The following is a 72,089-nucleotide window of genomic DNA, read 5'->3' on the forward strand; positions in this document are numbered from 1 at the left end:
TCAAACCCTAAACCTTAACCTAAATATAACCCTAGCCAAAACTCTAAACCTCACTAACTTTAGCCCTAATTCTAACTGTAAACATAGCCCAAAGCCTAGCTCTAACTCTATCCATTACACAAATCATAACCCTAAAACTAATGCTAACTCTAGCCCTAAACCTAACCCAAACCCTACCCTAGCCCTGACTGTAACCCTAACCCTCACCTTAGCCCTAAACCTAGCTCAATCCCTAACCATTACACTTAACCTAACACTAACACTAACCCAAGGCCTAACCATAGCCCTAACCCCAGCCCTAATCCTAACCTTAACCCTAGCCCAAACCCTAGCTCGAACCCTACCCATTACCCAAATCCTAAACTTAACCCTAATGATAACACTAGACCTAAAGGTAAATGTACCCTAACCCTAAACCAAAACCTGATCCTAGAGCTAATAGTGAACCTAATCCCTAACCCTAAATCTATGTTAGCTCAAATCCTAAACCTAATTCTAAACCTAAACCTCAGGCTAACCTAAACCTGAACCTATCTTTAACCTGACATCTAAACCTGTTACCCTAACCCTAATGATAACCCTTGCCATAAATGTAACAGTAACCCTGACCATAACCTAGACCAAACTCTAAATAAATCTTAGCCATAGCAAAAATCCTAGCTCAAACCCTAAACCTAATCCTAAATGTAACCCTTGCCTTAAGCCGGACCCTAAACCTAATTCTAGTCCTCATTTTAACCATAAACCTAGCCCTAACCATAGGTATAACCTTATAAATTACCCTAGTGATAACCATAACCCTAATGCTAACCCTAAGACTAATCCTCAAACTATCACTATCTTAAACCTAACCTGAAACCTAAACCTAACAGTATCTATTACCTTAACCCTAATTCTAACCTTAATGCTAATTTGGGGCTTAAACCTAAACTTTAACCTAACCCAAACCCGAAGCCTGACTCTGACCCTAATAATACCCCAGCTCTTATTCTGACCCTTTCCCTAAACTTAACACTTTAATTTGACCTAGCCATAAATGTAACCCTAAAAATATCACTTAATATAAATCTTGACCTGACATTAGTTCTACTACTAAATCTTGAACAATACCTAACACACAACCTAGCCCAATCCTTGAATCTAGTGTTATACTAAACCTAACCCTAACCCTAACCCCAACCCTAAAGCTAATCATAAAACTAGCTCTAACCCTAATGATAACAGTAAAACAAAATCGAGAAACAGGCCTAACACTAAACTTAACTTTTAAAACAAATGCAAGCACTACATCTAGATCTAACTCTAGCCCTAATTCGAGTCCTAATCATAACCTTAAAAATAACTCTGAACCTGAATTACATTCTAACACTCATCCTAGTTCTAAACACCATCCTAAACTTAAACTGAAACCTAACAGTAACCCTATCCCTAATTCGGGTTCTAACCCTAACCCTAAAACTAACCCTGACTTGACTGATATCCTAACACTAAACCTAGCTATAAATATCACCCAAATATTAAACCTAACCCTAACACTTGACCTATCCCTACCTCTAACCCTAATTGTAACCCTAGTTCTTATATTAGCCATTGCCCTAACCCTAGCCTTAAACCTCACATAAAAACTAGTCCTAATCTGAGCCCTAAACCTAGCTTTAACCCTAACCATAAACCTAACCCTAGCCCTAACTCTATACCTTACCCTGAGCAAAACCTTAAACCTAATGGTAACCCTAGACCTATCCTTAATCCTTAGGCTAACCAAATCATAACCATATTAATAGCACTAACCCTAGATCTCATTCTAGCTCTAATGTTATCCCAAACCCTAACCCCAACGCTGACCCTTATTCTGAACATAATATATACCCTAGGGCTAAACCTGACCCTAACCCTAAACCAAACCCTAACACTAGCCTACCTGTAACCTTATGCCTAAACCTAACTCTACCACTATCTATAGACCTAAACCCAATCCCAAATCTACCCTGAACTCTAGCTCTAGACCTAAACAAAATCGTAGCCCTAGCCCTAATAAAAACCTTTACCTCACCCAAACACTAACTCAAACCCTAGACTTAAACCTAGTCCTAATTCTGGCTGTAACCCTAACTTTACCTCTAACCCAAACACTGACCCAGCCTTAACACTAAACCTACCTCCAAACCTAAAACTAACCAACACCTAAACCTAATTCTAGACCCAGCCATAACCCTAACCCTAAAAATAGCCCTAATCATAACCCTAGATCTTACATTACCCATAGGCCTTACCCTAGGCCTAAACCTAACACTAAACATAGTGCTAATTTTAGGCCTAAGCCTAGCCTTAGGCATAACCCTAAACCTAACACTAGCCCTACACGTAACCCTAGCCCTCACGTTAGTCCTAAAATAGTCAAAGCCTAACTTTTACCTTAACATAAACCTAGACCAATCCCTACCTCTCACTCTAAACCTAGCCCAAATCCTAAACTTAACCTAGCCCAAAACCTAGATTTAACCTACAAATTACCCTAACCCTAAACCTAAACTTATTGATAATCCTGTCCAGAACCCTTATGTTAATCCCAACCCTAACTGGAAAACTAACCAGAGACATAACCCTAAAATTAACATTCATCATAGCAATAACTCTAGATCGAACCATAAACCTAACCATAAACCTAAACATAACCATAGCTCTAATCCTAAAACTATCACTAATTCTAAATCTAAACCAAATCTAAACCCTTACTAACCCTATCCATTACCTTAACCCTAACCCTAATGTTAATGATAACCCTAGCCCTAACTCTAATCCTAATATTAAACCTACCATTATCTTATCCCTAGACCTAACCCTAAACCCTGCCATAACCCTAGCTCAAAAACTAACTTTTATGCTATACATAACACTAACCCTAACCCTAACTCTAAATTTAACACTAACTATAACACTAACTCAAGGCATATTCCTAACCATAACTCTAGTTCTAATCTAACCTCTACCATATAAATTACCCTAACCATAACCCTTACCCTAATGCTAACCCTAATTCTAAACTAACCCTATCACTAATGCTAACCGTATCAATTACCATAAACCAAACATGAACCTTAAAACAAACCCTAACTATACCCTAACCCTAACCTTAATGCTAATTTGAGCCATAAACCTAAATCCTTACCTAAGCCAAATACTTTTCCTAATAATTCCCTGAGCTCTAAACCTGACACTTACCCGAATCCTAACCCTTCACTAGTCGTAGCCATAAGCCTAACCCTAAAACTATCTTTAACCATAACCTGAGACATGATATTAGCCCTAGCACTAATCGTAGCCCTGAATATAAAATAAACACTAGCCCTCCTCCTAGCCTTAAACCTTGCCTTAATGATATCCCTAACCTCAACCCGAACCCTAACTGTAAATCTAACCCTCACCATACATCTAAACCTAGCTATAATGCCATTCTTTATCCTAAACTTAAACCTAACCCTATTCTTACCACTAGGCCTAAGCTGAACACTAACACTAGCCCTAATCCTAGCCCTAATTACCCCTATGCAAATCCCTAACTCTAATTTTAGCCCTATAACTAACTCTAAATCTCACACTAGCCCTATTCCTAGATCTAACCCTATGCCTTACCATAACTTTAACCCTGGCCCTAACCCTAGCCCCATCATTAATTCTAGCTTAATCATAGATCTAAACCCAACTATAAATATAACCCTAACCAAATGTCTAAGCCTAAAACTAACACTAGCCCTAACCGTAATACTAATTGTAAAACTAGCCCTAACCGTAACCCGAGACTAAAAAAAAAAAAAAAAAAAAAAAAAAAAAAAAAAAAAAAAAAAAAAAAAAAATCGAGCAATAGACCTAACCCTAAACCTTAAATTAAACCAAACCTGAAACTACTATAAGAACTAATCCTATCCCTAATTGATTCCTAACCATAACCTTAAAACTAACACTGACCCTGATTCATATCCTAATACCCACCCTAGCTCTAAAAATGATGTTAACCTTAAACCAAACCCTAACAGTAAACCTAGCCCTAATTCGAGTCTTAATTCAAACCCTAAAGCTAACCCTGACCCTGACTCTTATCCTAAACATAACTCTAGCTCTAAATATCACCTTAACCGTAAGTCTAACACTAACACTAGAACTACCCCTAACCCTGACTCTAAAGCTAACCCTAATTGTAACCCTGGTTCTTACTTTACCTGTTGCCCTAACCCTAGCCCTAACACTAACACAAAAACTAGCCCTAATTGGAGCCCTAAACCTAGCTTTAACCCTAAACCTAACCCTACCCCTACTGCTAACACTAGGTTTAACCCTATCCCTAAACCTAAGAAAAACTCTAACAATAATGGTAACACTAGACCTATCCCTATTCCTCAGGGTAATGAAAACTCTCGCCATATTAATAGTCCTAACCCTAGCCCTCATTCTAGCTCTAACCTTATCCCAAACCTTAACCATAACCCTGACCCTTATTCTGACCATAACACTAACCTAGGTCTAAACATGACTCTAAAGCTAGACAAAACCATAACACTAGCCCTACCAGTAAACTTATACCTAAACCAGACCCTATCCCTAGCTCTAGGCCTAAACCTAATCCTAAATCTAGCTTTAATTCTAGCTCTAGACATACACAAAAACCTAGCCTTAGCCGTAACAATAACCCTTAAATTAACGTAAAGACTAACACTCCCCTAGACATAAACCTAGTCCCAATTCTGGCTTTAACCTGAACTCTCACTCTAAACTGAACACTGACCCTGCCTTTAACACTAAATCTATCTTTAAACCTTACCCTAACCAAACAACCTAAACCTAACACTACACATAGCCATAACCCTAACCCTACAACTAGCCCTAATCATAATCCTAGCTCTTACATTAACCATAGCTCTAACTCTATGCTTTAAACTAACACAAAACCTAGAGTGAATTCAAGGCATAATCCTATCCCTAAGCGAAACCGCAACCCTATCCCTAGCCCTAACCCTAAACTTAACCCTAGCCCTAAACCTAGCTCAAAACATACACCTTACCTAATCCTATACCTAACAGTATTGATAACCCTAGGCTTAACCCAAAACAAAACCCTAACCCTAACCAGAAAACTAACAATGGACCTAACCCTAAAAGTAACACTCTCCATGGCCCTAACCCTAGCTCAGAAACTAACCCATACCATAAACCTAAACATAACCGTAGCCTTAACTTAATCTGAAAACTAAATCTAACCATTAACCTAAATGTAAACCTACATCTAACCATATCCATTGCCAGAATCCTTATCCTAAACCTAATGTTAACCCTAGCCCTAAATTTAACTCTAAACCTAAACCTATCATAATCCTGTCCCTAGACCTAAGGCTGAACCTAATCCTTGATCTAGCCCTAGAATTAACACTAGCTCAAACCCTAGCCATTACACTAACCATAAACCTATCCCAAACCCTAATCCCAATCTTAGCCCTAATCCTAAATATAAACATAGGCCAAACTCTACCTCTAACTCTACTCATTACCCTAATCATAACACTAAACCTAATGCTAAACCTAGCCCTAACCATAACCCTAACCCTTACTCTATCCCTAGTCCTGATTCTAACCTGAAGCCTCAACCTAGCCCTAACACTTACTCAATCCCTGACCCTTACCCTTAACCTAACCATAAGAAAATGATAAGCCTAACCCTAAACCTAACCCTAGCCCTAGCCCTAATCCTAAACTTAAAACTAGACTTAGCCTTAGCTCTAAACCCATCAATTACCCTGACCATAACCATGAACATCACGATAACATTAACCCTAACCCTAAACCTACACTAACACTAACTGTAAACCTAACCCTACACCTAACAATAAACCTAAACCTTGCCATAGTCCTAAACCTAGCTCAAACCCTAACAATTATGCTAAACTTAACACTAACCCTAGTCCTAAATCTAAACCTAACCCTAAGACCCCTAACTCAAGGTCTAAACCTGTCCATACCCTTAACCCTAATGGTAAACCTAATCCTAATCCGAGACCTAATCCTAAGCCTAACCCTATCCTTAGCTCTAAACCTAGCTCAAATCCTAACCCATATTCTAAAACTAACCCTAGCCTTAACCCTAACCCTAAATATAGCCTTAATCCTAAACATAACCCTAGCCCTAATCCTAGCTCTAACCCTATCCTTTACCCTAATGATAACCATAAACCTAATGCTAACCCTAGGCCGAACACTAACCCTATCCATTACCTGAAACCTAATCTGAGCCCTAAACCTAAACTGAAGCCTAAACCTAACCTTATCCATTATCCTAACTCTAACTCAAACCTAATGCTAATTTGAGCCATAACACTAAACCTCACCCTAACACAAACCCAAAACCTGACTCTATTATAATACCCTAGCTGCCAACTTGAACCTCACCATAAACCTCACTCTGACACTAAACCTAGCCATAAATCTTACAAAAAAACTATTCCTAACCATAACCCTAGACCTGATATTAGCCCTAGCCCCAATTCTTGCCATAAACCTAACACAAATGCTAGCCCACATCCTAGACCTATAACTAGTCTTGATCCTAACCCAAACCCTAACTCTAGCCATATCCCTAAATTTATCCCTCACCCTAGTTCTGAACCTTGCTATAACCCCATCCCTTCCCCCAAATATAACCCTAACTCTAACTCTAGACTTAACTCTTACACAAATCCTAGACCTGATCCTAGCATTAATTTAGCCCTAACCCTACCACTAGCACTAAGACTAATTCTAACTCTCACCCTAGCCCTATTCCTAGATCTTATCCTATTTCTTACCATAACCATAACACTTGCCCTAACTTTTGCCCCAACACTAGCCCTAGCCCTAACCCTAGAACTAACCATAACTCTAAGTCCAACTTTAAACCTAAGCCTAAATCTCACACTAATACTAGCCCTAAAACTAACACTAAACCTAAAACCAGCCCTAATCTAGTTCAAGCCCTAAAAAAAAAAAGAGCCATAGTCCTAAACCTAATGCTTAACCTAAACCAAAACCTAACCCTACACCTATTCCTAACATCAGCCCTAATTCTAGTCCTAACCTAACCCAAAAACTAACCTTGAGCCTGACTCTTATCTTACTCTAACCCTAGATCAAACATCACCAAAATGTATACCTAACCCTAAAACTAGAACTAGGCCTAAGAGTAACCCTACAAGCAGTCCTAATCATAACTCTAGATCTTACATTAGCCTTAGCCCTAATCCTAGCCCTAACCTAACACAAAACCTAGCCCTAAACTGAGCCTTCCACCTTGTTTTAACCCTAACCCTAACCTTAATCATTAGTCTAAAACTAACCCTAAACCTAAAAATGGCCCCAACCCTAAACCTAAACCTAGACTTAATCCTAACCATAATCCTTACCCTAACTCTAGCTCTAATCCTATCCATTACCCTAAACATAACCCTAATCCTAGTGCTAAACCTAGCCCTAAACTTAACTCTAATCCTAAACCTAGACCTGACACTAACCCTAACATCACGATTACCCTAACCATAGCTCAAACCCTAACACTTACCCTAAACCTAACCATAACGCTAACCCTAGACCTAACCCTAACCCTATAACTAGCCCTTATCCTAACAATAACCCTAGCCCAAACCTATCCATTACCCTAAACATAAGCCTAACCCAAACATAGCTCTAAATATAATTCTTTCCCTACCCATTACCCTAACCCTAACTATAAATGTCATGATAACACTACCATAAACCTAAAACTATTCTAAACATAACTGTAAACTTAACCCTTGTCCTAACTCTAAACCTACACTAACAATAAAAGTAAACCTAACCCTAGAACCAACCATAAAACTAACCCTTGTAGTAGTCCTAATCCTAGTTCAAATCCTAACAGTTACGCTAAACCTAACACTAACCCTAGTCCTAAACATAAAACTAATGCTATCCATTTAGGCTTAAACCTAAACCTATAGCTAACACTAACCTTATTCTTACCTAAAACCAACCTTAACACTAAACCTAACCCTATCAATTACTCAAACCCTAACACTAACCCTATTGCTAATTTGAGGCCAAAAACTAATCCCAAACTTAACTCAAACTCTGAACAAGACACTGACTCTAATAACACACCTAGCTCTAAACCTGATCCTTACCCAAAACATAACCCTTAAACTAGACCTAGCCATAAAACCAACATTAAAAGTATCCCTAACCGTATCCTTAGACCTGATATTAGAACTCTACCTAATTCTTGCCTTAAACCTAACACAAAGCAGAGCCCTCATCCTAGCCTTAAACCTAGCTTTAACCCTAACCCGAACCCTAACCCTAGCCCAAACCCTAATTTCAACCCTCGCCCTATTTCTAAACCTAGGTATAACCACATCCTTTCCCCATCACTATCCCTAACCCTAACACTATCTCTATAACTAAACCTAGCCCTAATTTATTGCTAACTGTAACCGTAACTCCAAACTTAGCCCTAAGACTAACTCTAATTGTAGCCCAAGACCTATTTCTAGTACTAACCTTATCTATTGCCTAACCCTAACACTAGCCCTAACCTTAGCCCTAAACCTAGCCATAGTCCTAAATCTAGAACTAACCCTAACTCTAAATCTACCCTAATTATAAACCTAAACCTCACCCTAACACTTGCCCTAAACCTAATTCAAATTAGAAAACTAGCCCTAACCCTAGCCATAGCCGACAAACATAACTAAGCTATAGCCCTAAGCCTAACCCTTAACCTATAACAAATCCTAATGCTACACCTAGTCCTAACCCTATCCCTACAACTAATACTGACCCTGACTCTGACCCTAAAACTAACCCTACCTCTAAACATCACCCTAACCCTAAACCTAAATCAAACACTAGACCTAGCTCTAATCCTAAACATAAAACTCCCTCTAACTGTAAAGCTAGATCTTATATTAGAAAGAGCCCTAACCCTAACACAAAACCTAGTGCTAATCTGATCCTCAATTCTATCTTTAACACTAACCCTAACCCTAATTGTAACACTAATCCAAACCCTAGCTCTAAACATATTCCTTACCCTAAGCCAAACTCTCACCCTAATGCTACCCTAGTTCTAAACCTAACACTTAGCTTACCCCAAGCCCTAACTCAATTACTAGTCCCAAACCTATCCCTAATTCTGTCTCTACCCTTAAACCAAAACCTAAGACAAACCCTGATGCTTACACTAACACAAACCCTAGTTCTAAACCTTATCCTAACTGAAAACTTAAACCTAACACTAGACATATGTATAACAATAATAGAAAAAAAAAAAAAACTAGCCATAACCATAACCCTAGGTCTTACATTATCCATAGACATAGCACTAGCCATAAACCTCATACAAAACCTAGCCCTTATACAAGCCCTAAACCTACACCTAAGCATAACCTTAACCCTAACCCTAGCACAAAACCTAAGCCTAATGCTTGCCCTAGATCAAACCTTACCTCAAAATCTAACCCTTACTCTAAACATAACCCTAGCTCTAACCCTAACTCTAACCCTATCCCTCATCCTATCTGAAACCATAACCCAAATTCTAGCTCTAACTTTATCCATTACCTTAGACATAACCATAAACCAAATGCTAAACCTAGCCCTAACCCTAACTGTAGCCCTGACTCTAACCATAAACCTCGTCCTAGCCCTAACCCTAGCTCAAACCCTAACACTTACACTAAAACTAACCCTAACACTAGCCCAAGTTGTAACCCAAAACCTAGCCCTAATCCTAACTTTAACCTAAGCCCTAACACTAGCACTAAACATACTTATTACTCTAAATATAAGCCTAAACCAAATATTTACTCTAGGCCTAACCCGAATCCTATGCCTAACACTCACCCTATATATTACTCTAAACCTAACCTAAAGTGTAAACCTAATTTTATCCATTACTCTAACCCTAACCCTAACCCTAATGCTAATTTGAGCCCTAACCTTAAACCTTAACCCAAACCAATCCTTAACCCATACTCTGATCGTAATAATAATCTAGCTCTATACCTGACCCCTATGCTAAACCTAATCCTTACACCAGACCTAGCCATAAATATATCGCTAACTCTATCCCTAACCATAACCCTAGACCTGATATTAGCCCTAGCCCTTATTCTAGACCTAACCCTAACACAAACCCTAGATCTAATCCTAGCCCTAAACCTAGACTTAATCCTAAACGAAACCCTCACCTAGCCCTATCCCTAAATATAAACCTTGTCCTAACACTGAACCTAGCTATATAACCCCAAACTTTCCCCTAAAACTAACCCTAACCTTAGCCCTAACCATAAGCCTAACCCTAACACTAATCATAGCGCTAAAAAAAGCCCTATTTGAACCCTAACCTTAACCCTACCCCTAAACCTAGCCATTGTTCTAACCCTAAATCTTAAACTAAACCAAACCCTAACCAATAACTAGCCATAACCAAGCTCTAATTCGAGTCTAGGCCTAAAACTAACCCTCACTCTGACTCATATCCAAACACAAAGCCTAGCTCTAAATATCACACTAACCCTAAAACTAATGCTAACACTAGACCTAGCCATAACCATAACCCTAAAACTAATCCTAATCATAACCCTAATTCTTACATTGGCCTTAGTCAAAACCTAGCACTAACTCTAACATAAAAATAGCACTAATCCATGCCCTAAGACTAGATTTAACCCTAACCCTAAACCTAAAACTAGCCCTAAACCTAACACTAGCTAAACCCTAATCCTAGCCCTAACCCTAGCTCTAATCCTATCCATTACCCCAAAACAAACCCTATTCACAATGCTAACTATAGTCCTAATCCTAATTCTTAGCCAAACCCAAACAATAACCCTATTACTAGTCCTAACACTAGCCAAATTCTAGATCTAACCCTAACCTAAAACCTCACCCTAACCTTCACCCTTATTCTGACCCTAACACTAATTATAGGTCTAAATTTGACCCTAAAATGAAACCGAAACCTGAAACTAGCCCTACCAGTAAACTTATACCTAATCCTAACACTAACACTAGCTACATACCTAAACCTAATCCTAAATCTAGCTAGTACTCTAGCCCTTGACCTAAACAAAAACATAGTCCTAGCCCTAACAATAACCCTTATTCTAAACCAAACACTAAACCTACCACTAGACCTAACCCTAGTCCTATTCTGGCTTTCACCCTAACCCTAAATTTAAACTGAACACCGGCCCTGACACTAACTTTAAACCTAGCTATAAATCTGACCCTAACCCAAACCTAAATGTAACATTAGACCTAGGGTTAAGCCTAACCATAAAACTAGCTCTAATCACAACCCTAGAGCTTACATTACACATAGCACTAACCCTAGGACTAAATCTAACACAAAACATAATAACTTTAACCCTAATCGAGGCCTAAACCTACCCTAAGCATAACCCTCACCCTAACCTTAACCCCAGTCCTAACCCTAACCCTAACCCTCACCTTAGTCCTAACCCTACCTCAAAGACTAACCCTTCGCCCAAACATGACCCTAGCACTATTCCTAACCATAACCCTAACCATAGCCCTAATCTTAACTTTAACCCTAAACCTAAAACTATCTAACCCTAGGCATTAGCCTAAGTCTAACCCTAACCCTAATAATAACCCTATCCTTAACCCTAACCGAAAGCCCAACCAATCCATAAACTGATCCCTAGACCTATCCCTAAACCTACAACTTGCCATAGCCTTAACCCTAACTCAAAACCTGAATTTTAAATTAAAACCAACAGTAAACCTAGCCCTAAAACGAAACTTCAATCTAAACCTAACCTTAACCATAAAGCTAACGTTATATCTAACCCAATCTATTACCCTAAACCTAATGCTAACCCTAATGAAAACCCTAGCCCTAACCCTAAACCTAACACTGACCATATCACTAAGCCTAACCCTTGTCCTAGACCTAATCCTAGCACAAAACGTAACCTTTACCCTAAATCAAACCCTAACCCTACCCTAAGCTAGGGTTACTAGTCCTAACTCAAAACCTAACCTAACTCTATCCCTAATCGTAACCTAACCATAGCCCTAACCATAGCTCTAACCCGATGTATCATCCTTTTGATAACCCTAATCCTAATGCTAACCCTAGGCATAATCCTAACCCTTTTGCTAACCCTAAAGTTCTCCATTGCCCTAAACCTTCTCTGAAACCTAAAACTAACACAATCAATTGCCCTAACCCTAAAGCTAACCCTAATGTCCATTTTAGCACTATCCCTAAACCGTAACCTAAAACAAACCCTAACTCTGATCCTGAACCTAAAAATACACCTAGCTCTAAACCTGACCCTTACCATAAAAATAAAACTTACACTAGACCTAGACACAAACCTAACCCTAAATCTACCCCAAACTGTAACACTAGGCTGACATAAACCATAGCCCTAAATCTAGACCTAACCCTACAAGTAACCCTATGCATCATCCTAGCCATAAACTTAGTCTTAATAATAACCCTAACCCTAATCCTAGTCCTAATCCAAATTCTAACCCTCACCCTACCACTATTCCTAGCTATAACAACACACCATACCCTAAAATTAACTATAACCCTAGCCCTAACACTAGGCATAAGCTGATCACAACCCCTAGCCCTAATCCTAGCCCTAACTTAGCCCTATCCCTAAAACTAACCAAAACCCTAGGCCTAAGATTAACTCTAACTCTCACCCTAGTCCTAGCCCTAGTTCTAACCCTATCTGTTACAGTAACCATAACCCTAGCCCTGACTCTTGCCCTATAGTTAGACCTAGCCCTAATCCTAGATCTAATGCTAAATCCAAATCTAACCCTAACCCAAACCTAAGCCTAACACTAATACTAGCCCTAAACCTAATGCTAATCTTATAACTAGCCCAAACCCTAAACCTAGGACTTAAAACAAAACTGAGCAACAGCCCTAACACTAAAAATTAACTTAAACCAAAACATAACAGTACACCTAGACGTAATCCTAGCCTAATTCGAGTCCTAAACCTAACCTTAAAACTTACCCTGACCCTGACTCATATTCTAAAACTGACCCTATCTCTAAAGGCAACCCTAAACTTAAACCAAAACCTAAAAGTAATCCTAGCCCTAATTCAAGTCATAACCCTAAACTTAAAGCAAACCCTGACCTGACTGATATCCTAACAGTCACCCTAGCTCTAAACACAGCCCTCACCTTAAACCAAACAGTAACCCTAGCCCTTATTTGAGTGCTAATCCTAACCCTAAAATTAATCTTGATGCTTTCTCATATCCTAACAATAACCTTAGCTCTAAATATTAACCAAAACTTAAACCTAAACCTAACACTAGACCTACCCCTAACTCTAACCCTAAAACTAACCCTAATTGTAACCCTGGCTCTTATATTAGCCAATGCAAAAATCTAACCCTAATCCTAATACAAAAACTAGCCCTAATCCGAGCTCAAAATATATTTATATTTAACCCTAACCCTAACCCTAACTCTAGCATTAACCCTAGCTCTAAGGCTATCCCTTAACCTAGGAAAAAAACCTAACCCTAATGGTAACAATAGACCGATCTCTAATTCTTAGGTTAACCAAAACTCTAACCCTATAAATAGTCTTAACCCTAGCCATCATTCTAGCTCTAACCCTATCTAAAACTCTAACGCTAACCCTCACCCTTATTCTGACCCTAACCCTAGGTCTAAAGCTGACCCTAACCATAGAGCAAACCCTAACACTAGCCCTAGACCTAAAGCAAATCCTAAATATAGCCTTAACTCTTCTCCTAGACCTAAACATAAACCTAGCTCTAGCCTTAACAATAACACTAACCTAACCCTAGACTTAACATAGTCCTAATTCGGACTGTAACCCTAACACTAACTCTAACCCAAACACCGACTCTGCCTTTAGAGTAAACCTGTCTCTAAATCTGACCCTACCAAAAATCTAAACCTAACACTAGACCTAGCCATAACCCTAAACCTACAACTAGCCCTCAACATAACCCTAGCTCTAACATTACCCATAGCCCTAACCCTAGCCCTAAACCTAGCACAAAAACTACAGCTAATCCTAAGCCTAAATCAAGCCTTAAGCATAACCCTAATTCTAACCCTAGCCCTAACCCTAACCTTACTCTCGCCTTAGTCCTAATCCTAGCTCAAAGCCTAAACATTATTCTAAATATAAACCTACACCTATCCCTCAATCTAACCCTAACACTACCCTAAACCTAACCTTAACCATAGCCTTAAACCTAGCTCTAAACTGACCAATTACTCTAAACCTAAACCTAAACTTATTGATAATTCTAGGCTTAATGCTAAACCTAAATCTAACAGGAAAACTAACCCTAGACCTAACCTTAAATCTCACACTTGCCATACATAGACCTAACCCTAGCTCAAACCCTAACCCTTACTATAAACCTAAACATAACCATAGCCCTAACTCTAAGCCTAAACCTCAATCTAACTTTAAACATAGCTCTAAATATATATCTAATTGTATACATTACCCTAACCCTAACCATATCCCTAATGATGTCATTAACCCTAATCCTAAACCTAATCCTATGAGTACTATAATCTTATCCCTAGAAGTAACCCTAAACCTAACCCTCACCCTAACCCTAACCCTAGCTCAAAACCTAATCCTTTTGCTCAACATAAACCTAAGCCTAACCCTAGTTTTAACCCTAACCGTAACGCTAATTCAAGACCTATTCCAAACCAGAAACCTAGCCCTAAACTTAGCTCTAATTCCATCCATTATACTAACCATAACCCTTACCCTAATGCGAACCCTAGGCCTAAACTTAAGCCTATCACTAACCCTAACCCTATCAATTACCCTAAACCTAATGTAAACAGTAAACAAAACCCTATCAGTACCTAACCCACACACTAGTGCTAACTCAAGCCCTAACCATAAACCCTAATCTCAAGCAAACTCTAACAATGACCATGACCCTAATAAGTCTCCTAGCTCTAAGGCTGAATTTACATTAAACCTAACCCTTACACTAGACCTAGCCATAATCCTGATCCTAAAACTATCCCCAACCCTAAACTTAGACCTGACATTAGCCATAGCTCTAATCCTAGTCCTAAATCTAACACAAACCCCATCCATTATCCTAGCCCTAAACCAAGCATTAATCCTAAACCTAAACCTAACTTTAGGCCTAACCCCAAAATTATCCCTAGCCGTAATCTTAGCCCTAATTTAGTCCTATTGCAAACCCTAGCCCTAACCCTAGCCTTAAGACTAAATCTAACTCCCACCCTAGCCCAATCCCTAGTTCGAACCCTATTCCTTACAAGAACCCTAATCCTAGCCCTAATCCTAGCCCTATCATTAGCTCTAGCCCTAACCTAGATCTAATTTTAACTCTAAATCAAAACCTAATCCTAAGCCTAACCCTAACTCTAAATCTAACACTAGACCTAAAATAAAACCAAGCCACAGCCCTATACCTCACCCTTAACCTAAGTGAACCGTTAACCCTAACCCTAAACTTAGAGCTAATTCTAGTTTTAAGCTGAAAACTAGAATTAACAGTGACCCTGACACTGACCACAATACTAACCCTAGTCTAAACATCACCCTAACCCTAACCCTAAACCTAAACTAGATGTACCACTAACCCTAACCCTAAATTTAACCCTAATTGTAACCTGGTACTTATATTAGCCAAACCCCTAACCCTTGCACTGTTAACCCCAAACCTAGCGCAAAACCAAGCCCTAACATGAGTTTTAACCCTAAACCTAATCCTAAACCTAGCCCTAATCAAAATCATAACCCTAGCCCTAACCCTATCTCTAATCCTATCCATTGCCTTAACCATAACCGTAGGCCTAAACTTAACCCTATCCCTAATCCTAAACATATGCATTATTCTAAACCAAACCTAAACCCTAAATCTCACCCTACAATTACACTAACACGAACCATAAAGATAATACAAGCCCTAACTTTAAACCTTAAACTATCTCAAATTTCTAACCCAGAACATGACTCTAATAATACACCTAGCTCTAAACCTGACCCTAACTCTAAACCTAACACTTATATCACATGTAGCCATAAACCTAACTGTAAAACTATTTTTAAACATAACCCTTAATCTGATATTAGCCCCAGCCATATCAGATCCTAGCCATAACACTAAAATAAACCAGGGCCCTCATCCTAGCCCCAAACCTAGCCTTAATCATAACCCTAACCCTAATCATAGCCCTAACCCTAATTCTAACTCTCACCCTATCTCAAAACCTAGCTATAATGCCATTCCTTACCCTAAACTTAACCCTAACCCTAACGCTAGGCCTAAGGTGAACACTAACCCTAGCCCTAATTCTAGCCCTAATTTTACCCTATCCCTAACCGTAACCCTAACTCTGGTCCTAAGACTAACTCTAACTCTCACACTAGCCCTATACCTACTTCTAACCCTATCCATTACCGTAATCCTAACTCTAGCCCTAACCTTAGCCCTAACCTAGCAATAACCACTGCCTAATCTTTACTCCTATTCCTAAACCTAGATCTAACCCTAACTCTAAAGCTAACTCAAAGCCTAAGCCTAACATTAACACTAGCCCTAGGCCTAATGCTAATCATAAATATAGTACTAACCCTAACCCATACAGTAAAACAAACCCGAGCAATACTGCTAACCCTACACCTTAACATAAACCAAACCTTAACACTACACCTAGACTTAACCCTAGCCCTAATTAGAGTCCTAATCTTAACCTTGATACTAACCCTAACTCTGACTCACATCCTGACACTCACCCTAGCTCTAAACACCACCCTAACTCTAAAACAAACCCTTACAGTAACCCTAGCCTTAATTCGAGTCCTAACCCTAACCCTAAAAGTAAACCTGACCCTTACTATTAATTTAACACTAACACAGCTCTAAATTTCACCCTAACCTTAAACCTGATCCTAACACTAGAGGTTTAACCCCTAACCATCACACAAAATCTAACCCTAAAACCATAGTTCTTCCATTAGTCATTGCTCTAAACTTAGCCATAATTCTAACACAGAAACTAGGCCTAATCCGAGCCATGAACCTAGCTTTAACCCCAACCCTAGTCCTAATCCTAGCTCTAACCCTATCCCTTACCCTATGCCAAATCCTAAATCCAATCCTAATCCTTATCCTAATCCTTAACCTAACCCATAGAGTTAGGGTTTGGGTAAGGTTATGAATTAGGCTTAGGATTAGGTTAGACCTAATCTTTAATCTAACCCTAGTCCTTTATTCTAGCTCTACCACAAACCAAACTCTAACGCTAAGTCTAACCCTTATTCTGACCCTAACAGTAATCATAGGTCTAAACCTGAACCTAACCCTAAACTGAACACTAATACTAGCCTTGATGGTAAACTTATACCTAAACCAAACTCTAACACTAGCCCTAGACATAAACCTAATCCTAATCTATCCATAACCCTGTGCCTAGACCTAAAGAAAAACCTAGCCCTAGCCCTAATAATAACCCTTAGGCTAAAGCTGAAAACTAACCTTTCCCCTAATCTTAACCCTAGTCCTAGTACTGCTTTCACATTAAACATAACCCTAAACTGAACACTGACCCTGAAACCAACACAAACCCTAGCTCTAAACATCACTCTAACTCTAAACCTAAACCTAAAACTATTCTTAGGTCTAACATTAACCCTAAACTAGCCCTATCATAGCTAAGTTCTTACATTTGCCATAGCCCTAACCTATTGCAAAACCTAGCCCTAACCCAAGCCCTACCCTAGCTTTAACCCTAAATAAACCTAATGCTAACCCTAGGACTTACCCTAACCCTGTCCATTACCCTAAATCTAACCTGAGCTCTAAACCAAACCTGAACCCTAAACCTAACCTTATCCATTGCCCTAGCCCTAACTCAAACCTAATGCTAATTTGAGCCATAACCCTAAACCTCAACCTAACACAAACCCAAAACCTGACTCTGACTATCCCCTAGCTCTCAACTTGAACCTCACCATAAACCTAACTCTGAAACTAGACCTAGCCATAAATCTTACCCGAAAACTAGCCCTAACCATAACCCTAGACTTGATTTAGCCCTAGCCCTAATTCTTGCCATAACCCTAACACAAAAGCTAGCCCTCATCCTAGCACTAAACCTAGTTTTGATCCTAACCCGAACCAGAACACTAGCCCTATCCCTAATTTTATCACTCACCCTAGTTTTGAACCTTGCTATAACCCCAACCCTTCCCCCATATCTAAACCTAACTCTAACTCTAGACTTAACCCTTAAACTAATCCTATACCTGATCCTAGACCTAATTTAACCCTAATCCTACCACTACCACTAAGAATAACTCTAACTCTTGCCCTAGCCCTATTCCTAGATCTAACCCTATCCCTTACCATAACCCTAACACTTGCCGTAACCTTAGCCCTAACATTAGCCCTAGCCCTAACACTAGAACTAACCATAACTCTAAGTCCAACCATAACCTTAAGCCTAAACCTCACACTTATACTAGCTCTAACTTTAACACTAATCTTACAAATAGCCCTAATCTAGTACAAGCCCTAAAACAAAACTGAGCCATAGCCCTAACCCTAACACTTAATATAAACCAAAACCTAACCCTACACCTAGCCCTAAACTTAGCCCTAATTCCAGTCCTAACCTAACCCTAAAACTAACCTTGAGCCTGATTCTGATGTCAAACTAACCCTATCTCTAACATCGCCCTAAAAGTATATGTAAACCTAAAACTAGTACTAGCCCTAACTGTAACCCTAAATGTAGCCCTAATCATAACTCTAGTTCTTACATTAGCCATATCCTTAACCTAACACAAAATCTATCCCTAAACTGAGCCCTACACCTCGTTTTAACGCTAACCTTAGCCCTAACCATTACCCTAATCTAACCTTAACCCGAAATCTGGCCCTAAACCTAAACCTAACAATAGAATTAATCCTAACCATAATCCTAGCCCTAACTCTAGCTCTAACCCTATCCATTACCCTAAACATAACAGTAACCCTAATGATAACCCTAGACTTAAACTTAACCCTAATCCTAAACCTAGACCTGACACCAACCCTAACCATCAACTTAGCCCTAACCATAGCTCAAACCCTAACACTTAACCTAAAACTAACCCTAACACTAACCCTAGACCCAAAACTAACACTAACCCTAATACTAACCATAATCCTAGACCTAAACCTATCCATTACCATAAACATAACCCTAACCCAAACATAGCTCTAAACATATCTCTAACCACACCCATTACCATAACCCTAATTATAAACATCATGATAAAACTAGCCCTAACCCTAAACCTACTGTAACCCTAACTGTAAATTTAACCCTAGAACTAACCATAAACCTAACATTTGCTATAGTCCTAATCCTAGCACAAACTCTGCTGAGGGCCATTGCCAAATAGGTATGACGCATGGCATGACCCAGGTCATTTGCAGTGACATTGCATGTAAGGTAACCTTGCTCAAGGACCAGGGCGGATCCGGCTTTACTGCAGATCAGGGTTTAGGGCATTCCTGGTTTAGAACAATCCAGGTTTAGGGCTGTTCCAGGTTTAAGGTGTACCCTGCTGGGAATAGGGTGTATCTGGCTGCTTCAGGTGCACCTGCTCCTTGAGATCTCCTGGGATTCAGAGAGTATTTGGGATTTCGCCCAGAACATGAATTTGGCCCAGAACGTGAATTCCCCCAGAACATGTTTGTAGAGTGCCGGTGTGAGTTCGGGAATAAAGAATTGCTGTTTGAATCTACAAGGCTGTGAGTGGATCGTGATTTTATGCCCAGCCAGACTGCAGCAAAACTCTAACAGTTAACGCTAAACCAAACACTAACACTAGTCCTAAACCTAAATCTAACCCAATTCATTTAGGCCTAACCCCAAACCTTTCGTTAATATTAACCTTATCCTTACCTAAACCTAAAATGAACACTAAACCTAACACTATCAATTACTCTAATCCTAACTCTAAACCTAACCCTAATGCTAATTCGAGCCCTAAAAATGAACCAAAACCTAAATCAAAATCTGAGCAAGACCCTGACTCTAATAACACACGTAGCTCTAAACTGAACCTTACCCTAAACATAACCTTTAAATAAGACCTAGACATAAAACTAACCCTAACAGTATCCCTAAATGTAACCCTAGACCTTACATTAGAACTCAACCTTACTCTTGCCTTAAACCTAACACAAACCCGTTCCCTCATCCTAATCATAAACCTAGCCTTAATCCTAACACGAACACTAACCCTATCCCAAACCCTAATTTCAACACTCGCCCTAGTTCTGAACCTAGATATAACCACATCCTTTCCCCATCACTAAACCTAACCCTAACACTACCACTAACACTAACCTTAGCCCTAACCCTAGGCCTAATCCTAACACTAACCATATCTCAAATCCTAGCCCTAATTTATTGCTAACTGTAACACTAACTCTATGCCTAACCCTAAGAATAACACTAACTCTAGCCCTAGACCTATTTCTAGTACCATCCTTATCTATTCCCTAATTCTAACACTAGCCCTAACTTTAGTCCTAATCCTAGCCATAGCCCTAATCCTAAAACAAAATCTAGCGCTAATCTGAGCCTCAACCCTAGCTTTAACCCGAACTCTAACCCTAACCCTAACACTAATCCAAACCCTAGCTCTAAACCTATTCCTTACCCTAAGCCAAACTCACACCCCAATGCTACCCTAGTTTTAACCTAATCCTTAGCTTACCCCAAACACTAACTATATTACTAGTCCTAATCCTAGCCCTCATTCTATCTCTAACCTAACCCAAAGCCTAAGCATAACCATTACCTTATTCTGACTGTATCGCTAACCCTAGTACAAAGCCTGACCTAAACACAAAACCCAACCCTAACACTAGACCTACCAGTAAACCTATACCTAAACCTAACCATAACACTAGCACTAGACCCAAACTTAATCCTAAATATAGCCATAACTCTAGCCCTAGTCCTAAACAAAAACCTAGCCCTAGCCCTAAAATAACCATTAACCTAATATGAAGAATAACCCTAGCGCTACACCTAACCCTAGTTCTAATTCTAGCCCTAACAATAAACCCAATGCTAACCTGAACGCTGATGCTTACCATAACACAAATCCTATCTCTAATCCTTATCCTTTCTCAAAACTTAAACCGAACACTAGACATATCTATAACCCTAACCCAAAAAAAACTAGCCATAAACATAAACCTAGCTTTTACATTACCCATAGCCCTAACACTAGCCATAAACCTCACACAAAACCTAGCCCTAATACAAGCCCTAATCCTAGAACTAAGCATAACCTTAACCCTAACCCTAGCACACACTAAACCTAATGCTTGTCCTAGCCCTAACCCTAACTCAAACTCTAACCCTTACTCTAAACATAACCCTAGCTCTAAACCTAACCCTAACTCTATCCCTAATCCTTAGTGTAACCATAGCCCAAATACTAGCTCTAATTTTATCCATTATCTTAAACAGAACCCTAACCCTAATGTTAACCCTAGCCCTAACCCTAACCCTAACACTAACCCTAACTGTAGCCATAATCATAGCCCTGATTCTAACCCTAATCCCTGCCCTAGCCCTAAACCTAGCTCAAACCCTAACACTTACCATAAGCCGAACCCTAACACTAACCCTAGGAGTAACCCAAATCCTAGCCCTAATCCTAACCTTTACCTAAGCCCTAACACTAACACTAAACCTATTCATTTGGTTAGCTTATACCAAATGCTAACCCTCGGCCTAACCCTAACCCTATCCCTAACACTAACCCTATATATTACTCTAAAACTAACCTGAACTGTAAACCTAACTATATCCATTATGCTAACCCCAACCCTAATCCTAATGATATTTTGAGCCCTAACTGTAAGCCTTAACCCAAACCAAACCCTAATTCATACTCTGACCCTAATAATAACCTAGCTCTATACCTGAGCCCTACACTAAACCTAACCCTTACACTAGACCTAGCCATAGACCTATCCCTATCACTATCCCTAACCATAACCCTAGACCTGACATTATTCCTAACCCTAATCCTAGCCCTAACCCCAATGCAAACCCTAGCCCTCATCCTAGCCCTAAACTTACTTAATCCTAACCTGAACCCGAACCCTATCCCTATCCCTAAATATAACCCTCACTCTAGCACTTAACCTAGCTATATAACCCCATCCCTTCCCCTAAAACTAAACCTAACCCTAGCCCTAAACCTAGGCCTAACCCTAACACTAATCATAGCCCTAATCCTAGCCCTATTTGAACCCTATCCTCAAACTACCCCTAACCCTAACCCTAAAACTAACCCTAAAGGTAACCCTAGTTCTCATATTAGACGTTGCCCTAATCCTAGCCTTAACCCTAACACAAAAGTAGCCAAAAACTGAGCCCTAAACCTAGCTTTAACTCTAACTCTAACCCTCACCATAACCCTAACTCTAGATCTAAATCAATCCTTTACCCTAAGTGAAATCCTAAACCGAAGAGTAACCCTAGACCTATCTCTAGTCTTTAGACTAACAAAAACCCTAACCCTATTAATAGTCCTAACTCTAGCCTTTGTTTTAGCTCTAACACTATCCCAAACCCTAACCCTAACCCTGATCCTTATTCTGACCCCAACACTAAACCTAAGTTTAAGCCTAACACCAACCGTAACCCAAATTTAACATAATCCTATCCCTAGACCTAAGTCTAAACCTAACTCTCAGCCTAGCCCTAACCATAGCTCAGAACCTAACCCTTATGCTAAAACCCTAAACCTAATCCTAGGTCTAACCCTCACCTTAACCCTAACACAAGACCTAATTTTAACCATATCCCTAGCCCTAAACTTAACTCTAACTGTACTCATTACCCTAAACATAACCCTTACCATAAATCTGACCCTAGGATTAACCCTAACCCTATCACTATCCATAAACCTATCAATCAGCCTAACCTAAACCTAATCCAATTATTACACTAACCCTAACCCAAATTCTAATTTGAGCCCTAACTCTAACCTCAAAAGTAAACCAAACCCTAATACTAACCGTGACCCTTATAATTCCCCTAGGTATAAACCTGAGTCTTACCCTATCTAAACCTTACAATAGACCTAGCCATAAAACTAACCCTAAAACTATTCCTAACCTTAACCCTAGACGAGATATTAACCCTAGCCATAATCCTAGCCCTAACCCTAACACAAACCCTAGCCCTTATCCTAGCCCTAAACGTAGCCTTAATTTTATCCCTACCCCAAACCTAAACCTAACCCTTGCCCTAGCCCTAACCCTAGCTCAAACACTAATCCTTACCCTAACTTAACTATAACCCTACCCCTAATCATAACACTTACCCTAACCCTAAAACTTACCCTAAATCACACCCTAACCCTATCCCTAAACCTAGCCCTAATCCTAGAGTTAATCCAAACCATAACAATACATAGCTCTACACCTCTCCATTACACTAAACATAACTATAACCCTAATGGTAACCCTAACCCAATTGCTAAACCTAACTCATCCATTACCCTAAACCTTAACTAAAACCTAAACTAAACTTTATCCATTACCCTAATCCAAAACCTAACCCTAATGCTAATTCGAGCCTTAACCCTAAACTTTTAGCTAAACCAAATGCTAACTCTGACCCTGATCCTGACCCTAATAATAACCCTATCCCTAAAGCTGACCTTTAACCTAAACCTGACTCTTACACTAGACCTAGGTGAGGTTCCTTGCTAGGATGTGCCCTAAGTTTTGTATTACGGTTAGGGCTAGATTAGAGTTAGGGCTAATGTCAGGTCTAGGGTTTGTTTATGGATAGATTTAGGGTTAGGTTTATGGCTAGGTCTATTGAAAGTTTAGGTTTCTTGTTATGGTTAGGTTTAGAAGTATCTGTATTATTAGAGTCAGGGTCAAGTTTAGGGTTGGGTTTAGATTAAGGTTTAGTTTTAGGGGTCAAATTAGTCTTACATTTAGGGATTGGGTAAGGACACAGTTAGATTTAGGGTTCAGGTTAGGTTTAGGTTAATAGGATTAAGGCTAGTGCTAGGATTAGGTTTCCGCCTAAGGTTAGCATAAGGATTATAGTTATCATAGGGTAATAAATAGGGTTAAAGCTAGGGTTACGGCTACGTTTATGGTTAGGGTTAGGTCTAGGGTTAGGCTTAGGGTTATAGTTAGGGCTAGGGTTATTGTTAAGGTTAGCTTAAGGGTTTAATCCTAAAGTAGGGCTTGGATTAGGGCTAGGTTTTGTGATAGGTTAGAGCTATGGCTAATGTAAGAACTAGTGTAATGATTAAGACTAGTTTTATGGTTAATATTAGGGCTAGATGTAGTTTCAGGGTTAGTTTTAGGGTTAGGGTGAAATTTGGAGCTAGGGTGAATGTTAGTGTCAAAGACAGTGTTCAGGTATGGTAATGGTTAGGGTTATAGGCAGAATTAGGACTAGGGTTAGGTCTAGAGGTAGGGTTAGAGTTTGGGTTAGATTAAGGGTTATTGTTAAGGCTAGGTCTATTTTGTCTTTAGGTCTAGAGCTATAGTTATGGCTAGATTTAGGATTAGGTTTAGGTCTAGGGCTACTGTTAGGGTTAGGTGTAGATATAAGGTTACCAGTATAGCTAGTGTTAGGGTTCGGATTAAGGATAGGTTTAGATTTAGAGCTAAGATTAGTGTTAGGTCAGAATAATGGTCAGGGATTGGGTTAGGGTTCGGGTTATGGTTAGATCAAGAATGAAGGCTAGGGTTGGGACTAGTTATAGAGTTAGGTTTTGATTAGGCTAAGGATCACTTCTAAGAATACGGTTAGCATCAGGGTGAGTGTTTGGCTTAGGGTAAGCGATAGGGTTAGAGCTAAGGTTAGGACTAGGATTAGATTTAGGTTTATGGTTAAAGCTCGAGTTAGAACTTGGATTAGGGATAATTTTGTATTAGGTTTAGGGCTAGTGTTATGGATATGGCTATTGTAAGAAATAGGGTTAGGATTATGGTTAGTTTTAGGGCTAGGCTTAGTGTTAGGGTTAGGTTTAAGTTTAGGGTGATGTTTAGAACTAGGTTTAGTGTTTGGATATGAGTCAGGGTCATGGTTAGGTTTAGGGTTAGGGTTAGGTTTCAAATTAGAGCTAGGGTTAGGGCTGGTGTAGGGTTAGGGTTTGGCCTAGGGTAAGGGTTAGTGTTAGGGGTATGGCTCAGTTTTCTTTTAGGGCTAGGGCTAGGGTTAGGGATAATTTTAGGAATAGCATTAGGGTTAGAGCTCTTTTCAGGTTTAGGCTGAGGCCTTAGGTTATGGTTAGATTTAAAGATAGGTTAGTGCTAGGGCTAAGGATTATGACTAGGGTTAGGGCTTGGGTTAGGGTTGTAGTAAGTTATAGGATTAGAATAAGCATAGGTCTTGTGTGAGAATCATAGTTAATATTAATTCTAGGGTAATAGTTAGGGTTAGGAATAGGGCTATATTAGGGCTAGGATTAGATCTAAGTTTAATATTAGGGTTAGGGCTAGTGTTAGGGTTATGAATAGAGCTACGGGTAGGGTCAGGGTCAGTGTAATGTTTAGGGTTTAAGCTACGGTTAGGGCTAGGTTGAGTTTTAGGTTTAGTGGTAGTTCTAGGTTAGGGTTATGGTTATGATTAGGGTTAGGGCTAGTGTTTTCATTAGGGTTAGAGCTAGTTTTAGAGTAATGTATGGGATTAGATGTAAGATTAGTTTTAGGGTTAAGTTTAGGTTATGGTTAAATTTAGGTTCAGGGATAGGTTTAGTTTTTTATTTATGCTATGGTTTAGGGTTAAGTTTATGGCAAGGGTTAGGTTTAGGGTTAAGTCGAGGGCTAGGTTTAAGATTAGGGTTATGGATAGGGTTAGGTTTAGGGCTAGGGTTATTATTAAGGTGAGGGTTAAGGTTAGGGTTAGGGTAATGTTAGGTTTAGAGCTAGGGTTAGTACAAGGGTTAAGTTTAGAATTAGGGCTAGGGTTAGGTTTATGTTTATGAATAGGCCTATGGTTTTGTTTAGGATAAGGGTTAGGCTTTGAGCTAGGTTTAGGTCTAAGGCGAGGGTTAGGGTTAGGGCTATGTTTAGGATTATGGTTGTTTTTAGCGTAGGATTAGGCCTCAGAATAGTGCTAGGTTTTTGTTAGGTTTAGGCCCAGGGTAAAGGCTATATGTAATGTAAGATCTAGGGTTCTGTTTAGAGCTAGTTTTAGGGTTAGGGTTATGGCTATGTCTAGTGTTAGTTTTAGGTTTTGGGTTAGGTTCAGGCTTAGAGCTAGGTTTAGTGTTAGTGTTAAGGTCAGTGTTCAGGTTAGTGTTAGGTTTAGGGTGAAAGCCAGAATTAGGACTAGGTTTAGGTCTAGGGATAGGGTTAGTGTTCGCTTTAGGTTAAGAATTATGTTAGGGCTAGGGCTCAGGGATATTTTAGGACTAGGTCTAGAATTATGGCTATATTGAGGATTAGGCTTAGTTCTAGGGCTAGTGTTAGGCTTAGGTTTAGGTATAAGGTTACTGGTAGAGCTAGTTTTAGGGTCTGGTTTAAGGTTAGAATCAGATTTAGACTGGGGGTTTGTATTAGGGTAATGATTTGAGTTAGGGTTAGAGCTAGAATGAGGGCTAGGGTTAGGATTAGTAATAGGGTTAAGGTTTGGATTAGGCTATGGATTAGGATTAGGACTAAGGTTAGAATTACATATAGGGATTAGCTTTGGGTAAGTGATAGAGTTAAAGCTAGGGTTAGGGCTAGGATTAGGGGTAGGGTTAGGGCTATGGCTAGGTTTAGGTTTATGTTTACATCTAGGGTTACGACTCAGATTAGGGCTAGTTTTTCTCTTAGGTTTAAAGAGTGTCAAAGAAATCTGAATAAATAATTTGGGGAGGTAGTTCACTACATGTATTTTTCCCTGTTATCTCCAATAATACTTTCGAATAAAGATGTTTTTTCATGCTTCAGCTTTGGGAAATGTTCACAAAGAAGAAACCAGAGTGCCGACATAGAACTGATTGAATGTATGCAGTTTTAAGCAGCGAGCACCAACCCTGTTTGATTTCAAGTTCCATTTCCATTTACCCATATAGGTAAAAATGAAGGAAACCTTAAAATACAAACTGTTCCTGACAGCAACCATTGAAGGGATAAGGCCCCAAACTGGGGAAAATAGTAAGGCAAGGTAAAAGACAAATTATGCCAAGTATCAAATGAATTTGAACAAAATTCACTCTAACACTGTATCTAACACAACCCTAAACTAATTCTAACCTGTTTAGAGTATCTATGATCATAGAAGTCCCAAACATGGGGAGCCTAATGGCACAACTTAACACATAAATCTTGTGCAGTATCAAAGAAATTTGATGAAAGTTGGGGGAGGTATTTTAGTTCATTCATATTTTCCTGTTTTTTTTTTTCCTTAAAGTGCTCTTGAATAAATTGTATATCATGCTTCAGCTTAAGGTATTTTAAAAAGAAAAACCAAAGAGTGCCCACAAGGGCTGATTGAGTGTGTGAAATTTCATGCAGATAGCACCAACACTGTTTGATTTCCAGCTCGATTGCATTCACACCTATAGGCGCTAATTAAGTGAAACCTAAAAATTCAAACTGTCCCTGACACTGAACCATTAAACCTTGAAGTCCAAAACGTGGGGAGCCTACTAAGGCTAGGTCAAGGATGAATCCTGTACAGTATCAAATTAGTCCAACCAAAAAAATTTGAAGCTCTTTCATTACATGTGTATTCTGCTTTCTCCTAATGCACCCAGAGATAAAGCTGTTACTTTCTACTTCATTGTAGGACTACTTCCATGGCAAACACCAGATTATGCTCACTGAAAATTGATGCATTGTGTGAAGATTCAAGCAGATAGCCCAAACACGGTTTGATTTTCAGCTTTATTACTTTTACCCCTACATGTAAAAAAGAAGAGAAACCTGAAAATTGAAACTGTTCCTGAAAGAAAACCCTTTATGTAGGAGGCCCAAACATTTTGAGTATAGACAAAATATAAAAAGATGAATCCTGCACAGTATCATAGAAATTTGAAAAGCAAAGTAACTCTTATCTTAACACTAGGTCTAATCCTAGTCCTAACACTAACCCTAACACTATCTTTAACCTGTTAAAGTCCCTTTGATGCTAGAAGTCCCACACTTGGGTGGCCAAGGTGGGTAAGTGAACAGATGAATCTTTCACAATATCAAAGAAGTCTGACCAAATAATTGGGGAGGTAGTTCAGTACATGCATATTTCCCTGATTTCTCCTAAAGTGCTCTCACATAAAGTTGATTTGCATGCTTCAGCTTAGGGCTACTTTTACAAGGAATAAATCAGAGAATGCCCATAGAAATCTGATAGAATGTGTGAGCATTGAAGTAGCTAGCACCAACCCTGTTGGATTTCCAGCTCCATTTCCATTTACACGCATAGGTCAAAATGAAATGAAAACTTAAAATACAAACTGTTCAGGAGAGCAAACCCTTGACGTAAGAGGTCCAAACCTAAAGAATATAGTAAGGCTAGGTAAAAGTTGAATCCTGCTCAGTATCAAAGAAATTTGAACAAAACTAAATCTAACGAAATATTAGCTGTAAATCTATCCCTAAACTAATACACAATCTAACCTAACCTGTTTAGAAAACCATTGATCAGAGTAGTCCCCAAATAAGGAGCCCAGTGGGGCAAGCTAACAGATGAATCCTGTGCAGTATCAAAGAAATCTGACCAAATAACTGGGGGAGGTATTTCATTACGTGCATATTTCCCTGTTTTTTCCTAATGTGCACTTGGATAAATAATTTTTTCATGCTTCAGTTTAAGGTACTTGCACAAGGAACAACCAGAGAGTGCCCATAGAGAGCTGATTGAGTGTGTGAAGTTTCAAGCAGTTAGTACTAACTATATTTGATTTCCAGCTCCATTTTCATTCACGTCTATAGGCCATAATAAAGTGAAATGTAAAAATTCAAACTGTTCCTGACAGTGAACTGGCAAACCTTGAAAACTCAAACTTGGGGATCATACTAAGACTATGAAAAGGATGAATCCTGTACAATATCAAAGTAATCCATGCAAAAAAAATTGAAGCTTGCTCCTAAAGTGCTCACAGATAAAGCTGTTTCTTTCTAATTAAGCTTTGGACTACTCCCACAAGAAAAAAAAAAGGAGGGGGAGCATGTGCCCTGAGAACTGGTTGAGTGTATGAACTTTCAAGCAGGTAGTACAAACCTTGTTTGAGTCCAGCTCCATTTCCATTCACCCTTATAGGGCAAAATTTGGTGAAAGATGAAAACTAAAGATACTCCTGAGAGCAAACACTTTTACTAGGAGGCCCAAATATGGGGAGCATACTAAGAGTAGAAAAAAGATAAATCCTGCCCAGTATTCATACAGTTGAAAAAAACTAACACTAACCCTAACACTAGTTCTAACCCTAACTCTAACCATAACACTAAACCTAACCTGTTAAGAGAACCTTTGATCATAAAATTTTAAACTTGGGGAGACTAATGTGACAAGCTTACATATGAATCCTGCACAGTATCAAAGAAATCTGACCAAATATTTGGGGGAGGTATTTCAGTACATGCATATTGCCCTGTTTTCTCCTAAAGTGCTCTTGGATAAACTTGTTTTGCATGCTTCAGCTTATCGCTACTTTTATAAGGAAGAAACCAGAGAGTGCCCACAGACAACTGATTGAGTATGTGAAGTTCCAACCAGCTAGCACCAACCCTCTGATTTCCAGCTCCATTCTCATTTTCTTATATAGGTCAAAATGAAGTGAGATATTAACAACAAACTATTTCCAACAGCGAACCATTGAACCAAGAAGGCCCCAAACTGGGACCCATAGTGAGGCTAGGTAAAAGACAAATCTTCCCAGTATCATAGAAATTTGAAGAAAACTAACGCTAACCCTAACACTATCTCTAAAGCTAGCCCTAACCCTCAACCTAACACTAACACTTACCTGTTTAGAGAACCATTGATCCTAGAAGTGCCAACCATGGGGAGCCTAGGGGAGCAACCTAAAAGATGAATAGTGTGTAGTATCTATGAAATCTGATCAAATTCTTGGGAGACTTATTTCAGTACATACATGTTTCTCTGTTTTCTCCTTAAGGGCTTTCGGATACAGTTTCTTTTGCATGCTTCATCTTTGGTCTACCTTCAAAAGAAAGAAACTAGAGAGTGCCCACTGAGAACTAATTGTGTGAAGTTTAAAACACCTCTGGCGAACCCTATTTGATTTCCAGCTCAATTTTCATTCACATCAATAAGCCATAATGAAGGGAAACCCAAAATACAAACTGTTCCTGACAGTGAACCATTGAACCGACAAGGCCCAAACCTGTGGAGCATAGTAAGGCTAAGTAAAAGATGAATCCTTCCCAGTACCATAGAAATTTGAAGAAATCTAGGGCCACATGGCTGCTCTCAGTGCAGATGGAAGGCTGGGCTGTGCAGTTTCTCTGGGCACTGACAGCACTCTCAGCCACACAGGCACTCTCTGCACACACGGAAGGCAGCACAGAACACGGAGACTTTGCTTGAGAATCACCAGAACGAGCTGTGGACACAGCACAAGGTCACTCCAGAACCACCCACCTCTCCAAACACCATACATGGGTAATAGATGGAATCCATCTTGTAAAACCTTACTCGCCATCTATCACTGGGCGTGGCTACCAGCTGGGTTCTGCAGCTTATCAGGTACCCGGTTTCCAACTCCCCTACCTCCAGCTGTGATAACTCAAGATTTTTCACACAAGCTTTTGGGGGGTGTAGCTATCAATGAGGAACAGCAACTGTACACACACCTGGTTTCCAATTCAGAGACCAAAAGTAGGGAGGCTCCAGGTAGAAGCTCAAGCCCTCTCACCCTGGCTACCTCCTCCACCCTGAGCAAAGAGACTCAAGCTAGGATTAGAAAACTCCATCTAATATAAGAAAAGAAAACAGAGTTCTGAGAGCCTTTTTTTCTTACTTACTTTTCTTTTCTTGCTCTTCTCATCCATTCTCCTCTACCCTTCCCCCTCTGGTCCTCACAACATCAACATATATGAAACAAAGTACTCTCCATGAAATCGGACTTTAAGAACTGAATCACTAGAATTGTATAATTTAGAGGAATTGCATGGGCCCCATCTCACCACCTGTTTATTTGCTCTTATCTTCTTTCTCCCTCTCTTTCTTTATTTCCTTGTTATTTTTCTTATTTTTTCTTTCTCCCTCTATCCCACTTTCAGCCTCCTAACTTTTACTATTTATACATTGGGTAATTTTATGAATACAGATAAGCAGTTTGAATTTATACCTTCTTCCATGAATCCCCCGTCTAGTCATTAGAGTTCTCCTCCAAATTGGCTAAGTTAGGTTATTCACATACCCTCATTCCTTTCCCCCTTAACATAGAATCCTACCCCTGACCCTCAGTTCTCTATACACTACCAGAAATGCTATGCCTTTTATGAAACTAATGACTATATTCTAAATAATAATTGAAGCCAACACCTGTAGACACAGAATCTAAATATAAATGTATTTATAACGGTTAGGTTTAGGCTTTGGGTTAAGGTTAGATTTAGAGTTAGGTTTTGATCTATGGTTAGGGCTAGGGCTAATGGTAGGGCAAGGGTTAAGACTAATGTTTGGGTTAGGTGTATGATTATGGTAAGGGATGGGATTAGAACTAGTGATAGGGCTAGTATGAGAGTTAGAGTTAGTCTTAGAGCTAGGATTAGGGTTAGGGTTAGGGTTAGGGTTAGGGTTAGGGATAGGGCTAAATAAGGGCTAGTGTTAGTGTTAGGTTTAGGCCTTGGGTTAGGGTTGTAGTTAGGATTACATTTAGGGTAAGGTATAGGGTTATAGCTAGTTTGAGGACTAGGGCAAGGTTTAGTTTAGGTTTAGGGCTAGGATTAAGTTTATGGCTATGATTAAAGCTAGGTTTAGGGCCAGGATGAGGGCTAATGTTTGTGTTAGGATTAGGGCTAGTATTAGGGCTAGGGCTAATGTCAGGTCTAGTGTTACAGTTAGGGATAGATTTTGTGTTAGGTGTATACTAAGGGTCATATTTAGAACTAGGGTTATATTTAGGGTCAGGATCAAGGTGAGGGTTTGTGTTAGGTTAGGGTTTATGTTTAGGGCTTGAATTAACATTAGGGATTCGGGTTAAGGTAATGAAAGTATTAGGTTTAAGGTTTAGGTGTGGTTTAGTGTAATGGATAGGGTTATGGTTAGGCCTAGGGTTAGCATCAGTGTTATCATTAGGGTAATGGATAGGGTTAGAAATAAGTTTAGGGGTAGGATTATGAATAGGTTTAGGGCTTTGGTTTTTGGTAGTTTAGTGTGTAGGTGTGGTTTAGTGTAATAGATATGATTAGGGTTAGGCCTAGGTTTAGCATAATGAGTTATCATTAGGGTAATGGATGGGGTTAGACCTAAGATTAGGGTACGGTTATGTATTGGATTAGGGCTTTTCGTGCGTTAGGGTTACATTTACGTTTAGGGTTAAAGCTAGGTTTAGTGCCTGAGGATGTGGCTCAAGAAGTAGCGTGCTCACCTGCCATGTGCAGGGCGCTGGGTTTGATTCTCAGCACCACATACCAATAAAATAAAGATGTTGTGTCCACCGAAAACTAAAAAATACATATTAAAAAACCTAGGTTTAGGACTTGGATTGAGCCTAGGTTTTGTGTTAGGTTAGGGCTAGGGTTAAGGCTACGGCTAATGTACAAAGCAGCGTTATGATTAGAGCTATTGGTAGGGTCAGGGATAGGGCTATGTCAAGTGTTAGGTTTAAATTTGTGGTTATGATGATGTTTAGAGCTAGGTTTAATGTTAGGGTCAGAGTCAGAGTCCAGATTAGTTTTCAGGTCAGGGTCAGGACTAGAATTAGAGATAGGATTAGGGCTAGTTTTAGGGTTATGGTTATGATTTGGTTTTGTTTTAGGGCTAAGGGTAGAGTTAGGGCTAGTTTTAGAATTAGCACTAGTGTTAGTGTGAGGTTTATTCTTAGGTTTAGGCTTATATTTAGATTTAGGTTTAGATCTAGGCTTTGAGCTAGGGGTAAGGGTAGGGCTAGGATTAGGGCTAAGTTTAAGGCTAGATATTGTCTGATGGTAAGGGATAGGGTTAGAAATAGGTATAAGGCTAGGGCAAGAGTTTGAGTTAGTTGTAGGACTAGGGTTAGGGTTGGGTTAGGGTTAGGGCTAAATTAGGTCTGGGATTAAGAATACGGTTAGTGTTAGGGTTATTCCTTGGTTGAGGGCTAGGGTTAGTGTTAATGTTAGGGTTAGGGTTAGGTTTAGGTTAAGGGATGGGATTATAGCTACTTTTAGCACTAGGGTGAGGATTAGAGTTAGGGTTTGGTTACGGTTATATTTATGATTAAGACGAGGTTTATAGCTAGAATGTGGGCTAAGGTTTTTAGTAGGATTAGGGCCAGGATTAGAGCGAGGGCTAATGTCAGGTCTAGGGTTACAGTTAGGGGGAGTTTTAGGGTTAGGTTTATAGCTAGGTCTATTTTAATGGTCAGGTTTCTTGTTAGGGTCAGGTTTAGAGCTACGTGTATCATTGGGGTAAGGGTCAGGATAGGGTTTTTATTAAATTAAGTTTTAGGGTTGAGGCTCAAGTTATCATTATGGTTATGAATAGGTTAATGATAGTTTTAGGTTTAGAGTTGAGGTTAGGTGTAGGGCAATGGACAGGGTTAGGGTTAAGTATAGGATTAGGGTTCAGTCTATGGTTAGCATAAGGGTTAGGGTTATCATTAGGGTAATGTAGTAGGGCTAGTGTTATGCTTAGGATTAGATCTAGGGTTAGGCCTGGGTTTAGGTTTAGGGCTAAGTTTAGGGTTATGTTTAGCTTTAGTGTTAAATCTAAGGTAGGGCTTATGTTAGGGCTAGATATTGCAATAGGTTAATGCTATGGCAAATGTAAGAACTTTTTTATTATTAGGGCTAAGTTTAGAGTTAAATATAGAGCTAAGTATAGTTTTATGGTTAGGTTTAGGGTTAGGGTGATGTTTAGAGATAGGGTTAGTGTTAATATCAGGGTCAGTTTTCAGTTTAGGGTATGGTTAATGGTAAAGCCAGAATTAGGACTAGGTTTAAAACTAGTGGAAGTGTTAGTTTTTGGCTTTAGGCTAAGGGTTATTATTAGGGCTAGAGCTAAGTTTTTCTTTAGGTCTAGGGCTAGAGTTATGGATAGTTTAGGATTAGGTTTAGGTCTAGGGCTAGTGTTAGGGTTAGGTTTAGGTATAAGGTTACCAAGAGGGCTAATGTTAGGGTTCAGTTTAGGGTTAGGTTCAGGTTTAGACCTATGATTAGTGTTAGGGTCAGAATAAGGGTCAGAGTTAGGGTTAGGGTTTGGGTTATGGTTAGAGCTAGAATGAGGGCTATGGTATATAGGGTTAGTTTTAGGGTTATGGTTAAGGGTTAAATCTCTAGTGTTAGGATTATGTTTAATGGTAGGGTGAAATATAGAGCTAGTGTTAGTGTTCGGTTAATAGTCAGGGTCAGGTTTAGTTTTAGGATTAGGGTTAGGACTCTAATTAAGGCTAGGATTACTGTAAGGGTTCGGTTTAAGGTTAGGGTGGTGTTTAGAGCTAAGTGATTGTTAGGATATGAGTCAGAGTTAGGGATAGTATTAGGGTTAAGATTAGGACTCCAATTAGGGCTAGGTTAAGGTCTAGGTGTAGTTTTAAGGTTTGGTTTAAGTTAAGGTTTCGGGTTAGGGCTCTTGCTCAGTTTTGTTTTACTGGAAGGGTTAGTGTTATTGCTAGTTTTATGATTAGCATTCGGGCTAGGGCCAGTGTTAATGTTAGGCTTAGGTTTAGGGTTAGGGTTAGAATTAGAGTTAAGGTTAGATCTAGGGTTAGGACTAGGAATAAGGATTTGGCAATGGTTATGGCTAGGTTTAGGGCTAGGTTTAGGATTATGGTAATGGATAGTGTTAGTAGAAGGGACAGGGCTACTGTGAGAGTTAGAGTTAGTCTTAGGGCTAGGGTTAGGGTTAGGGTTAGGGATAGGGTTAAATTAGGGCTAGGATTAGGGCTAGGTTTAGTGTTTACCTGAGGCCTAGAGTTAGGGTTAGGGTTAGGTTTAAGTTTAGGATAAGGAATGGCATTATAGCTAGGCTTAGAGATAAGGTGAATGTTAGAATTAGGGTTAGGGCAATGGTTAGGTTAGGGTTAGGGTAATGATTAAGGCTAGGTTTGTGGCTAGGATGAGGGCTATGCTTTATTTTAGTGTTAGGGCTAGGATTAAGCCTAGGGCTAATATCAGATCTAGGGTTACGGTTAAAGATACTTTTAGGGTTAGGTTCACGTCTACCTATAATGAAAGGGTTAGGTTTAGGTTTAGGGTCAGGTTTAGATCTAGGGTCAAGGTCTGGGTTAGAAGTTTGGGATAGGATAAGGTTTAAAGTTAGGACTCGAATTAGCATCATGGTTAGTGTTAGTGTAATTATAATATGAGGTTTAGGGTTTAGGTTTGGTTTAGAATAATGCATATGTTTAGGATTAGGGATAGGGTTAGGTTTAGGCCTAGAGTTATGGTTATTGCAATGGATAGGTTTAGGGATATGTTTAGGGCTATGGTAATGGTTTTGACGAGGGTTAGCATTAGGATTAGGTTTAGGGTTAAAGCTCGGGTTAGTTCTTGGATTTGGGCTAGGTTTTGGGTTAAGTTTGTGCTAGGGTTATGGGTAAGGCGAATGTTAGTATCAGGGTTACAATTAGGGTTAAATTTAGGGTTAGGGTTAGTGGTAGGTCTAGTGTTAGGTTTAGGGTTAGGGTTAGGGTGATGTTTAGACTAGGGTTAGTATTATGGTCAAGTCAGTGTCAGTGTTAGTTCTAGCTTTCAGCTTAAAACTAGAATTAGAGCTAAGGTTATGTTTAGAGTTAAGGGTTTGTTTAGGTTAAGGGTTAGAGTTAGAGCTATGGCTCAGTTTTGTTTTAGGGCTAAGGTTAAAGTTAGATTTAGAGTTATGGTGAAGGTTAGGCTTAGGGTTAGGGTTTGATTTAGAGTTAAAATTAGATCTAGGTTAGGGCTAGAGCTAATGATAGGGCTACGGTTAGAGTTGGATTTAGGGCTAGAATTAGGGTTCCTGTAAGTGATAGGGTTAGAACTAGGGATGGGGCTAGGGTGAGAGTTAGTCGTAGGGCTAGGGTTTGAGCTAGGGTTATGAATAGGACTAAATTAATGCTAAGATTAGGGCTAGGGTTAGTTCCTGAGTTAGGCCTAAAGTTAGTTTTAGGGTTAGGATTAAGGCTAGGTTTAGGGCTGGGGTTTGTGTTAGGTTTAGGGCTAGGATTAAGGCTATGGCTAATGTCAGGTCTAAGCTTATGGTTGGGGATAGTTTTAGGATTAGTGTTTATGGCTAGGTCTAGTGTAAGAGTTAGGTTTAGTATAAAAGTCATCCTTAGAGCTATGAGATTTATTAGGATCAGGGTCAGTGTTAGAGTTTATTTGAGGTTAGGTTTTAGGGTTAGGGCTTGAATTAGCACTAGGGTGTGGGTTAGGGTAATAATAGGTTTTGTTTAGAGTTAGCATTAGGTTTAGGGTAATTGATAGGTTTAGGGTTAGCAATAGGTTTAAGGTTAGGCCTAGGGTTCACATTAAGGTAAGGGTTATGGTTAGTATAATGGATAGGATTAGAGTTACATTTAGGGCTAGGTTTATGGTTAAGAAGAGGTCTTGAATTAGGGTTAGGGTTAGGGTTAAAACTAGGGTTAGGCTTAGGTTTATGTTTAGCATAAGGGGTTGGTTTTGATCTGTGGTTAGGGCTATGGTGAGGGTTAGGTTTAGGGTTACTTCTAGAGATAAGATTATAGTATTCATAGGGTTAGGGTTAGGATTAGGGCTAGGGACATCATTAGGGATAGGGATAGGTTTAGCATAATGTATATGGTTAGATGTAGATTTAGGGCTATGTTTAAATTTAGACTGAGGTTTAGGCTTAGAGTTAGGGCTATGGTTATATTTAGGTTTATAGTAAGGGTTAGGGTTTGAGCTAGGGTTAGGTCTATGGCAAGTGTGAGATTTTAGGTTAGGTCTAGGGTTAGTTTCCAGTTAGTCTTAGGTTTAGCATTAAGCCTAGGATTATCAATATGGTTAGGTTTAGGTTTAAAGTAATGAGTAGGTTTAGAGCTAGGTGTAGGGCTAGGGTTAAGTTTAGAATTAGGGATAGGGTTAGGGTTATAATGAGGGACAGGTTTAGGTTTATGTTTAGAGAAATGTTTAGGCTTTGAGCTAGGATTAGGACTAAGACGAGGGTTAGGTTAGGGTTACTGCTATGGTTAGGGTTAGGGTTAGGTTTATGCTTAAGGCTTGATTTAGGCCTAGTACTAGCTGTAACTTTTGTGTTATGTTTAGGGCTAGGGTTAGGGCTATGGGTAATGTAAGGGATAAGGTTATGTTCAGGGCTAGCTGTAGGGTTAGGGTTATGGTTAGGTCTAGTGTTCGGTTTAGATAAGCGCTAGGGTTACTCTTGGTGTTCGGTTTAAGGTGAGGGCTGTGTTTAGAGCTAGGGTGTCTTTTAGGATATCAGTCAGCTCAGGGTGTGCTTGAAGGTTAGGGTTATGACTTAAATTAGGGCTAGGGTTACTGTTAGGGTTTGGTTTAAGTTTAGCATGGTCTTTAGAGCTAGGGTCAGTGTTAGGATATGAGTCAGAGTCAGGGTAAATTTTAAGGTTAGGGTTAGGACTTGAATTAGGGCTAGAGTTTTCTCTAGGTATAGTGCTAGGGTTTGGTTTAAGTTAAAGTTTAGTGTTAGGGCTGTTGCTCAGTTTTGTTTTAGGCTTTGGGCTAGTTATAAGATTAGCATTAGGGTTAGGGATAGTGTTAGTGTTAGGCTTAGGGTTAGATTTGGATTTAGCGTTAGATGTACGATTAGGGCTATGTCTAACTACTGGGCAAGGGTTAGGGCTAGGGTTATGGTTATGGTAACAGGGTTAGAAGTAGGGCTAAGGTTAGGGTGAGAGTTAGAGTTAGTCTTAGGGCTAGGGTTTTGGTTAGTTTTATGGATAGGGCTAAGTTAGGGCTTGGATTAGGGCTAGGGTTAGTTTTCAGCTTTGCCCTAGTGTTAGGGCTAGGGTTATAGTTAATTTTAGGATAAGTTATGGTGTTATAGCTAGTTTTACAGGCAGGGTGAGTGTTAGAATTAGGGTTAGTGCTAGGGTTAGGGTTAGGGTTATCATTAAGGCTAGGTTAAGGGCTAGGATGAGGGCTAGGGTTTGTTGTAGGTTTAGATCTAGAATTAGGGCTAGGGATAATGTCAGGTCTAGTGTTACAGTTTGTAGTATATTTAGGGTTAGGTTTGTGTCTATGCCTAGTGTAAGGATTAGGCTTTGGGTAAGGGTCAGGTTTAGAGCTAGGTGTATTTTTAGTGTCAGGATCAGTGTTAGGGGTTTTTTTAGGTTAAGTTTTAGGGATAGGTCTCAAATGAGCATTAGGGTTAGTGTTAGGGTTATGGTAATTGATTGGGTTAGGTTTAGATTTCAGGGTAGGTTTAGGTTTTAGAGAGCATTAGGGTTAGCAAAAGAGTTAGGGTTATGCCTAGGGTTAGCATTAGGATTAGGGTTATCATAAGGATAATATATAGGGTTAGATCTATGGTTAGGGCTAGGGTTAGGTTAGGATTAGTGCTAGAGTTAGGTTAGGTTTTGGGTTAGAGCTATTAATCCTAGCTTAGGGTTACGGTTAGGTTTATATTTAGGGTAAAGTTTAGGTTTTTGAGCTAGGGTTGTGTCTAGGACTAGGGTTAGGTTTAGTGTTATGGTCAGGGTTAGGTTTATGGTTAGGGCTAGGGTTTTCATTAGGGTTAGGATTAGGTTTAGGCTAATGGATTGGGTTACATGTAAGGTTAGCTTTATTGTTAAGGTTAGGTTTAGGTTTAAGTTTAGTTTTAGGGCTAGGTTTACTGTTGATTTTAGGGTCAGAGTTAGGGTTTGAGTTACGGTTAAGACTATGGCAAGGTTTAGGTTTAGGGTTAGGTCTAGGGTTAGGTTTATGGTTAGGGTTAGGGTTTCAGTTAGGGTTATGGATAGGGTTATTTTTAAGGTTAGGTTTAGAGTTAGGGTAATGGCTAAAGTTAAAGTTAGTGTTAGGTCTAGGGTTAAGGTTAGAATTACGGCTCCGGTTAGGGTTATGGTTAGGGATTGTGCTAGGGTTTTGTTTTGTCTAAGGGTTAGGCTTTGAGCTCAGGTTCGGACTAAGGTGAGGATTAGGGTTAGGGTTAGGACTAAGGTTAGGGTTATGCTTAGGGTAGGTTTAGGCCTTGATTAGGGTTAGGGTTATTTAAGTTTTGTGTTAGGTTTAGCCCTAGGGTTAGTGCTATGTGTAATGTAAGTTCTAGGGTTCTGATTAGAGCTAGTTTTAGGGTTAGGCTTAATGCTAGGTCTAGTGTTAGGTTTAGGTTTGGGGTTAAGGTAAGTTTTAGAGCTAGGTTTAATGTTAGTGTCAGGGCCAGTATTCAGGTTAAAGTTAGTGTTATTGTGAAATCCAGAATAGTACTAGGGTTAGGTCTAGTGTCAGGGTTAGTGTTTGGTTTAGGTTAAGGTTTATCCATAGGGCTAGCACTAAGTTTTTGTTTAGGTCAGGGGCTCGAGTAATAGCTAAATTTTGGATTAGGTTTAGGTATGGGGCTAGTGTTAGTTTTAGGTTTAGGTATAAGTTTACTGGTAGGGCTAGTTTCAGGTTTCGGTTTCTGTTAAGGTCAAATTTAGACCTATAATTAGTGTTAGTGTCAGAATAAGGGTGAAGGTTAGGGTGAGGTTTGGGGTTAGGATTAGATCTAGAATAAGGGCTGGTGTTAGGACTAGTAAGGATTAGAGTTATGTTTAGGGCTAGTATTAGGGTTAGGTTTAGCGTTAAATCTAGTGTTAGGGTTAGGGCTAGGGTTTGGCTAAGGCCAATATAAGAACTAGAGTTATGATTATGGTTAGTTTTAGGGTTATGTTTTCTGCTAGGTCTAGTGTTAGCATTAGTTTTAGGGTTAGGGTGATATTTAGAGCTAGGGTTTGTGAATGAGGGTTAGTTTTAGGCCTAGGACTCGAATTAGAGCTTGGGTTATGGCTAGTTATGGGTTAGGGTTTGGTTTAAGTTAGGATTTAGGGTTAGAACAATGGCTAGGTTTTATTTTAGGGCTAGAGCTTGGATTAGGGCTATTTATAGATTAGCAATAGAGTTAGAGTTAGTTGTAGAATGAGGTTGTGGCTTAAGATTAGAGTTAGATTTAGAGTTATGGTTAGATGTAGGGTTAGAGCTATGGCTAGCGTTAGGGCTCAGGTTAGGGCTATTGTGAGGGTTATGGTAACGAATAGGGTTATAAATAGAAAGTGCTAGGGTGTGAGTTAGAGTTAGTCTTAGGGCTAGGGTTAGGGGTAGGGTTAAGTTTAGATTTCAAATAGGGCTAGGATTAGTGCTATGATTAGTGTTAGGGTTAGGCCTATGGTTAGGGCTAGGGTTAGGGTTAGTTTTAGGGGAAGGGATGGGGTTATATAGCTAGGTTCAGTGCTAGGGTGAAGGTTATATTTAGGGATAGGGATAGAGTGAGGATTTCGTTTAGGATTAAGTAGGTTTAGGGCTCGGATGAGGGCTATGGTTTGCCTTAGGGTTAGGGCTAGGATTAGGGCTAGGGATAATGTCAGGTCTAGGGTTATGCTTAGGGATAGTGATAGGGATAGGTTTATGGCTAGGTCTAGTGTAAGGATTAGGTTTAGTGTAGGGCTCAGGTATAGAGCTAGGTTATTATTAGGGTCAGAGTATGAGTTAGGGTTTGGTTTGGGTTAAGGCTTACAGTTAGGGCTCAAAATAGGATTAGAGTTAGGGTTGGGGTTAGGGTACTGGATAGAGTTAGATTTACAGTTCAGGTTAGGTTTAGAGTAATATATAGGATTAGTGTTAGGGATAGGGTTAGGGTTAGGCCAAGGGTTAGCATTTGGTTTAAGCTAAACAAGTGAATAGGTTTAGTGCTAGTGTTAGGGCTTTGGAAAAAGTTAGCATTAGGGCTAGGATTTGGGTTACTCCTAGGGTTAGTGTTAGGGTTCGGTTTAGGGTAAGTGTTAGGTTTTGAACTAGGTTTAGGGCTAGGGCAAGGGTTAGGGTTAGAATCAGGGTTACAATTAGGGCTACAGTTAGGGTTAGGGTTAGGGTTAGGGCTAGGGTTAGCATTATGGTTCGGGTTATGTTTAAGGTAACGGATAATGTTAGAGCTAGAATTTGGGCTATGGTTACACTTAGGTTTAGGTATAGGGTTAGGGTTAGGTTTAGAGCTAGGGTTATGTTTACAATAAGGGTTAGAGTTTGAGTTAGGGTTAGGGCTAGGGCAAGCATTAGGTTTAGAGTTTGTGCTAGGGTTAGGGTTAAGGTTATGCTGAATTCTAGGTTTAGGGCTTGTATTAGGCCTAGGTTTTGTGTGAGGTTTATGGCTAGTGTTAGGGCTATGGGTAACGTAAGAGCTAGGGTTATGTTTATGGCTAGTTTTTTGGGTCAGGGTTATAGATATGTCTAGTGTTTGGTTTAAGTTTTGAGAAAGGATAAGGATTAGAGATAGGGTTTGTGTTAGGGTAAGCATCAGAGTTCGGGTTAGCATTGGGTTTATTGTTAGGGCTAGAATTAGAACTAGGGTTAGGTCTAGAGCTAGGGTTAGTCTTAGCATTAGGTTAATGGTTATTTTAGGCTAGGGCTAGGTTTTTGTTTAGGACTAGGGCTAGAGTTATGGCTATATTTAGGATTAAGTTTGGGTCTAGTTCTAGTGTTATGGTTAGGTTTAGGTATAGGTTTACTGGTAGGGCTAGTGTTAGGGTTCGGTTTAGTGTTTAGGTCAGGCTTTGAACTAGGGTTAGTGATAGGGTCAGCATAAGGGCAAGGGTTGGGCTTAGGCTTCAGTTTAGGTTAGAGATAGAATGAGGGCTAGGATTAGGACTAGGAATATAGTTAGTGTTTGGGGTAAGCTAAGGATTAGGTTAAAAGTAGGGTAGCATTGGGGTGAGAGTTTGTTAGGGTAAGGTTTAGGTTCAGAATTAGGGTTAGATTTAGAGTTAGGGTTAGTTCTAGGTTTAGGACTATGGTTCAGGTTAGGACAAAGTTTAGGGCTAGTGTTAGGGTTAGGCAATAGATAAGTTTGGTACTAGAAATAGGTCTAGGGCTAGAGTTAGTGTTAGTCTTAGGGCTAGGGTTAGAGTTAAGGTTACAGTTAGCAATAAATTAAGGCTAGGATTTGAGCTAAGGTTAGTGTTAGGTTTAGGCCTAGGGTTAGGGCTAGGGTTTATGTTAGTGGTAGGTTTAGAGCTAGGGTTTGGATTAATGTTAGGGTTAGGGTTAGGGTTAGGTTTAGGGTTAAAGCTAGGGTTGAGGCTCAGATTAGAGCTAGGTTTTGTTTTAGGATTAGGACTATGGCTAGGATTACGACTAAAGTTAGGGCTAGTGTTAGAATTAGGGAATAGATAAGGATGGTACTAGAAATAGGTCTAGGGCTAGTGTTAGTGTTAGTCTTAGGGCTAGGGATAGAGTTAGCGTTACAGTTAGCAATAAATTAGGGCTAGGATTTGAGATATGGTTAGTGTTAGGATTAGGCCTAGGGATAGGGCTAGGGTTATTGTTAGTGGTAGTGTTAGGGTTAGGGTTAGGGATAGGGGAAAGGATGTGGTTACACCTAGGTTCAGAACTAGGGCAAGGGTTGAAATTAGGGTTTGGGATAGGATTAGTGTTAGGGGTTAGGATTAAGGCTAGGTTTACGATTAGGATGAGGGCTCGGGTCTGTGTTAGGTTTAAGGCAAGAATAAGGTAGAGTGCTAATGTCAGGTCTAGGGTTATATTTAGTGATACTGTTAAGGTTACTTTTATGGCTAGCTCTAGTTTAAAGGTTATGTTTAGGGTAAGGGTCAGTTTAGAGCTTGGTGTGTTATTAGAGTCAGGGTCTTGCTCAGAGTTTGGATTAGGTTTTGGTTTATTATTAGGGCTCGAAGTAGCATTAGGGTTAGGTTTAGAGTTAGGGTTAGAGTAATAGATAGTGTTAGGTTTAGTGTTCATTTTAGGTTTACGTAAGGATAAGATTAATATTAGCGAAAGTTTTGTGGTTAGGCCTAAATGGATAGGGTTAGATTTAGGTTTAGGACTAGGGTTAGTGTTAGGTTTAGCGTTAACTGTTAGGGTTTGTGCTAGGATTAGGACTATAGCAAATGTTAGGTTTACGGTTAGGTCTAGGGTTAGGTTTAAAGTTAGGGTTATTGAGGGTTTAGGGTTAGGGCTAGGTTAAGTTTACAGTTAGGGTTACAGTATGTTTAGGTTTAGGGCTAGTGTTATTATGATGTTTATAATTAGGGTTAGGGTAATTGGTGGGGTTAGAGCTATGTTTAGAGCTATGTTTGGTTTAGGCTTATGTTTAGGGTAATGGATAGGTTTAGGTCTAGGATTATTGTTAGGATTAGGGCTAGGGTTAGTTTTAGGTCTAGGGTTAGTGTTAGGGTTAGGTTTAGGGTAAGTGTTAGAGTTTGAGCTATGGTTAGGTCTAAGTTGATGTTTAGGGTTAGTATCAGGTCTAGGTTTAGGATTAGGGTTAAGTTTAAAGCTAGGGTTATCATTAGGGTTAGTGTTGTGTTTAGGGTAATGGATAGGGTTAGAGCTAGAGTTAGGGCTAGGATTATGGTTAGGATTAAGTCTAGCGTTAGGGCCAGATTTAGATGTAGGTTTAGGTTTAGGGTAATGGTTAAGGCTAAGGTTAGGGTTAGGGTTAAAACAAGGTGTAGGGCTCAGTTTAGGGATAGATTTTGCGTTATGTTAAGGCTATGGCTAATGTAAGAACTAGAGTTATGATTAGGGCTACTTTTAGGGTTACAGTTAGGGCTAGTACTAGTTTTAGGTTTATGTATACTTTTAGAGCGATGTTAGAGATAGGGTTAGTTTAAGGTCAGAGTCAGGCTCAAGGTTAGTTTTAGGGTTAGGTTAAGACTGGAATTAGGGCTAAGGTTAGGGCTAGGTGTAGGGTTAAGTTTTGGTTTAGATAAGTGTTAAAGTTAGGGCTATGGCTTTGTTTTATTTTAGGGTTGAACTAGATTAGGTCTAGTTTTCAGATTAGTGTTACTGTTAGAGCTAGTGTTAATGTGAGGCTTAGGCTTAAGTTTAGGGTTGGAGTTAGAGTTATGGTTAGTTTTAGGGTTAGGGCTAGGGCTTTTGTTAGGGCTAAGGTTAGGGCAAGAGTCAGGGTTATGTTAAGGGATAGGGTTAGATCTAGGAATAGGGCTAGGGCAAGAGTTAGAGTTAGTCTTAGGGTTAGTGTTAGGATTAGGGCTAAATTAGGGCTAGGATCAGCTCTAGGATTAGTGCAAGGGTTAAGTCTAGACTTAGAGTTAGAGTTATATTTGGGTGAAGGGATGGGTTTATAGCAAGGTTCAGAACTAGGGTGAGAGATAAAACTAGGGATAGGGCTAGAGTTCTGGTTCGGGTTTGGATCAAGGTTAGGTTTAGGGCTAGGATGAGGGCTAGTGTTTGTGTTAGGGTTATGGCAAGAATTAGGGCTAGGGCTAATATCAGGTCTAGGGTTATGGTTAGGCATAGTTTTGGGGTAAGATTTATGGCTAGGTCTAGTTTCAGAGTTAGGTTTAGTGTGAGGTTCAAGTTGAGAGCTAGGGGTATTATAATAGTCAGAATCAGGTTTTGGGTTTGTGTTAGGTTGAGGTTTAGGGTTATGGCTCAAATTAGCATTACGTTTTAGTTAGGGCTAGTGTAATGATTAAGGTTAGGTTTAGGCTTCAGGTTTGGTTTAGGGCTCAGGTTAGATTTAGTGTAATTGATAGGGTTAGGGTAAGGCCTACGGTTAGCATTAGGTTTATTGTTATCATTAGGGTAATGGAAAGGGTTAGTGCTAGGGTTATGTTTAGGATTAGCGCTAGAGTTAGAGTTAGGGTTAGGGTTAAGGCTAGGTTTAGGTTTAGGGTATGGGTTAGGATTTGAGCTAGGGTTAGTGCTAAGGATAGGGTTAGGCTTAGGATTAGGTCTAGGATTAGGATTAGGGTTACCATTACGGTTAAGGGTATGGACAGGTTTAGATGTTGGGTTAGGTTTAGGGTTAGGTTTAGGTTTAAGATTAGGGTTAGAGTTGAGTTTAGCATAATTGTTAGAGTTTGAGCTAGGGTTAGGACTGTGGCAAGGGTTAGGTTTATGGTTCAGTCTAGGTTTAGGTTTACAGTTAGGTTAGAATAGGTTTAGGTTTAGGGATAGGGTTATCATGATGTTTATATTTAGGGTTAGGGTTATGGGTGGGGTTCGAGCTTAGGTGAAGTCTAGTTTTAAGTTTAGGATTAGGGCTAGGGTTAGAGTTAGGGTTAGGCTTATCATTTTCTTAAGGTTAGGTTAAGGGTAATTGTCAGGGATTGAGTAAGTGTTAGGGCTATGTTGAGGCTTCAGGTTAGAATCTGGGCTAGGGATAGAGTTAGGGTTAGGGTTAGGGTTAGGGCTAGGTTTAGTATTAGGTTTAGGGTTTTGGTTAGGGTAATGGATAGAGTTAGAGCTAGAGATTGGGCTATGGTTATGGTTAGGATTAGAGCTAGGATAGGGTTTATGTTTTGGGCTAGGGTTATGTTTAGGGTAAGGACTAGAGTTTCACCTAGTGTTAGTGATAGGGCTATGTCCAGGATTAGGTTCTGCCTTAGGGCTAGGGACAGAATCATGGTAGGTTTAGGGTTAGGGTTAAGGTTAGGGCTAGGGTTATCATTAGGGTTAGGATAAGGGTTAGGGTAATGGATATGGTTAGATATAGGCTTAGGTTTAGGTTTGGGGTTATATTTACTTTTAGGGTTAATGTTAAGGCTACGGTTATGTTTAGGTTTATGGTACAGCTTAAGTTTTGAGCTAGTGTTACGGCTAGTGTTTGGGATAGGTTTAGAGCTAGAATGAGGCTAGGGTTAAGACTATTAATAGGGTTAGAGTTTTGGTTAACCTAAGAATTAGAGATCGGTCTAGGGTTGCCATTAGGGTTAGGATTATTCTTAGGTTAAGGAATAGCCTTAGAGGTAGGGTAAATGCTAGAGTTAGGGTTAGGGTTAGGGTTATATATAAATATTGAGCTCGGATTAGGGCTACTTTTTGTATTAGGATTAGGTCTAGATTTTTGCATTGGCTAATGTAAAAACCAGGGTTACAATTAGGGTTAGTTTTAGGGTTACAGTTAGGGGTAGAGCTAATGTTAGGTTTAGGTTTAAGGTTAGGGTAATATTTAGAGCTAGGGTTATTGTTAGGATATGAGAAAGCATCAAGTTTAGTTTTAGGGTTAGGATTAGCACTCAAATAAGGGCTAGGGTTACTGTTCAGTTTAAGGTGAGTTCTGTGTTTAGAGCTAGGGTGACTGTTAGGATATCAGTCAGGTCAGGGTTTGCTTTAAGTTTAGGGTTATGACTTGAATTATGGCTAGGATTACTTTTAGGGTTTGGTTTAAGTTTAGGGTGGCCTTTAGAGCTAGGGTCAGTTTTATGATATGAGTCAGGGTCAGGGTAAGTTTTAAGGTTAGGTTTAGGACTCGAATTCGGGCTAGGGTTACGACTAGGTGTACTGTTAGGGTTTGGTTTAAGTTAAGGTTTAGTGTTAGGGCTGTTGCTCAATTTTGTTTTAAGTTCTAGGTTTAGGGTTCGGGCTAGTTATAAGATTAGCATTAGGGTTAGGGCTAGTATTAGTGTTAGGCTTAGGCTTGGGATAGGGTTAGATTTGGACTTAGCATTAGATCTAGGATTAGGGATAGGTCTAACTATAGGGAAAGGGTCAGGGCTAGGGTTATCGTTACAGTAACAGATAGGTTTAGAACTAAGTCTAGGACTAGGGTGAGGGTTAGAGTTATTCTTAGGCCTAGGGTTCTGGTTATTTTTAAAGATATGGCTAAGTTAGGACTAGGATTAGGGCTAGGGTTAGTGTTCAGCTTAGGCCTAGTGTTCAGGTTAGGGTGTAGTTAATTTTAGGGTATGGTATATTGTTATAACTAGGTTTAGAGGTAGGGTGAGGGTTAGAATTTGGGTTAGGACTAGGGTTAGGTTTAGGGTATGATTAAGACTAAGTTTAGGGCTAGGATGAGTCCTAGGGTTAGTTGTAGTGTTAGGTCTAGAATTAGGGCTAGGGCTTATGTCAGGTCTAGTGTTACAGTTTGGGGTAGATTTAGGGTTAAATTTGTGTCTAGGTCTAGCGTAAGTTTTGTTCTTAGGGTGAGGGTTAGGTTTAGAGCTAGGTGTAATTTTAGGGTCAGGATCAGGTTAGGGTTTGTTTCATGTTAAGGTTTAGGGATAGGGCTAAAATGAACATTAGGTTTAGGGTTAGGGTTAGGACAATTGATTGTGTTAGGTTTAGGTTTCAGGGAAGTTTTAGGGCAATGAAGAGCTTTAGAGTTAGCAAAAAGGTTAGGGTTATGAATAGGGTTAGCATTAGAATTAGGGTTATCATAAGAATAATATATAGTGTTAGAGCTATGGTTAGGGCTAGGGTTAGGTTATGATTAGGGCTAGAATTAGGTTAGGTTTTGAGTAAGGGCTAGTAACCCTAGCTTCGGGTAGGGTTAGGGTTTGATTTAGGGTAAAAATTAGGTTTTGTGCTAGGGATAGGTCTAGGATGAGGGTTAGGCTTAGTGTTATGCTCAGTGCTTTGTTTAGGGTTATTGTAGTGTTTTCATTAGGGTTAGCATTAGGTTAAGGGTAATAGATTTGGTTAGATGTAAGGTTGGCTTTATGGTTAAGGTTAGGTTTAGATTTAAGTTTAGATTTAGGGCTAGGTTTACTGTTGGTTATAAGGTAAAATTTAGGTTTTGAGTTAGGGCTAAGGCTATGGCAAGTTGTAGGTTTAGCATTAGGTCTAAGGATCAGTTTATGGTTTCTGTTAGGGTTATGGTTAGGGTGATTGATAGGGTTATTATTAGGGTTAGGGTTAGAGTTAGGCTAATGCTTAGGATTAGAGCTAGTGTTAGGTTTAGGGTTAAGGTTAGGATTAGGCTATGTTTAGGTTTATGTTTAGGAATAGTGCTAGGGTCATGTTAGGGCTAAGGGTTAGTCTTTGAGTTAGGGATAGGACTAAGGTGAGGGTTAGGGTTAGGGTTAGGACTAGAGTTAGGGTTAGGGTGAGTGTTATGCTTAGGGTAGGTTTAGGCCTTGATTAGGGTTAGGGTTATTTAAGTTTTGTGTTAGATTTAGGCGTAGGGTTAGTGCTATGTGTAATGTAAGATCTAGGGTTCTGATTAGAGCTAGTTTTAGGGTTAGGCTTAACTCTAGGTCTAGTGTTAGGTTTAAATTTTGGGTTAAATTCATGTTTATAGCTAGGTTTTGTTAGTGTCAGGGCCAGTGTTCAGGTTAAATTTATGGTTAGGGTGAAAGCCAGAATAAGACTAGGGTTAGGTCTAGTGGTAGGTTTAGTGTTTGGTTTAGGTTAAGGGTTATGGTTAGGCCTAGGACTATGTTTTTATTTAGGTCAAGGGCTAGAGTAATAGCTAGATTTAGGATTATGTTTAGGTATGGGGCTAGTGTTAGGGTTAGGTTCAGGTATAAGTTTACTTGTAGGGCTATTTTCATGTTTCGGTTTCAGTTTAGCATCAAATTTAGACCTATAATTAGTGTTAGGGTCAGAATAAGAGTGAAGATTAGGGTGAGATTTTAGGTTAGGGTTAGATCTAGAATGAGGCTAGTGTTAGGACTAGTAATAGGGTTATTGTTTGGGATTGGCTAAGGATTAGGATTAGGACTAGATTTAGCATTATGAATAGAGTTTGTTTTGGTGTAATGGATAGGATTATAGCTAGGGTTAGGGCTAGGATTAGAGTTAGGTTTAGGGGAAGTTTTAGGGTTAGGGTTAGGGTTAAATCTAGTGTTAGGGCTCGGACTAGGGCTATTATTGTGTTAGAGTTAGGGCTAGGGTTTGGCTAAGGCCAATGTAAGAACCAGGGTTATGATTAGGATTAGTTTTAGGGTTAGGGTTATGGCTAGGTCTAGTGTTAGCATTAGTTTTAGGTTTAGGGTGATATTTAGAGCTAGGGTTTGTGTTTGGATATGAGTCAGAGTGACAGTTAGTTTTAGGCATAGACTCGAATTAGAGCTCGGGTTACAGCTAGTTCTGGGGTTAGGGTTTGGTTTTGATTAAGATTTAGTGTTAGAACAATGGCTAGGGTTAGGGGTAGGGTTAAGGTTAGGGTTCAAATAGGGCTAGGATTAGCGCTATGATTAGGGTGAGGGTTAGGTGTATGGTTAGGGCTAAGGTTAGGGTTAGTTTTAGGGGAAGGATTGGGGTTATAAAGATAGGTTAAGTGCTAGGGCAAGGGTTATATTTAGGGATAGAGCTAGGTGAGGGTTTCATTTAGGATTAAGTCTAGGTTTTGGGCTAGGATGAGGGCTAGTGTTTGTGTTAGGGTTAGGGCTAGGATAAGGGCTAGGGCTACTGTCATGTCTAGGATTATGGTTAGGGATAGAGTTAGGGATAGGTTTATGGGTAGGTCTAGTGTAAGGGTTAGGTTTAGCATAGGGGTCAGATATATGGCCAGGTTATTATTATTATGGTCAGAGTATGGGTTAAGGATTGGTTTGGGTTAAGGTTTAAGGTTAGGGCTCAAATTAGCCTTAGGGTTAGGGTTAGGGCTAGAGTAATGGATAAAGTTAGGTTTACAGTTTAGGTTAGGTTTAGAGTAATATATAGGGTAGTGTTAGGTATAGGGTTCGGGTTAGGCCTAGGACTAGTATTTGGTTTAGGCTTATATGTAGAGTAATGAATATGTTTAGTGCTAGTGTTAGGGCTTAGGTTAAGGTTAGGATTAGGGTTAGGGTTTGGGTTCCAACTTGGGCTAGTGTTAGGGTTAGTTTTAGTGTAAGTGTTAGGGTTTGAGTTAGGATTAGGGCTGGGGCGAGGGTTATGTTTAGAATCATGGCTACAGTTAGGGTTAGGGTTAGGGTTAGGGCTAGGTTTAGCATTAGGTTTAAGTTTATGTTTAAGGTAATGGATAAAGTTAGAGCTAGGATTTGGGCTATGGTTTCAGTTAGGATGAGCGATAGGGTTAGAGTTAGGGTTGGAACTAGGGTTATGTTTAGTGTAAGGGTTAGAGTTTGAGCTAGGGTTTGATCTAGGGCAGGCATTAGGTTTTGGGTTTGTGCTAGGGTTAGGGTTAAGGTTATGCTTAGGTCTAGGTTTAGGGCTTGTATTAGGGCTAGGTTTTGTGTGAGGTTTATGGGTAGTGTTAGGGCTATGGGTAATGTAAGAGCTAGCATTATGGTTATGGCTAGTTTTTTGTGTTAGGGCTATACATATGTCTAGTGTTAGGTTTAAGTATTCAGTTAGGATAAGGTTTAGAGCTAGGGTTTATGTTAGTATAAGCATCATTGTTCGGGCTAGCATTGGGTTTTGGTTAGGGTCAGAATTAGAACTAGGTTTAAGTCTAGAGCTAGGGTTAGTCTTTGCTTTAGGTTAATGGTTATTTTAGGGCTAGGGCTAGGTTTTTGTTTAGGACTAGGGCTAGAGTTATGGCTATATTTAGGATTAAGTTTAGGTCTAGTGCTAGTGTTATGTTTAGTTTTAGGTATATGTTTACTGGTAGGGCTAGTGTTAGGGTTTGGTTTAGTGTTAAGTTCAGGGTTTGACCTATTGTTAGTGTTAGGGTCAGAATAAGGGAAGGGTTAGGTTTAGGCTTCGTTTTAGGGTTATTCACAGAATTAGGTCTAGGGTTAGGAATACTAATTGAGTTAGAATTTGGGGTAAGCTAATGGTTACGGTTAGAACTATGGTAGCCTTAGGGTGAGAGTTTGGCTTCGGGTAAGGAATATGTTTAGAGCTAGGTTTTGGGTTAGTGTTAGGGTTAGGGTTAGGGTTAGTGTTAAAGATAGAGTTGAGGATCAGATTAGCGCTAGGTTTTGTGTTAGGTTTAGGGCTCTGGCTAATATAAGAACTAGCTTTACACTTAGAGAGAGTTTTAGGGTTAGGATTATGGTTAGGTCTAGTGTTAGGGTTAGGTTTAGGTTTAGGGTGATGTTTAGAGGTAGGTTTAGTTTTAGGGTCAGAGTCAGGGTCAGTATTAGTTGTAGGGATAGGGTTAGCACTAGGTGTAGAATAAGGATTAGATTTAGGTTAAGGGTTAGGATTAGGGCTATAGTTCAGTTTTGTTTGTGGGTATGGCTAGGGTTAGGGCTAGTTTTCTAATTAGAATTAGGTTTAGGGCTAGTGTTAGGGTGAGGTTTAGGATTATAGTTAGGGTAGATTTAGAGTTAGGGTTAGTTCTAGTTTTAGGACTATGGCTAGGTTTAGGGCTAAGGTTAGGGCTAGTGTTAGGGTTAAGTAATAGATAAGGTTGGTACTAGAAATAGGTCTTGGGCTACAGTTAGGTTTAGTCTTAGTGCTCAGGTTAGCTTTAGGATTAGAGTTAGCAAAAACTTAGGGCTAGGATTAGAGCTATGGTTAGTGTTATGATTAGGCCTAGAGTTAGGGCTAGGTTTAGTGTTAGTTATAGTGTTAGGGTTACGGATAGGGGAAAGGATGTGGTTATACCTAGATTCAGAACTAGGGCGAGGGTTGAAATTAGGGTTTAGGCTAGGGTTAGGGTTCGGGTTAGGGTTAAGGCTAGGTTTAGGGCTATGATAAGGGCTCTGCTTTGTGTTAGGTTTAAGGCTAGAATTAGGTAGAGTGCTAATATCAGGTCTAGGGATACAGTTAGGGTAATATTAGTGTTAGTTTTATGGCTAGGTCTAGTTTAAGGGTTATGTTTAGGGTAAGGATCAGGTTTAGAGCTAGGTGTGTTATTAGAGTAAGTGTCTTGTTCAGAGTTTGAGTTAAATTTTGGTGTAGTTTTAGGGCTCGAATTAGCAATAGGGTTAGGGTTAGGGTTCGACAAATTGATAAGGTTAGGTTTAGTGTTCAGGTTAGGTTTAGGTAAGAATAAGGTTAGTTTTAGCTATAGGTTTTGGGTTAAGCCTAAATGGTAGGGTTAGATTTAGGTTTAGGACTAGGGTTAGTGTTAGTTTTAGCGTAACTGTTAGGATTTGAGCTAGGATTAGGACTACGGCAAGGGTTGGGTTTATGGTTCAGTCTAGCATTAGGTTTACAGTTAGGGTTAGTGTAGGTTTAGAGTTAGGACAAGGGTTTAGTTTACAGTTAGGGTTAGAATAGTTTTAGGGTTAGGGTTAGTGTTATCATGACATTTATAATTAGGGTTAGAGTAATGGGTGAGGTTAGAACTATATTAAGAGCTATGTTTGGGTTAGGCTTATGTTTAGGGTAATGGATAGGTTAGGGCTAGGTTTATGTTAGGATTAGGGCTAGGGTTAAGGTTAGGGTTAGGTCTACGGTTATTGCTAGGGTTAGATTTAGGGTAAGTTTTAGCGTTTGAGCTATGGTTAGGGCTAGCATGACGGTTAGGTTTAGTGTCAGGTCTAGGTTTAGGATTAGGGTTATGTTTAGGGTAATGGATAGGATTAGAGCTAGAGTTAGGGCTAGGATTATGGTTAGGATTAATTCTATGGTTAGTCTTAGGGTTAGGGCCAGTTTTAGGGTTAGGATTAGGTTTAGGGTAATGATTAGGGTTAGGGTTAGGGTTAAAACGAGCTGTAGGGCTCAGTTTAGGGCTAGGTTTTGGGTTAGGGCTAGGATTAGGGCTGAGGCTAATGTAAGAACTAGAGTTATGTTTAGGGCTACTTGTAGTGTTACTCTTATGGCTAGATCTAGTTTTAGGGTTAGGTATACTTTTAGGTGATGTGTGAGCTAGGGTTAGAGTAAGGTCAGTGTCAGGCCCAAGGTTAGTTTTAGTGTTAGGTTAGGACTGGAATTAGGGCTAATGTTACAGCTAGGTGTATGGTTAGGTTTAGGGTTAGGGTTAGGGTTATGGCTCGGTTTTGTTTTAGGGTTTGAACTAGATTAAGGCTGGTTTTAGGATTAGTGTTAGTGTTAGGGCTAGTGTTAGTGTGATGTTTAGGCTTAGGGTTAGGTTGGACTTAAAGTTATGGCTAGTTCTACGGTTAGGGCTAGGGCTACTGTTGGGGCTAAAGTTAGGGCAAGTGTTACATTTATGTTAAGGAATAGGGTTAGATCTAGGAATAGGGCTAGGTTGAGAGTGAGAATTAGTCTCAGTGCTAGAGGTAGGGCTGGGGCTAAATTAGGGCTAGGATCAGGTCTAGCATTAGTGCAAGGGTTAAGTCTAGAGTCTGAGTTAGGTTTAGATTTGGGTGAAGGGATGGGGTTATAGCAAGGTTCAGAACTAGGGCGAGGGATAGAATTAGGGATAGGGCTAGAGTTAGGGTTTGGGTTAGGATCAAGGTTAGTTATAGGGCTAGGATGAGGGCTAGCGTTTGTGTTAGGGTTATGGCAAGAATTAGGGCTAGGGTTAATATCAGGTCTAGGGTTATGGTTATGAATAGTATTTTGGGTAAGATTTATGGCTAGGTTTAGTGTCAGAGTTAGGTTTAGGGTGAGGTTCAAGTTGAGAGCTAGGGGTATTATAATAGTCAGAGTCAGGTTTTGCGTTTGGGTTAGGTTGAGGTTTAGTGTTATGGCTCAAATTAGCATTAGGTTTGAATTAGAGTTAGGATAATAGATAAGGTTATGTTTAGGCTTCAGGTTAGGTTTAGGGCTCAGATTAGGTTTAAGGTAATGGATAGGGTTAGGGTTAGGCCTTGGGTTAGCATTAGGTTTATGGTTATCATTAGGGTAATGGATAGGGTTAGAGCTAGGGTTAGGGCTAGGGTTATGTTTAGGATTATGGCTAGATTTAGGGTTAAGGTTAGGGTTGAGGCTAGGGTTAGGTTTAGGGTATGGGTTAGGGTTTGAGCTAGGGTTAGTGCTAAGGATAGGGTTAGGCTTAGGATTAGGTCTAAGATTAGGGTTACCATTAGGGTTAAGTGTATGAACAGGTTTAGATGTCACATTATGGGGGGTTAGGGTTAGGTTTAGATTTGGGACTAGGGTTACTGTTATGCTTAGCATAATTTTTTAGGTTTTGAGCTAGGGTTAGGACTATGTGAAGGTTTAGGTTTATGGTTAGGTCTAGGGTTAGGTTTACAGTTAGGGTTAGAGTAGGTTTAGTGTTAGGGCTAAGGTTATTGTGAAGTTTATGTTTATTTTCAGATGAATTGACAGGGTTAGAGCTAAGGTTATGTCTAGTTTTAAGTTTAGGATTAGGGCTAGGTCTAGGGCTATTGTTAGGCTTAGGGTTAGGCTTATCATTTTCTTACAGTTAGGTTAAGGGTAAGGGTCAGGGATTGAGTAAGTTTTAGGGCTAGGCTGAGGCTTCAGGTTAGAAACAGTGCTAGGGATAGAGTAAGGGTTAGGGTTAAGGTTAGGGCTAGGTTTAGCATCAGGTTTAGTGTTATGATTAGGGTAATGGATAGAGTTAGAACTAGAGTTTGGGCTATGGTTACAGTTATGATTAGGGCTAGGATTGGGGTTAGGGTTTGGGATAGGGTTACGTTTAGGGTAACAGCTAGGGTTTGAGCTAGTGTTAGTGCTAGGGCTAGATCGAGGATTAGGTTCAGCCATAGGTCTAGGGACAGGATTATGGTAGGTGTAGGGTTAGAGTTAAGTTTAGGGCTAGGGTTAACATTAGTGTTAGGATAAGGGTTAGGGTAATGGATATGGTGAGATGTAGGTTTATGTTTAAGTTTAGGATTAGATTTAATTTTAAGATTAGTGTTAAGGCTATGGTTATGTTTAGGTTTATAGTACGGTTAAGGTTTTGAGCTAGGTTTAGGGCTATGGCGAGTGTTAATTTAGGGTTAGGTCTTTGTTATTTTTCTTGTTAGGGTTAGGGTTACTTTTAGGGTTAAGGCTAGGGATATCAATATATTTAGGTGTAGGTTTAGGTAAGGTGTAGGTTTAGAGCTAGGTTTAGGGCTAGGGTTAAGTTTAGGTTTAGGGCTAGGGTTAGGGTTTAGAGTAAGTTATAGGTCTAAGTTTATATTTATGGTAGGGTTAGGCTTTGAGTAAAGTTTGAGACTAAGGCTAGGGTTAGGTTTAGGGTTAGGGTTAGGGCTAGGGTTAGGTTTGGGGTTTCGCTTAGGGCTAGATTTAGGCCTAGAATTTGCTCTAGGTTTTGTGTTAGTTTAAGGCATAGAGTTAGACCTATGGGTAATGTAAGAGCTAGGATTATGATTAGGGCTAGTTGTAGGGTTAGGGTTATGGCTATGTCTAGTGTTAGGTTTAGGTTTTTGGTTAGGGTAAATTTTATAGATAGATTTAGTGTTAAAGGCAGGGTCAGTGTTCAGTTTAGAGTTAGAGTTAAGGTTAAAGCCAGAAGTGGGACTAGGTTTCAGTCTAGGGGAGGGTTAGTCATTGCATTAAGTTAAGGTTTATTGTTAGGGCTAAGGCTAGGTTTTGTTTAGGTCTAGATCTAGAGTTAAGGCTAGATTTAAGATTAGGTTTAGGCCTAGAGCTAGTGATAGGGTATGATTTATGTATAAGTTTACTGGCAAGGCTAGTGTTATTTTTTGGTCTGGCATTAGAGTCAGGTGTAGACCTAGGTTAGAGTTATGGTCAGAATAAGGGTCAGGGTTATGGTTAAGGTTTGGGATAATGTTTGAACTAGAATGAGGGCTAGGGTTAGGACTATTAATATGGCGAGAGTTTGCATTATCCTGAGGATTAGGGATAGGTGTAGGGTTACCATTAATGTTAGGGTTTTTCTTAGGTTTAGGGATAGTGTTAAACCTAGTGTTAGGGGTAGGGGTAGGGTCAAGTTTAGGGTTAAAGCTAGGTTTAGGGCTCCAATTAGGGCTAGATTTGTGTTAGTGTTAGGGCTAGGGTTAGGGCAACAGGTAAAGTAAGAACCAGGGTTACAATTAGGGTTAGCTTTAGAGTCAGGGTTAGGGGTAGTTCTAGTGTTAGTGTTAGATTTACAGTTAGGGTGATATTTAGAGCTAGAGTTATTTTTAGGATAAGATTCAGAGTCAGGGTTAGCTTTAGGGTTTGAGTTAGGACTCAAATTAGGGCTAGATTTACTGTTAGGGTTTGGTTTAAGGTTAGCATCATGTTTAGAGCTAGGGTGAGTGTTAGGATATGAATCAGGGTCAGGGTTAGTTTTAAGGTTATGGTTAGGACTCAATTAGGGCTAGGATTAGTTCTTATAGTAGTTTCTGGTTTGGTTTAAGTTAAGGTTTAGGGTTAGGTCTATTGTTCAGTTTTGTTTTAGTCTAGGGTTAGGGTTAGGGCTAGTTTTACAATTAGTATTAGGGTTAGGGCTAGTGTTAGTTTTAGGCTTACACTTAGGGTTAGGATTATATTTATAGTTGGGTTTAGATCTAGGATTAGGCTAGAATTAATGATAGGGCAAGGGTTAGGGCCAGGGTTAGAGTTATGGTAAGGGATAGGGTTAGAACTAAGGATAGGGCTAGTGTGAGAGTTAGAGTTAGTGATAGGGCTAAAATTAGAGTTAGGGATTTGCATAGGGGTAATTTTGGCTAAGATTAGGGCTAGGGTTAGTGTTCAGATTAGGCCTAGTGATACGGATAAGGTTAGCTTTAAGTTTAGGATAAAGAATGGCATTATAGCTAGATTTATACATAGGGTGAGGGTTAGAATTACAGTTAGGGTTCTGGTTGGGGTTAGGGTTATGATTTAGGCAAGGTTTAGGGCTAGGATGAGGGCTAGTGTTTATTTTATATTCAGGGCTAGGATTTGTGCTAGGGGTAATATCAGGTTTAGAGTTATGGTTGAAGATAGATTTAGGGTTAGGCTTATGGCTACGTCTAGTGTAAGGGTTAGGTTTAGGGTAAGGGTCAGGTTTAGAGCTCGAGGAATTATTAGGATAAGGATTTGGCTTAGGTAAGGATTTAGGTTTATGGCACAAATTAGCATTAGGGTTAGGTTTAGGGTATAGTTAGGTTTGGTTTAAGGTTCATGTTTGGTTTAGGGTAATTGATACGGTTAGCATTAGTGATAGGGTTAGTTCAGGCTTAGGGTTAGCATTATGGTAAGGGTTATAGTTAGGGTAATTGATAGGGTTAGAGATTAGATTAGAACTAGAGTTAAGGTGAAAAATATGCCTTGATTTAGGGTTAGAGTTAGTGTTAAAATTAGGGTTAGGGTTAGGTTTAGAGTTATGTTTAGCATAAAGATTAGGTTTTGAGCTAGGATTAGTTCTAGGTTTAGGGTTAGGTCTAGGGATAGGATTACAGTAGGTTTAAGATTAGGGTTAGAGTTAGGGCTAGGGTTATCATTAACATTAGGGTTAGGGTTAAGGTAAAGGATAGGGTTAGTTTAGGTTTAGATTTGGTTTAGAGTAGAATTAGTGATAGTTTTAGGATTAGAGCTATGGTTATGTTTAGATTTATGGTTAGGTTTATGGTTTGATATAGAGTTAGGGCTATGCTGAATGTTAATTTTAGGGTTATGTCTCTGGTTAATTTTCCAGTTAGGGTTAGGATTAACATAAGGGTTCTGTCCAGGATTATCAATAAGTTTAGGTTTAGGGTGAGGGTAATGGGTAGGTTTAGAGCTAGGTTTAGTGCTAGGTTAAGTTTAAGGATTGTGCTAGGGTTAGGGTGAGTTTTAGGGATAGGTCTAGGTTTACGTTTAGGGTTAGGGTTAGGCTTTGACTATCTTAGGACTAAGGCGAGGGCTAGGGTTAAGTATAGGGCTAGTGTTAGGGTTAAGGTTATGCTTAAGGCTAGGTTTGGGCCTAAAATTAGCTCTATTTTTAGTGTTAGGTTTAGGCCTATGGTTAGGGCTATGGGTAATGTAAGATCTAGGGTTATGATTAAGGCTAGTTTTAGGGTTAGGGTTATGGCTGGGTCTAGAATTAGGTTTAGGTTTTGGTTAGTTTCAGGTTTAGAGGTAGGTTTAGTGTTAAGGGCAGGGTCAGTGTTTGGGTTAGAGTTAAAGTTAGGGTTACAGACAGAATAAGGACTAGGTTTAAGTCTAGGGTTTGAGTTAGTGTTTGGGTAAGGTAAAGGTTTTTTATTAGGGGTAGGGTTAGGATTTTGTTTAGGTCTAGAGCTAGAGTTCAGGCTAGATTTAGGATTAGGTTTAGGTCTATAGATAGTGGTAGGGTTAGGTTTAGGCATAAGGTTACAAGTAGGGCTAGTGTTAGGTTTTGGTTTAGGTTAGGGTCAGGTTGAGCCCTAGGGTATATGTTATGTTCAGAATAAGGGTCAGTGTTAGGGTTAGGGTTTGGGATAGCATTAGAGCTAGAATGAGATCTAGGGTTAGGACTGATAATAGGATTAGGATTTGGTTAGCCTAAGGATTAAGGATAAGTCTAGGATTACCATTAGATTTAAGGTTTTGCTCAGGATAAGGCATAGGGTTAGGGCTAGGTTTAGGTTTATGGTTAGGGTTAAAGCTAGGTTTAGGGCTCCGATTAGGACTAGTTTTTGTGTGAGGTTTAAGGCTAAGGTTAGGACAATGGCTAATATAAGAACTAGGGTTACCATTAGGGTAAGAGGTAAGGATAAGTCAATTGTTAGTGTTAGGTTTAAGATTCGGGTGATATTTATAGCTAGTGTTAGTTTTAGGATATCAGTCAGGTCTGGGTTAGTTTTAGGGTTAGGGTTAGAACTCAACTTAGGGCTAGGGTTACTGTTAGGATTCAGTTTAAGTTTAGGATGGTGTTTAGAGCTAGGATGAGTGTTAGAATATAATTCAGGTTCACGGTTATATTTAAGGTTATGATTAGGACTCGAATTAGGGCTAGGGTTAGATCTAAGTGTAGTGCTAGGGTTTGTTTTAAGTTAAGTCTAGAGTTAGGCCTGTTGCTCGATTTTGTTTTAGTGCTATGGCTAGGGTTAGAACTCGTTTTATGATTATCTTTAGGGTTAGGGGTAGGGTATGGTTAGGTTTACGATTAAGGCTAGATTCAAGGTTTTGTGTTAGGTATAGGTCAAGAATTAGGGCTAGGACTATTGTCAGGTGAAGGTTTATATTAAGTGATATTTTTAGGTTTAGGTTTATGGCTAGGTAAAATTAAATTGCTAAGTTTAGGGAAAGGGACAGAATAAAAGCTGGGGTATTATTAGGGTCAGCGTCAGGATTATTTTAGGACTAGGGTTAGCATTAGGTTGGGATTTGGCTAGGGTAAAGATAAGGTTAGAGCTAGGTTAGAGCTAGGGTTTGGGTTAGGGTTAGGGCTTGTGTTAGGTTAGGGTTAGTGTGAAATCTATGGTTAGATATCAGATTTGGGCTAAGTTTTGGTTAGCATTAGTTTTAAGATTATGGCTAGTGTATGATCTAGGTTTATGATTAGAACTAGTTTTAGAATTAGGGTTAGGACTAGATCGAGAGTTAGAGTAAGTTTTAGGTTTAGGGTGATGTTTAGAGATTGGGTTAGTATTAATGTCAGAGACACATTCAGAAGTAGTTTTAGGGTTAAGATTAGGACTCGAATTAGTTCTAGGCTTAGGGCTGGAGGTAAGGTTAAGGTTTGGTTTAGGTAAAAGTTTAGGGTTAGTGTTATGGTTCAGTTTTGTTTTAGGTCTAATCCTATGGTTAGGGCTTGTTTTAGGATTAGCGTTAGGGTTAGGGCTAGTGTTAGTGTTTGGTTTAGGTGTAGAATTAGGGTTAGATTTAGTGTTAGGTTTACATCTAAGGTTAGGGCAAGGTTTAAGTTTAGGGCTAGTTTTATTCTAGACTATGGCTAGGAATAAGGTTACGTTAAGTGATAGGGTTAGAATTAGGGCTAGGGTGGAGTAGTCTTGAAGCTAGGGTTAGGATTAGGTTTAGAATTAGTGGTAGGGTTAGTGTTAGGGTTAGTCCTAGGGTTAAAGTTAGGGCTAGAGTTAGTGTTAGAGTTAGGGTTTGGGTTAGGTGTAGGGTAAGCAATGGGGTTATAACTAGTTTTAGGGCTAGGGAAAGTGTTAGAATTTTGGTTAGGGTTATGATTAAGGCTAGGTTTTGGGCTAGGATGAGAGCTAGTGTTTGTCTTAGGGTTAGGGCTAGGATTAGGGCTAGGGATACAGTTAGGAATATGTTTTGGGTTATGTTTATGGTTAGGTCTAGTGTAAGGGTTAGATTTAGAGTAAGGGTCATGTTTAGAGCTATGTGTATTATTAGGGTCAGTGTACAACTTAAGGTTTGGTTTAGGTTAAGGTTTAGGTTTAAGGCTCGAATTAGCATTAGTGTTAGAGGTAGGGTTAGGGTAATGAACAGGCTTGGGATTAGAGTTCAGGTTAGTTTTAGGGCAATGGATAGGTTTAGGGATTGCAATAGGCTTAGGGTTAAGCCTAGGGTTAATATTAGGGTTAGGATTATGGTTAGGGTAATGGATAGAATTAGAACTAGGTTTAGGGCTAGGGTTATGGTTAGGATTAGGGCTAGGGTTAGGGTAGTGGGTATAATTAGAGCTATGCTTAGGGCTATGGTAAAGGTTGGGATTAGGGCTAGTGTTAGGTTAGGGATAGGACTTTTGTTATGTTAAGGGTAAAGTTTAAGCTTTGAGCTAGGGTTAGGTCTAAAGGAAAACTTAGGGTTAGGGTTAGGGCTAGGGTTAGATTTAGGGTTATGCTAAGGGCTATGTTCAGGCCTAGGATTAGGGCTAGATTTTGTGTTAGTTTAGGCCTATGGTTATGGCCATGGGTAATGTAAGAGCTAGGGTTATGATTAGGGCTAGTTTAGGGTTAGGGTTATGGCTAGGTGTAGTGTTAGGTATACGTTTTGGGTTAGTGTCAGGTTTATAGCTAGGTTCAGTGTTAGAATCAGGGTCAGTTTTTGGGATAGAGTTAGGGTTAGGGTTAAAGCCAGAATTAGCACTAGGTGTAGGGTAAGTATTCGGTTTATGTTAAGAGTTATTGTAGGGCTAGTGCTAGGTTTTTGTTTAGGCCTAAGGCTAGAGTTATAGCTATATTTAGGATTAGATTTGGGTCTAGGTCTAGTGTTAGGCTTAGGTATAGGTATAGGGTTACCAGTAGGGCTAGTGTTAGGATTTGGTTTAGGTTTACGGTCAGGTTTAGACCTAGGGTTACTCTTAGTGTCAGATGAGTGTCAGGGTTAGGTTTAGAGGTAGAATGAGGGCTAGGGTTAAGACTAGTAATATAGTTAGAGTTTAATTTAGGCTAAGGATTAGGATTAGAATTAGGGTTAGCCTTTGGGTTAGTGTTTGGCTTAGTATAAGTAATAGGGTTAGAGTTAGGGTTAGGGGTAGTGTTAGGGTTAGAGTTGGGGCTAATATTAGGGTTAAACCTAGGGTTAGGGCTTGGATTAGGGGTGGAATTTGTGTTAAGGTTAGGGCTATGGTTAGGACAATGACTAATGTATGAACTAGGGTTTTGATTAAGGCTAGTTTTAGGGTTAGGTTAAGGCGAGATATAGTATTATTAATGTTATTAATATTAGGGTGATTTTTATAGCTAGGATTAGTGTTAGGGTCTGTGTCAGGGTCAGGGTTAGTTTTAGACTTAGTTTTAGGGCTAGTTTTAGTTTTAGTGTTTGATTTAGGTTAAGGGTTAGGATTAGGGCTATGGCTTGGTTTTGGTTTATGGCTAGTGCGATGGATAGGGCCAGTTTTAGATTCACATTAAGGTTATGGCTTACAATTAGGCTTAGGTGTAGGGGTAGGTCAAGTGTTAGGGTTAGGTTTGAGATTAGGATGATATTTATAGCTAGAGTTAGTGTTAGGATATCAGTCAAGTCAGGGTTAGTTTTAGGATTATGGTTAGGACTCGAATTAGGGCTAGGTTTACTTTATGGTTCAGTTTAAGTTTAGGGTGGTGTTTAGAGCTAGGATGAGTGTTAGGGTATAAGTCAGGTTCAGGATTATTTTTAAGGATATGATTAGGACTCGATTTAGGGCTAGGGTTAGTCTAGCTATAGTGCTAGGGTTTGGTTTAAGTTAAGCTTAGTGTTAGGCCTTTTGCTTGGTTTTGTTTTAGTGCTATGGTTAGGGTTAGGGATAGTTTTATGATTAGCTTTAGGGTTAGGGCTAAGGTTATGGTGAGGTTTCGGATTAGGGCTAGATTTAAGGCTAGGATTAGGGCTAGGTTTTGTGTTATGTTTAGGGCAAGAATTAGGGCTAGGACTAATGTCAGGTCTAGGTTTATAGTTAGTGATATTTTTAGGGTTAGGTTTAGGGCTAAATCAAATTAAAGTGTTACGTTTAGGGAAAAGGTCATATTAAGAGCTGGGGTATTATTAGGGTCAGGGTCAGGCTTCGGGTTTGGGTTACGTTAAGGTTTAGGGTTAAGGTTCAAATTAGCATTAAGTTAGAATTAGGTAAGGTTAATGGATAGTGTTAACTTTAGGGTTCAGGTTAGGTTTAAGGTAATGGATACAGTTAGGTTTTGTGATAGGTTTAGAGTTAGGCCTAGGGTTAGCATTAGGGTTATGGATATTTTTAGGGTTAGACCTAGGTTTAGGGCTAGGATAATGGTTAGAATTAGGGCTAGAATCTGTATACAGGGTAAAAATGGGAGTTCATAACCCACTTGAATCAAAGTGTGAAATATGATATATCAAGAACTATGTAATGTTTTGAACAACCAACAATAAAACATTTTTTAAAAAAAGAAAGGGCAATCTGCTTCATACAAATTCCACCAATTTAAATGTGAATCTCATCCAGCAAGTCCATCACAGAAATGTCCAGAGAAATACTTGATTAAATATCTGGGCACTGGCTTAGCCAGGTTGACACATAGAATTTACTAGCACAATGTCTGATCCCATGAACTATTTAGACAAAAACAAGTGAATGCCATGTTTAACTCTTGCATATTAGAAAATGTTTCTAGGTGCCATCATGGTTGAAAGATGATATTCATGGGAAATTATACCTGGAACACAACCTTTTTCCCACAATATTGGTAGTTATTTCTCTATTGCTGCTTTGTCAAAAATAATCTATAATTAGCATGTGTTCAATAAATGTTAAAAGATTTCCTCTTGAGAAAAAATTCTGACATTTGTGTTGACAAGTAAATGTGGAAGAAGACATTGTTAAATAAACTTTTTAAATCAGTGTAAATGAGGGGAGATTTGGCAACTAAAACATTGAAATACAAATCTCTAAAAATTAAAGGAACAGTGGCTCAAGGACAAACATGCAGATCATTGAAACAGATTTATTGCAAAGATACCATTATAAGTAATGTTGATAAAATAGAAAACACTTAACATATGGAAGTTTGAGAACTTACCTATGATGCAAAGAAAACTTGTTTTGGTTATCAAATTCTAAATAAAAGTATATTTTTGATTGAAAAACAGAAGAATTAGGGCTAGAGTTAAGGTTATGGACAGGGTGAGGGCAAGGGTTAGAGTTAGGATTAGGTTTAGGGGATGGTTTAGGATTTGAGCTAAATTTTTTCTATGGCTAAGATTAATTTAGGGTTTGGTCTAGGTTATGGTCATGGTTAGTGTTACAGTTAGGGCTAGGGTTATCATTAGGGTTAGGGTAATAGGTATAAATGTAAGGTTATATATAGATTTAAGTTGAGGTTAGCATTAGGTTTAGGTTTAGGATTAGGGTTAGGGTTTGAGCTGCTTAGATTTAGGGTTAGGGTTAGATTTACTGTTAGTTCTAGGGTTAGGTTTATGTTTAGAGTTAGGGTAGGTTTAGCTTTAGGTCTAGTGTAATCATTAGCGTTAAGTTTAGGCTTATGGTATTGGTAAGGTTCAAACTAGGTTTAGGACTAGGCTTAAGGTTAGGATTAGGGCTGGGGTTAGGGTTAGGGTTCGGCCTTGGGTTAGTGTTAGGGTTAGGTTAAGTGTAAGTATTAGGGATTGAGTTAGATTTAGGGCTAGGGTGAGGGTTAGGGTTACAGTCTGGGCTAGGTTAGGGTTAGAATTATGTTTAGGGCTAGCGTTAGCATTAGTTTTAGGGTTATGGTAAGTGTAATGGATAGAGTTAGAGCTAGGCTTTGGGCTATGGTTACAGTTAGGGTTAGGGCTAGAGTTAGGGTGAGGTTTAGGGTTTGGGCTAGGTTTAGGGCTAGAAAGAGGGTTAGAGTTATGGCTAGGTTTAGGGTTAGTGTTATGCTTAGGATTTGGTTTAGGGCTGTAATTAGGGCTAGATTTTTTTGTGAGGTTTAGGGCTAGTTTTAGGTATATGGGAAATGTAAGAGCTAGAGTTATGGTTATGGCTAGATTTAGAGTTTGTCTAGTGTTAGGGTTAGTATTTGGGTTAGGATAATGTTTAGAGTTAGGGTTTTTGTTAGGGTAAGTGTCAGTGTTCAGGTTAGGATTAGTTTTAGTGTTAGGTCCAGAATGAGGACTAGGGTAGGTCTAGGGGTAGAGTTAGTGTTTGGTTTAGGTTAAGAGTTATTGTTAGGAGTAAGGCTAGGGTTGTGGCTACATTTAGAATTAGGTTTAGGTCTATTGCTAGTGTTAGTGTTAGGTTTAGTGTTAGGGTTACTGGTAGGGCTAGTGTTAGGTTTCGGATAAGGGTTAGGGTCAGGTTTAATCCTAAGTTTATGGTTAAGGTCAGAATAAGGGTCAGAGTTAGGTTTAGGGTTTGGGTTAAGTTTAGAGCTAGAATGAGGGCTAGGTTTAGGACTAGTAGTAGAGTTAGAGTTTGGGGTAGACATAGAATTAGGGTTAGGACTAGGGTAGCAATAGGGTGAGGGTTTGACTAAGTGTAAGAAATAGGGTTAGAGCTAGGATTAGGACTAGGGATAGGGTTAGGTTAGGGCCAGATTTAGGGTTAGGGTTAGGGTTAAAGCTAGGGTTAGGCTTTGAATTAGGGCTAGGTTTTGTGTTAGGTTTAGGGCTATGGCTAATTTAAGAAATGGCATTATGTTTAGGGCTAGTTTTAACAAGGTTTAGGTTGAGGTCTAGTGTTAGGATTAGGTTTAGGAATAGGGTGATGTATAGAGCTAGGGTTAGTGTTAAGGTCAGAATCAGGGTTAGTATTAGTTCTAAATTTAGAATTAGGACTCAAATTAGGGCTAGGTGTAGTGTTAGGTTTTGGTTTATGTTAAGTATTAGGGTCAGTGCTATGGCTCGGTTTGGCTTGAGGGCTAGGTCTAGGGTTAGAGTTAGTTTCAAATTAGCATTAGGGTTAGAGCTAGTGTTATGGTGTGGTTTTGGCTTAGGGTTAGGCTTAGATTTAGAGTTAGGGTTAGATCTAGGTTTAGGGCTACAGTGTAGGTTAGGGCTAGGGTTAGGTCTAGGGTTTGAGTTATCATAAGTGATAGGGTTAGAACTAGGGATAGGGCTAGGGCAAGAGTTAGAGTTAGTGTTAGTGTTAGGGTTAGATTTAGGGTTAGAATTAGAGCTTAGTTCGGGCTAGGTTTAGAGCTAGGTTTAGTATTAAGCCTGAGCCTAGGTTTATCGCTAGGGTTATGATTATGGTTATGGTTAGATATGATGTTGTAGATAGCTTTAGAACTAGGGTGAGGTTTAAAATTAGGGTTAGGTTTATGGTTAGGGTTAGGTTTAGAATTAAGGCTAAGAATAGGAATAGGATTAGGGCTAGAGTTTGTTTTAGGGTTAGGGCTTTATTAGGGCTAGGGCTAATGTCAGGTCTAGGGTTATGGTTAGAGATAGTTTTAGGGTTAATATTATTAGGGTTAGGATTATGTTTATGGATATCATTAGGTTTAGGGTTCACATTAGGTTTATGGTAATGTATAGGTTTAGGGTTAAGAATAGGTTTAGGGTTATCCTAGGGTTAGCATTAGGGTTAGGAATAGGATTAGGGTAATGGATAGGGTTACAATGGGGTTAGGGCTAGGTTTATGGTTAGGATATAGGCTAAGGTTAGGGTTACGTTTTGGGTTATGTCAAAAGTTAGGGTTAGGGTTAGGCTTAGGGTAAGGTTTAGGGCTAGAATTAGGGTTATGGTTAGGGTTAAAGGTAGTGTTAGGGCTACGATTAGGAATAGATTTTGGGTTAGGTTAGGGCTAGGTTTAGGGATACAGCCAATGTAAGAACTAGGGTTATGATTAGAACTAGTTTTAGGGTTAGGGTTAGGGCTAGGTCTAGGGTTAGGTTTAGGTTTAGGTTTTGAGTGATGTTTAGAGGTAGGGTTAGTGTTAGGATCAGAGGCAGGGTCAGAGTTTGTTTTAGGGTTAGGGATAGGACTCTAATTAGGGCTAGGTTTAGGGCTAGGTGTAGGCTTAGGGTGTGGTTTTTATGTTCAAGGTTAGGGTTAGGGCTAATGTAAAGGCAAGTGATAGGATTATGGTAAGGGATAGGGTTAAAACTAGAAAAAGGACTAAGGCGAGAGTTAGAGTTAGTCTTAGGGATAGGGTTAGGTTAGGTTTAGGTCTAAATTTGGGCTAGAATTTGGTCTATCATTTGTATTAGGGTTAGGCCTAGTTTTAGGCTTAGGAGTAGGATTAGGGATAGGGTTAGGTTTAGAGGAAGACATGGGGATAGAGTTAGATTTAGGGCTAGGTCAAAGGTTAGAATTCGGTTAGGGCTAGTGTTATGGTTTTGTTTAGTAATAAATAAGGCTAGGTTTAGGGCTAGGATGAGGGCTAGGGTTTGTTTTAAGGTTATTGCAAGAATTAGGGCTAAGGCTATTGTCAGCTGTAGGCTTACGTTAGGGATAGATTTTGGGTTAGATTTATGGCTAGGTGTAGTGTAAGGGTTCGGTTTAGGGTAAGGGTCAGGTTTGGAGCTAGGGGTATTATTAGGGTAAGAATTAGGTTTCAGGTATGGTTTAGGTTAGGGTTTAATTTTAGAGCTTGAATTTGCATTAGGGTTTGGTTAGGGTAATGATATGTTTTGGTTTAGGGTTCATGTTAGGTGTAGGGTAATTGATAGGGTTAGAGTTAGCAAAAGGGTTAGGGTTAGGCCTAGGGTTAGCCTTCGTGTTATGGTTGTGCTTAGGATAATGGATAGGGTTAGGGCTAGGGTTATGGTTTGTATTAGGGCTAGAGTTAGTGTTAGGCCTAGGGATAGGTTTAGGTTCCGTTTTAGGATATGGTTTAGAGTTTGAGCTAGGGTAGATCTAGGGCAAGGGTTAGGTTTAGGGTTAGGACTAGGTTATAGTTACGGTTAGGAAAAGTGTTAAGCTTAGGGCTAGGGTTATCGTTAGGTTTAGGGTATTGGATAGGGTTTGATTTCGTGTTAGCCTTAGGTTTTGGCTTAAGGTTAGGATCAGGGATAGGCTGAGGTTTACATTTAGGGTAATGGTTAGGGTTTGAGCAGGGGTTAGCTCTATGGCAAGGGTTAGGTTTATGGCTATGTCTAGGGTTAGGGTTAGGATAAATTTAGGATAATGGCTAGAGTTATCATCAGGGTTAAGGTTAGAGTTAAGGTAATGGGTAGGGTTAGAGCTAGGGTTAGGGCTAGGGTTATTATTAAGGTTAGGGTTAGAGTTAGGGTAATATTTAGGGTTAGAGCTAGGGTTAGGGATAGTGTTAAGGTTAGGATAAGGGCTAGGGTTAAGGTTAGGCTTAGGTTTAGGCCATGGGTTAGTGTTAGGGTTAGGTTAAGTTTAAGGGTTAGGGATTGAGCTAGTGTTTGGACTAGGATGAGGATTAGGGTTAGAGTCAGTGTGAGGGTTAGGGCTAGGGTTACCATTAGTGTTAGGGTTAGGGTTAGGGTAATGGATAGAGTTAAATGTAGGTTTTGGCATATGATTATGGCTAGTTTCAGGGTTAGTGATATGGCTAGGTCTAGTGTTAGGGTTATATTTTTGTTAGGATAAGCTTTAGAGCTAGGGTTTGTGTTAGGGTAAGGGTCAGTTACCAGTAAAGGGTTAAGTTTATTGTTAGGGCCAGCGTTAGGTCTATGGTGTGGTCTAGGTGTCGGGTTAGTGTTTGGCTAGGTTAAGGGTTATTATTAGGTCTAGGACTTAGTTTTGTTTAGGGCTAGGTCTGGAGTTATCACTAGATAAAGGATTAGTTGGAGGTCTAGGTCTAGTATTAGGTTAAGGTTTAGTTATAGGTTTACAGGTAGTGCCAATGTTAGGGGTCTGTTTAGTGTTAGGGTCAGGTTTACTTCTATGGTTAATGTTAGGGTCAGAATAAGGGTCAGGGTTAGATTAGGGTTTGGGATAGAGATAGAGCTAGGTTGAGGATTAGGGTTAGAACTAGTAAGAGAGTTAGGTTTTGGGTTATGCTAAGAATTAGGTTTAGGACTAGGGAAGCTTTAGGGTTAGAGTTTGGCTTAGGGTAAGGGATAGGGTTAGCGCTAGTGTTAGGGCTAAGTTTAGGGTTAGGGTTAAAGCTAGGGTTAGAGCTTTATTAGGGCTAGGCTAGGTTTGTTGTTAGCTTTAGGGCTATGGCTAATGTAAATGTAGGGTTACAATTAGGGCTAGTTTTAGGTTTAGTGTTTTGTCTAGGTTTAGTGTTTGGTTAGGTTTAGTGTTAGGGTTATGTTTAGGGTAATGGATAGTTTAGGGTTAGTGAACGTGTTAGGGTTAGGCCTAGGGTTAGCATTAGGGTTAGGATTAGGGTTTCGTTTAGGGTAATGGATAGGGTTAGATCTAGGGTTAGGGCTATGTTTATGGTTAGTGTTATAGTTAGGGTTAGTGTTAGGTTTAGGGTTATTGCAAGGATTAAAGTTAGGATTAGTTTTAGGGTAAGCATTAAGACTTGGTTGAGGTTTAGAGTTAGGGTTAATGCTAGGGTTGGGGCTCACATTATTGCTAGATTTTGGGTTATATTAGGGATAGTGTTAGGGACATAGCTAATGTAAGATCTAGGGTTATGATTAAGGCTAATTATAGTGTTAGAGTTAGGGCTCAGTCTAGTTTTATGGTTAGGTTTAAGTTCAGGGTGATGTTTTGAGCTAGGGTTAGTGTTAGGTTCAGAGTCAGGGTCAGGGTTAGTTTTAGGGTTGGGGATAGGACTAAAATATGGGTACGCTTAGGGCTAGATGTAGGGTTAGTATTTGGTTTAGGTTAAGGGTTAGGATTAGTTCTATGGCTCATTATGTTTTAGGGCTAAGGCTAAAGGTAAGGGTAGTTTTACAATTAATATTAGTGTTATTGCTAGTGATATGGTGAGTATAGGCTTAGGGGTACATTTCGAGTTATGGTTAATTCTAGGGCTAAGGCTATGGCTGGGTTAGGGATAAAGTTATGTCTAGTGTTTTGGTTATGGTAAGGGATAGGGTTAGAACTAGGAATAGATCTAGGATGATAGTTAGAATTAGTCTTAAGGCTAGGGTTAGTGTTAAGTTTAGGGCTAAATTAGGGCTAGGAATATGTCAAGGATTGGTGTTAGGGTTAGGCCTACGGTTAGGTCTATGTTTCAGATTAGGTTTAGGGTTAGGTTTAAGGGAAGGGATGGGGTTATAGCAAGGTTTAGGGTTAGGGTGATGATTAGAATTAGGTTTAGGTCTAGGGATATGTTTGTGTTAGAATTAAGGCTAGATTTGTGGTTAGGATGAGGGCTAGGATTTGTGTTAGGGTTAGGGCAAGTTTTAGGGATAGGGATAATGTCAGGTTTAGGTTTACAGCTAGAGATAGTTATAGAGTTAAGTTCATGACTAGGTCTAATGTTAGGTTTAGGGTAAGGCCAGGATAAGAGTCAGGTGTATTTTTAAAGTCAGGGTCAGGTTTCGGGTTTGTGTTAGGTTAAATATTAGTGTTAAGGCTCAAATTAGCATTAGGGCTAGAATTAGGGTTCCAATTATGGATAGGTTTGGGTTTAGGATTCAGGGTAAGATTAGAGTAATTGGTGGGATTAGGGTTAGGCCTATGTTTAGCATTTGGGTTAAGGTTTTTGTTAGGGTAATGAATAGCATTAGAGCTAGGGTTAGGGCTAGGGTTTAGAATACTATTAGGGCTAGTGTTAGGGTTAGGGCTAGGGCAAGGGTTAGGGTTTGGGTTAGGTTTAGGGTACAGGTTAGGTTTTGAGTTAGGATTAGTTCTAGGCTGAGGGTTAGGTTTAGGATTATGTCTTGGGTTAGATTTATGGTTAAGGTTAGTGTTAGTGTTAGGGTTAGAGCTAAGGTTATCTTTAGAGTTAGGTTAATGGATAGGATTAGATGTCAGGGTAGGGTTAGTGGTAGCTTTACGTTTAGAGTTAGTGTTAAGGTTAGGGCTAAGATTATCATTTGAGTTAGGGAAATGGATAGGGTTAGATGTCAGGTTAAGTTAAGGGGTAGTTTTAGGTTTAGGGTTAGTTTTAGGGTTTGGGCTAGGGTTAGTGTTAGAGTAAGGGTTAGGGTTTTACCTAGGGTTAAGGCTATGATGAGGGTTAGGTTTAGGGTTAGGTCTAGGATTAGGTTTACAATTAGAATTAGAGCTAGGCTTATCATTAGGGTTAAGGTTTAGTTTAGGGTAATGGATAATTTTAGAGATAGTATTAGGGCTATTGTTAACATTATTATTAGGGCTACGATTAGCACTAGGTTTAGGGCTAGGACTAGGGTTATGTTTAGGGTTCAGTGTTGGGTTTCATCTAGGTTTAGGTCTAAGGCGAGGGTTAGGGTTAGTGTGAGGGTTAGGCTTATGGTAAAAAATAAGGTAAGGTTAGGGTTAGGGTTACTCTTCGGGCTAGATTGAAGTCTAGGATTACGGCTAGGTTTTGTGTTAGGTTTAGAGCTAGTTTTAGTGCTATGGTAATATAAGGGTTATGTTTATGTGTCGGAGACCAGCTCCAACAGGGGGCCTCAGGAGACGTACGGATGGTGAGGAGTCGGCGAAAGAGGGGTGGAGAAACAACACAGACACCAAAGTGAAGGTGTTGATCCCAATCTTTACTTGTGAAGCTGATCATATATACTTTTCATTTTGGCAGGCTCACAGTACTTTGTGGTTACAAAACAGGAATCATTATTCAAAGAAACAAAGTATTACGTAGCTACAATTAGAATAGAAGAATGTATCTTGGCTTATGCATAAGCAAGCATTTGTACTTTCAGTTCGCGTTTTGCTTTGAGCTGTTTCTGCTTAGTTAACTTTTAATAATAGTTAGAAATGTCCCAAACTATTGGCCTATACCTTGACTATTCTTTCTTGACTTACTGACTGGAACCAGTGCCATGGTTACGGCAAGTGGTTGACTTGTTATTAATTTTAATCAAACAAGAGTAAGAGCACAAACCATTGTGTACAGGAACAAGAACAAGTTGCCCAGTACCAAGCACTAATCTGTCTTCTTAACATTAATTTTTCTTCTCTAGATTTTAATTTAATTTCTCAAAAACTTCCTTGACAGGAATACAGGGAGTTTTTCATTAGACATTAACAATTTACACTCCATAGCTGAATCATTGCATTTAGAGCAAACAGATCTATTCTTTAGAAGTAGTTGCATTAATTGGGAAAGTCATGTTTTTTCCTTCATACTTAATGGTCATATGAGAAATTGCAACTATACTTATTAAAGGAATACAAAAATAAATCAGCCCATTCCCAGAAACATACTGCGCTCCTCCAGAGGATGGATGCCTTGCGCCATCCACCTCAGTAGGGCCTTGCCATTGCCTGAGTCAGGGGAGGGCGCAGCATTTATGGTTATGGCTAGGCCTAATGTTAGATTTAGGTTTCGATTAGGGTCAGTTTTATAGCTAGGGTTAGTGTTAGTGTCAGGGTCTGTGTTTGGATTAGGGTTAGGGTTAGGACTAGAGCCAGAATTAAGATTGGTTAGGTCTAGAGGTAATGTTAGTGTTTGGCTTTGCCTAAGGGTTATCATTAGAGCTAGGGTTAGTTTTATGTTTAGGTCTTGGTTAAAGATAAGTCTAGATTTATGATTAGGTTTATTCTAGGGCTAGTTTTAGGGTTTGGTTTAGGTTCATTATCAGAATAAGGGTCAGGGTTAGGGTTAGAATTTGGGTTATGGTTATAACAAGAATGAGGGCTAGGGTTAGGACTAGTAATAGGATTAGGTTTTGGGTTAGACTAAGGATTATTTTTAATACTAGGGTTAGTATTATGATTGGGGTTTGATTAGGGTAAAGTATATGGTTAGAGCTAGGGTTAGAGCTAGGTTTTGGGTTAGGGTCATGGCTATGTTAGGGTTAGGGTTGGGGTGAAAGCTAGGGTTAGGTATCAGAATTTGGCTAGGTTTGGTTAGATTTAGGTTTAAGGTTATGGCTAATGTATGATCTAGGATTATGATTAGAACTAGTTTTAGAATTAGGGTTAGGAACAGGTATAGTGTTAGGTTAAGGTTTAGGTTTAACATGATGTTTAGAGGTAGGGTTAGTGTTAAGGTCAGATACAGGTTTAGGGG

This window comes from Marmota flaviventris, unplaced genomic scaffold (genome assembly GCF_047511675.1).
Source record: "Marmota flaviventris isolate mMarFla1 unplaced genomic scaffold, mMarFla1.hap1 Scaffold_58, whole genome shotgun sequence".
Classification (NCBI taxonomy): domain Eukaryota; kingdom Metazoa; phylum Chordata; class Mammalia; order Rodentia; family Sciuridae; genus Marmota; species Marmota flaviventris.